The 72089-nt window shown below is 36.5% G+C and overlaps 5 protein-coding genes and 1 pseudogene across 8 annotated transcripts; 4 read left to right on the top strand and 2 right to left on the bottom strand.

Moving 5' to 3' along the window:
- Window positions 1-5215: 5215 nt before the first annotated feature.
- Window positions 5216-6888, top strand: LOC121773861 (scarecrow-like protein 32). The gene has a single exon (XM_042170778.1). The coding sequence runs from the start codon at window positions 5402-5404 to the stop codon at window positions 6719-6721; it is 1320 nt and encodes a 439-aa protein (XP_042026712.1). The 5' UTR covers window positions 5216-5401; the 3' UTR covers window positions 6722-6888.
- Window positions 6889-12333: 5445 nt separating this feature from the next.
- LOC121773319 (peroxidase 51-like) lies at window positions 12334-13858 on the bottom strand. The gene is made up of 4 exons (XM_042170149.1): window positions 13620-13858; window positions 13329-13529; window positions 13070-13235; window positions 12334-12995 (listed from the first exon to the last, which is right to left on the bottom strand). Exons 1-4 carry the CDS (start codon window positions 13830-13832, stop codon window positions 12589-12591), a joined length of 987 nt encoding a protein of 328 aa, XP_042026083.1. The 5' UTR covers window positions 13833-13858; the 3' UTR covers window positions 12334-12588.
- A 23073-nt stretch (window positions 13859-36931) lies between these two features.
- On the top strand, window positions 36932-38779 carry LOC121775513. Its single transcript, XM_042172593.1, has 3 exons — window positions 36932-37290; window positions 38106-38221; window positions 38330-38779. Exons 2-3 carry the CDS (start codon window positions 38141-38143, stop codon window positions 38648-38650), a joined length of 402 nt encoding a protein of 133 aa, XP_042028527.1. The 5' UTR covers window positions 36932-37290; window positions 38106-38140; the 3' UTR covers window positions 38651-38779.
- A 3757-nt stretch (window positions 38780-42536) lies between these two features.
- On the top strand, window positions 42537-47756 carry LOC121775008 (annotated as a pseudogene).
- A 1281-nt stretch (window positions 47757-49037) lies between these two features.
- Window positions 49038-61519, top strand: LOC121775004 (protein RST1). Of its 3 annotated transcripts, none has more exons than XM_042171935.1 (25): window positions 49038-49494; window positions 49824-50105; window positions 50283-50366; window positions 50511-50787; window positions 51182-51432; window positions 51735-51918; window positions 52163-52224; window positions 52339-52439; window positions 53106-53181; window positions 53443-53574; window positions 53651-53732; window positions 53873-53945; window positions 54845-55013; window positions 55256-55386; window positions 55479-55576; window positions 55958-56046; window positions 56121-56336; window positions 56424-56501; window positions 57118-57300; window positions 57873-58754; window positions 59141-59431; window positions 59651-60310; window positions 60398-60548; window positions 60646-60764; window positions 60907-61519. In XM_042171935.1, exons 1-25 carry the CDS (start codon window positions 49114-49116, stop codon window positions 61267-61269), a joined length of 5415 nt encoding a protein of 1804 aa, XP_042027869.1. In that variant the 5' UTR covers window positions 49038-49113; the 3' UTR covers window positions 61270-61519. The 3 variants fall into 3 exon arrangements, with proteins under 3 accessions (XP_042027869.1, XP_042027868.1, XP_042027870.1); XM_042171934.1 differs by having other exon boundaries at window positions 52034-52224; XM_042171936.1 differs by lacking the exon at window positions 49038-49494 and having other exon boundaries at window positions 50034-50091; window positions 52034-52224.
- Window positions 61520-61674: 155 nt separating this feature from the next.
- On the bottom strand, window positions 61675-68180 carry LOC121775005 (zinc finger CCCH domain-containing protein 41-like). 2 transcript variants are annotated; one of them, XM_042171937.1, is made up of 5 exons: window positions 67881-68180; window positions 65521-66465; window positions 63770-64936; window positions 62905-63216; window positions 61675-62634 (listed from the first exon to the last, which is right to left on the bottom strand). In XM_042171937.1, the coding sequence occupies exons 2-5, from the start codon at window positions 66304-66306 to the stop codon at window positions 62062-62064; spliced, it is 2838 nt and encodes a 945-aa protein (XP_042027871.1). In that variant the 5' UTR covers window positions 66307-66465; window positions 67881-68180; the 3' UTR covers window positions 61675-62061. The 2 variants fall into 2 exon arrangements, with proteins under 2 accessions (XP_042027871.1, XP_042027872.1); XM_042171938.1 differs by having other exon boundaries at window positions 65521-66425.
- Between the last annotated feature and the right edge of the window lie 3909 nt (window positions 68181-72089).

The raw sequence follows: 72089 nt of genomic DNA, 5'->3' as shown, positions 1-72089 counted from the left end.
ATCTCACTTGCATATGTTCCGATGTCAAAATTTGAATTTTTTATTTATTTTCATATTTTGTACGTATTAGTTTAATGTAAATGTAGGTATTACAGTATGTCAATATAATATATACACAATGCCAACGCAAAATTGTGTTGACATATTCAAAGAATCACATTGATATTTTTTATAAACTATATTGACATTTTATCCAAAACCCTAAATTTGGTCATTCTTCTAATCTATTTAAATTTAAATGATAATAAAAGGAAATTACACACGGCAATTTATAAACCACTAGATCTCTGAAAATCTTATGGACTTAAACCCTATATACAATGTCAATGCAAAATTGCATTGACATATTCAAAGAATCACATTCATATTTTTTATATACTATATTGATATTTTATCCAAAACCCTAAATTTGGTCATTCTTCTAATCTATTTAAATTTGAATAATAATAAAAGGAAATTACACATGGCAATTTATAAACCACTAGATCTTTGAAAATCTTATAAACTTAAATTAATTGTAGTTAGCAATAAGGGATGAGTTAGCAATTGATCAAGCCCAAAAATGGTTAGTATCTAACTCCAAAGTTAAAAATTGAGATTTGTGTTTATCATGATATGATTTTAAAATTTAGTGTTGCAATTGTGGAAATCAAAATGTGTCTATGTTGGCCTAGTCGGCAAGAGATAAATGCGTAAGCAGTCGTCTTAGATCGAATTTATGGTCTTTAAATTTATAGTATTACAATTACAGCAACAATTAATAAAGAAAAGGGTTCAAAATTTTAAAAGCTCGTGGAAGTCACAGGTCAAAAAATCTCTCAAGGCAATTCTAAATCAAAACAAGATTTTGAGTAGGAAAAAAATATCTCTTCAAAGCATACTAGTAGTACAAGTAATAATCGTTAGAATAACTAATTATAAAGAACTAAAACAAGAAATTAAAAAAGTTAGGTGACTTCGAGTATCATAATACTCCATAAATTAGTAATGATTGGATAATACAAGTCTTACTCACGGAATATAATCCACCAAAATCCAAGCAGACAAATTAAATAACATCTTTCAAGAAATTACACGAAATCAAGAAAGTCATATTTTTCCGTGTTTGCCATACGAAAAGCTAAATGTCTTTACACCTTTGGCTTCAACACATAATCATTAATTAATTAATTATTGAGAAGTTGAAGAACCTTAATTTTCGTGCTGTGTTTTGTGGATCAAATGTAGAGAAATCTTGTGGGTTAACAGCATCTTAAACCACGTGGTTACAGTCCTTACTTTGATGGTGAATTGATGCCCTTTGTTTTGCGTGTTGTCTCAAGGAATTATGTTTGTAATTACATGAGTTTTGGTGATAGAGAAATTCCCATGAAGAGAAATTCCAAAATTTGAGCTAAAAAATATGTATAGATGGTGTCATCTAGTATTTGTTTTTGTCAAAGTTATCGCAATAATATTTAAATGGCAAGAGTATATTAAAACTAAAGAATTTTGACATTACTTGATTCTCCCTATGTGCTTCCCTCAAGATTCTTCTAATACTCTCATTCCATTTCCAAAATGTTTAATTCTTTAATTAGTTGGACACTTACAAAAGACAAGATGTGACAAAAAGATAGTCAGCTTTTCTCCTCGTGCTTTTGCCTTCCCTAGACTAAATTTTCGGTTTTTATGATATAAATTTGTTAGTTCATGCATATACACAAACACACACGAATAAATTACTAACCACACATTATATGAGAAATGTATATGAACCATTCTACATGTTTGGTCTTGCTAAGATTAATCATAGAGATTAAAAATTACTAACGCGGATAACCCAAAAAGTAGGATTGCATTTCTAGGGTTTTCTACTAACGTTGAAAAGAAAGGCTCAAGCCAGTCAAAGCAGCTAACGAAGAGGTGTCTAGAATAGCCAAAAAGCCACCAAAGATCAGGACTCAACAAAACAACACCAGCTAAATAATAATGCATTTTTGTTAATTTATCATATAACCTAAATTGAAGGGTTTGACATGATCTTTATGCATTGATGTATAACTTGATGATGCATTTATTTTGTAAATGGAGAGCATTATATGAAATTTATTGCGATATATTGATGGACGTACTAATATGGATGAATGATGATGCCCTTGTAATTATGAATCGGTGATGTATTCCTATTGGGGAATTAGTACAGAAGCAAATGAGATTTGATCCATAAACATCTTTGCTTACAATAGAAAGAGACTTAGACCTAACGAATCTCATAATCTTATGGATTGATATTGAGTTATGTTTATAACATTAATTACGTATCGAAACAAAATGATAGTTTTTATATTTGAGGGGATTTTTTTTTGGGGGGGGGGACCAAATTTCAAATGTATTAGGTGCAATTTGAAAAAAAATTAATTGAGAAATGCATGGAGTAGTCTTTTTCAGGGTGAACATATATACATACCCTTTTTTATTTCGAATCTAAGGTTTAAACTTTGAATCCAGTGGACTTTTATGGTAACGTTGTTTTCCAATGTGTTGTTATATGCCTGTAAGCTTTTCTTGCCTACCTTCTTGGGACAAGTTTTTGCCATCACTTCAACAAGTATGTTTTTTTCTATTTGTTTGTTAACACTCATGTTACCTTGCCTTATTTTCTTAAAAATAGAGTACATTTATGTTTCAAATTAAATAATAAAATTTGAGTTTTTTTTAACTGAGAGAAGATATAATATCATTAATAGATATACTTATTCTAATTCATATTGAAATGCCTGTTTTTGAAAAAAATTTAAACAATTTAGGTTCTACAAATACACATGACCAACTAAAGATTCTTAACATGTTATGATTGAGAATCATCTGAACTAATGCATCCAATGTATGAGATATAGTACATGTCTAATTGATCTCCATCAATATAATTTCTTGAAACCTACTCCTTTCAATTGGATATATATGAATCAATACATATAATGTATGGATATTAATTGTGAATTTAAGCTATATTGTGCAATGGTCACATGTTATTGTTGATTTACATTCTCATCTGTCTATTACATGACAGGTTTCTTCCCTCCTTCTGGTGGATGTCAACAATTGCTATTGGATAAGCTTTTTCTATATTCATTCCCTCTCTGTCTCTCTCTACGACTGCTGGACCATTTAATAGATTTATATATCATTACATGCTTTACATGTTAGATAATGAGTAAAAGGGGTGCCCCAATAATTTATGAAATTGAAGTGTTGTGATGTGTAGGGTCGTCAAAAAAACAGATAAATTTGCCCAAGTTTGGCAGCATCACCATAAGCTTAGTTGGATGTGCACACATGACATTTTTGTCTCACCATCACATTCCATCACAAATAATTCCACCTTATATATACATTATCGGAAAATTGGACCACACATATATACCCTATTTGCGACACCAAAGTAAAAATTACTCATTCTTACAAAAAAAACCTTAAAATATTAACAATTTAATTTAAACTATTACATGCTTTGAGATTCAATAGTGCAATGTAAATTAAGAGAAAATGAGTAATACTTAATAGTAGTATTTGATGAAATAGGCTAATTTGTTATCGGTTATTGGATTGGAAAATGACATTTTCGTTTGTTAGTAAATATATTATGCATGCCCAAATCGTATGGCTGCTGCTGCTTTCTTTGAGGGGCCCTTGATTACGATAACCTAACATGCTACTCTCTTTATACATCATTATCGTTCTCATTCTCATTTTCTAGGAACTTACTATAAATTTATTATCCACCATAAATTTTATTTCGAGGATGTTTGTCATAAATCCTTTAAATGTAGCAACTCATAATTTATTGCCAATTATAAGGCTTAAGTTCAAAGTAACAAAAATGAGACACTGCAACACTCTCTTCAGCTACAGATTTTTGGTTCAATCTCATAGCAGATTTTTCTACATTATGATGGTTGATGGTGTAGTAAATTAGGGTCATTAATTAGTGTTTTCAATTTTGGTGTCTCAACTAAAATCGACAAAAATCGACAGACGCAAATGAAAGCACTATAAAAAAATAATTTTCAACACAAGTAATTGTGTCTCGAATATTGTGTCCTACTTAAGCACACTTCTGTCAGTGCCCTCAATATTGGCCAATTTTCAAAATTTTCCCAACACAAGAATTGCATCTATAATTGTGTCCTTATAAGATAAATTCGTTGTAGTGGTGACATGTAATTCAAAGAAACAATTAATTCCCCGTTCCAACTAAGTTGAGTCTCCAACAAAGTTGAATCATTTCTTTTTTTTGAAAAAAAAATATCTAATCATTCTTAATTATTCTACTACATCACCTATTTCTCTCCTACTTTTTTTTCCTCTCCTATTTTATTTTATTACTATCATTTAAATCATTCAACACAATTTCTTCATCTCCGTATAAAAAAAGTTGACCAAACTTAGTTGGGACGAAGACAGTATTACTAATTGCTAAAAATAGTATTCTCAAAAGACTTATTATGGAAATAAACTAATTAAACGAGAAATTTGTCAAAACTAAGGCCCAACACTATATGCTAGTGGCATCACTAAAAAGAAAATAAAATTCCAAAAACATGAAGAGGACCATAAGAATTTCAGTTTTGCCTTTTCTCGACTATATATACATCATGGTCGTTATTAACAACTTGATGTTACCTATTATATTCCCATCCATATATATAATATCCCATCTGTATCAAACATGAATCAATACCTGATCATATAATATAGATTATAGCCACTGAGCAAACAAATTAAGTAAACATTAAAAGAAAACCCTAACTAATAAAGGTGTAATTATTGTCAAATAAGTGCTCTATATGATCTCGTTTGTCCCCACACTTGATAGAAACAGTAAAATAATCAATTATTGGAGCACATATTTATGTAAGCAAGTAATTTCAAAGTGAATTTAGTGTCGCATGCAGACAAAAATACATAATACTCATAATGATTAATTAACATAAAATGATTTGAATATGATGATACATAGATATATCCCATGAGTAAGCCAAAGCAGAACTGCCTTTCATTCCTTCACTATTAAAGGACAAAATTCAACTCCCACATCCTTACAAATTCGCCGGCCACCTCACTCACATGCTTAGATAGAAATTGCCTATTCCTTCTTAATTTTGACTGCACCCCAAGATTGCTGCATTCACCAGTCCCTTTTCTCACTGTATGGAAAAAAGGAATAATAATTTTGCAATCTTGATGAATAAAAGATGAAGAGTCCATTTCTATTTTGTGTGGTCGTTTCCCAATGGCCAGGTACCACTACTAGTCTAGTCCTTTTCTCTCCCTTCTGTCCCTCTAAAATTTCACAATCTTTTATACCACAACACAAACTACGTGTATTCTAGTATTGTATTGTATTGTATCAAAATTCATGATGCAATTCAGTGAGAGCTTCCCTCCTCTGCCTCCGCCTCTGCCTCACCAAATTATCCCAAACAAGGCCGCCCGGCGCTGGCCGGGCCTCCCATCTCCGAAGCTGCAGGGCAGCAGCTTCGGAGACGCCAACTGCATGGAGCAGCTTCTTGTCCACTGCGCCAACGCCATCGAGACCAACGATGCCACGCTGGCGCAGCAGATCCTCTGGGTCCTCAACAACATCGCCCCTCCCGACGGCGACTCCGGCCAGCGCCTCACCTGCGGCTTCCTCCGCGCCCTCATCTCCCGCGCGGCGAGAAGCGGCAGCTGCAAGCTCCTCTCCGACGTCGCCGTCTCCATCCCCAACCACAAATTCTCCATCATCGAGCTCGCCGGCTTCGTCGACCTCACCCCCTGGCACCGCTTCGGCTTCACCGCCGCCAACGCCGCCGTGATGGAAGCCGTGGAAGGCCGCTCCGTCGTCCACATCGTCGACCTCAGCCTCACCCACTGCATGCAGATCCCGACTCTCATCGACTCCTTCTCCACCCGCCCCGAGGGCCCGCCGTTCCTCAAGCTCACCGTCGCCGGCGCCACCGAGGATTTCCCCCCGATGCTCGACCTCTCCTACGAGGACCTCGGCGCGAAACTCATCAATTTCGCCAGATCTCGAAACGTAGCGATGGAGTTCAGAGTCGTCCCCTCCTCCTCCTCCGACGGCTTCTCCTCCCTAATCGACCACCTCAAAATCACCGGCGCAGGCGACAACAATGGCGAAGCACTCATCGTAAACTGCCAGATGCTGCTCCACTACATCCCCGATTCAGAAACCCTAGGAGCATCCTGCGTGGCGAATCATGTGAATTCACATCATTCGCCACGCTCGATGTTTCTGAAGGCTGTGCGGGGACTGAATCCCTGCACAGTCCTGCTCGTGGACGAGGACGCAGATTTCACGTCAGAGAATCTGGTGACGAGGCTGAGATCCGCGTACAACTATCTCTGGATACCGTACGACACGGTGGAGACGTTCCTGCCGCGGGAGAGCAGGCAGAGGCAGTGGTACGAGGCAGACATGTGCTGGAAGATCGAGAACGTGGTGGCGCAGGAGGGGCCGCTGAGGGTGGAGCGGCTCGAGCCGAAGGGGAAGTGGGTGCAGAGGATGAGGGGCGCCGGGTTTCGAGGGGTCGGGTTTAGCGAGGAGGCGGTGGCGGAGGTGAAGAGCATGCTGGATGAGCATGCGGCCGGGTGGGGGATGAAGAGGGAGGAGCAAGATCTTGTGCTTACTTGGAAAGGGCATAATGTAGTGTTTGCAACTGCTTGGTTGCCTGCTTGAACTAAGTTGATCCTCATTAGTTTCTTCTAATTTAATGTGCCAACACTATCTATCTTCTTCTTCTTTCTTGATTTGATTAGTGTTAGCTAGTTAGCATGGATTATGTATGAGCTTGGCTCACATGACTGTTAATTATATTTTGGAAGATTGATTAATGATTACTATATTTGCGAAAATGATAGGAGTAATAAATAGTTAACGCGGTGAGAAAATAAAATAAGAGAGAGAATAATATTGAGAAGATTGTTCTCGACAATATTCTCTCTCGTACATTACACTCTCTCCACTTTAACTATTTATTACTATTATTTTTTACAAAACGAGTGCAAAAAATAAATGACTCAACTACCTTGAGACAGATGGAGTATTAGTTATCTGATATATTAATATCAGTTGGCATCACAAAATAAATTACTAGTTCCTTATATCCAGTCAGAACCTGATATTAGTGAATCAGTAAATTGATATTGAGTCAGGAACTAATATGTTTTGTGATGTCAATTAATATTAATGTATTAACAAACTAATATAGTTCTGTGTTCTGATTTTAAGAAAAGTTCTGAAACTGCCTTTGATCTATGCATATCTCCTTATCGGAATATATAATAAATTGCATACAAAACCTCATGGTGTTCCTTGCATGCGTGATCGCGACCAGTGAAATTTGAAGAGGTGAGATTTTTACATGTGTGTCATGAGCATGTGACCCTTTTCATTAGCTGTGGAACCGGGAATTTGTAGAGAGGGAGAGCAAATTTATATATGAAGGAATGTTAAGAATTTGAGAATGGACATTTAATGAGATTAAAATAAATAAATTTTAAAATAAGTAAAGCTTAACTTGAAATAGAGTTTAAACTACGAAGCTAAATAAACGAGTCAAACAAGAACACTAAACTTAAAGATGCTTAACAACAAGGATTTTTTAAAAGTTTACAAGAACAACTAAAGTAAATGCTTGAACACTTAGAACAATAAATGCATGAAATTTATAGGCTAAAACAGGCTCTACACCATTAACTATGAAGTTAAGATGTAGAGAAAAAGGTACCAAGCAAGAGTTAAGAACAAACTAAAGCAACAAAGATTTAAAATCCTAAATCTATTTCATCCCATTGTGTATAAATGTTCTTTGCTTTGCCTCCTGAGCACGAAATTACATTCAAGGGAAGATAAAACTAAACTACGCTAAGTGTTGGAATTGGTGAATGGAAAGGGTTAGGTGAAAAAAAGTAAGGATTTATTTTTCTCCTGAGTCTTTGCCTTTTGAGATGTGGGCTGCTTCTTTTCTTCAATGAAGGTTGATCCAACTTTCTAAAGCCTAAGACACGATTTTGGAGTGTGGTAACAAAATAGAGTTAGCCATTTAATCCTTGATGAGGTGGCATTAAATTGTAAACGGGTCAATCTACCAAACTGAGCGAAGCGGATCTCATACTTCACCTCTCACACTTAATAAAATAATTCCACCATCACTTAACCATCACGTACATGTTATAAGATTATTTTATTAAGTTGTGAGAGGTAGAGTAGCAATGGAGTAGCAATGGAGGAGTAGGAGATCTGCTCCCCAAACTGGGTGCCTTGAGCTCCAAAAGTTACTTTCTCACCATTCTTCCAGCTTATACAATTTTTGCTCATTTTCCTCATGCTTCACGTCTTTACCTACTCTTCGGATCCAATTCCAAACCTCCATTTTTAGTCATCTTAAATGTTGATTTTAATCAGCTAAATATACAAAAAAAAGACTTTGAGCGAGTGACAAAAATAGCCTATCAAAAATCTCATGGTGTTCCTTGCATCTAGATTCTATGTTCTAGGCACTCTTTCTATATTCCAGAATTTTCTAGTCTATTTCTTAATAAAAGTCTAGATATTTAATTGATCCACATAACAATTTTGTATGCTATAAACTCAGAGATTGATATTACAAAAACTGAAACTAATTATCAAATTCAGTTCGATTTCATAACAAATATATGATAATATAATAATAGACTAATTCTATACCACAGTCTCCACATTTTAAAGAATATACACGGCCAGTTTTATTCTTTAAATGATAAAGTTAGTATTAACAATATAAACGGAATTCTAAAGGAAATTATAGGTAGGCAATAGATAAATTAATAGTACCCAAATATATTTCACATGCCAAAAACAAAGTCTTGCAAACAAATATTATATACAAACTTAAATTATATTGTGCCAACAATAAATCCGTTAGAGTTGGAGGATTAGAAAAGATAAAATTACATACTAAAATTTAGTAGTAGTATAAAATTGGCGTTTAATCGCAAGGCATATGCGACTTTTAATTAACAAAATTGACCCGACTCTAACTTATGCACATTTATTACCCGATTTAAAGAAACATTTTACAAATGTCCGATTGTCATTTTTTCGGCTTAGAAATTAGGGATATTGACATCTAATATCATGAAACTTTCAAAAAGTTGAGTTTTTTCTACGAACTTTAAAATTGACAAATAATATCACGAACTTTACCCCGAGTTTATTTTTTCCCACGAATGAAAAAATTTCCACAAATAATATTATGATACGGATTTGTTTTCGTAAATTTCTCGACAACAATTTTGAGAGCTTCAAGTTTTTCAATCTTTGAAGATAGTTTTTCTTAAAGCACACCCTCCAAAATTGTTCTTCAATCTATTAAAATAACATGAACTTTTTCATTCGTGGGAAAAAATAAACCCGGGGTAAAGTTCGTGATATTATTTATCAATTTTAAAGTTCGTGGGAAAACACAACTTTTTGAAAGTTTCATGATATTAGACGCCAAATTGCCAATATCCCCAGAAATTATAAGGTAAAAACTGAAAATAAAATATTCATAATATTTTGGAAAAATAAGACATTGAAAAAGTAAATATATTTTTTCACATATAAAAAATAATGTAAACTGTAACATGATTTTGGAAATACAAGTTATTCTTTTCATTAACTTTTACTTGTAATAAAATACCGTATTCAATTCGCTTAAATCAATTGGGCTCATTTCACAGTATATTATACTTATAAATAAAATGCACTGATAATTGGGCCTATTGACCGTTTAGATCAAATAGAATTGACTGGGCTACTTGTACCTAAACTTTTCCAATTTAATTCACAATTTTTTCTTGTATTTTATTTCTTATTTAATGATCATCTAATTTTATTAATTTTATTTAAAATTGACGATTGCCTATTGTGAAAGCGATAAAGTTTTTATTATTATCAATTTTATATTAAAATCGGCAATTGTTCTATTGTGAAAACGATAATTTTTTGTTACTCAAAGATTATATGCTACCCATATCTTATGGCTAACCTAGGTGTCTTGATCAAGTTTCGATAATATCATTCTCCTCTAAATAGTTGACTTCAACATCACTCAATTATTTTTTTTGAATGGGAATATAGAAAAACCACACGCACACAATTAGTAATTTTTAAAATATTTCATGACTCATCGACTCTCTTTTTTCTAATTACTTTTTAATCAGACTGTCATTGTCCAAAATAGTCGTCTCATATGATTAATTATATAGGTCATCAAATAGCACCTTGATTTTATATGGCCATTCAATAATTGGCTGTCGCGTTGTGGCCACAATTCCTCAATTTTTCTATTTTTCTTTACCCACCTAAATTACTAATTATATCAAAAGAAATCCTATTTGACATTGTAGTTTGAACGGCTAATCAAATTTTATCCATCACTTGATTAATAGCTATAATTAGATTCCCTCTTCACAGAGCAATAATTTTATCCGAGTTATTTATGTCATGATTTTTATTCAGTATAGTATTTATTAGTCGGAAAATACATATACTACTATTCATCTTCTCATATATACTAATTAACCTTGATTTTGTAAACATTAAGTAACAATATTTCAATAATAGATGGAGTACAAGTTATTCAACGAGAGACTTTTCAACTCTTTGTTCCTTACCACTAGCTTTAATGTGTTTATCCCATTCTATAGTTTGATTTGACTTGTCAATTATGCATGTAAACTAAAATTTTCCAGCTAATTAATGTAGATAAATGACAGGGATATGGATTTCAAGATTTCAATCCTCCAATGAGATAATAATGTAGGAGTATGATATTGATATCAAAAGCGATTGAATGAAAAAACGACCTACGGTAATACTGTCTTATATAAAACAATTTAATAATCGAAAGACAACCCTAAACTAGATAGCAACATGCTATAAATAAAGATTAATTAACCTTAATTAATACCCAAATTTCTACTAACTTGTTCAGGAACAATTCTACATAATTTATAAATAAATAACATAGTCAATCATAATTTATATGAATTTAAATACTAACATAGTCAATCCTAGGCAATCCTAAATTACTAATATTCCACTAGCAATATACAGAATGTGTTAAGAACATTCATTTCGTATTAACGTAATGAGTTAAAATTCATGTACAAGTGAATAGTTTATCAAGATTCATGACTCAATCCAAAACAAATAAAATTAAATACCATCACTAATTAGAACGTGTAATTAGTCATTCTGACATAGTTATCGACAAAACACATAAAACTAATTGGATATTATAAAAACATGGGCTATAATCTATTTACATTGACAATCTGAGTTTTATGTTGATCAATGCACGGTTGTTTTCTTTTTTTTTTTCTTTATAAGTATGTAGCATGCCCAAGCCAAGAAACAATGGCGAGCTAAAAGTCCAAGAGTACAAACAACCAAAGACACTACTACACCAAAAGAAAACTATGAAAAGCAGGGCGGCTGCCACAAACACCCCACACTCCTAGCAAAATAGACAAGGACCAAAGCAGAAAGCATGAAGAGCAGCAAAAACACGTGCCGAAAAAAGAAGTCCAACCAACAAGAACAAAAACAAGACCTCCAAAACCGAGATAAACAAAGCTACTCAACCAAAAAGGGTGAAAAGTGAAGACATACCACGACCACCTCTAAAATATCATAGATTTATGCTTTTTCTCAGAGTCTTGGTTCTTTCCATCTTCTAACGTTGACAATATTTAACTCTTTACTATAAAAAAATAGTTTCAATAGTGGATGACACGTAATTTAATACTCCTTCATCCCACATAAATGATTTGTATTCTTTCTAAGGACGTCCCACTTATATTGAGTAATTTAAATTTAGTGTTCATGATAGTGTTTGAAATGTTGACGTGACTTAACACGTGAATATAAGGTTTGACAAAAATTTCTTTTAACGTTATGGATGACCTTAGTCGAGGAAAACACTTATACACCCGATTCAAGGAAAGCATCCATACACAACTTGTACAACATTGACAATATTTAACTTTTTTCTCGGAGTCATGGTTCTTTCCACCTTCTAACGTTGGCAATATTTAACTTTTTACTATAAAAAATAGTTTCAATAGTGAATGACACATAATTTAATACTCCTTCATCCTATCATAAACGATTTGTATTCTTTCTTGAGATGTCCCACCTATATTGAGTCATTAATCATTTAGTGTTCGTGATAATGTTTGAGATGTTGACGTGACTTGAGGCGTGAATATTAAAGGTTTAATAAAATTTTCTTTTAACGTTATGGATGAGGAAAACACTTATACACCCGATTCAAGTAAGGCATCCATATACAACTTGTACAACGTACATAACATGTCACAAAAAAAAATCAAAGTTTTAAAGATGGAATATCACAATTATTGTTGCAAACATCAAACTCTGCACATGCAGATCATCAACAAGCATGTCTTGTTTGGAAACGAATCTAATAGATCTTTCTCAACAACGTGGCCATCCCACAAAATGAAACCAACCAAGCCAACCAATTTAGGCAAGCTTGTGTTATTAAACTCAAATTAATTAAATCTCCCACAGTCAAACCGGATGTTACCGTTCCTCCCGGTCTTGACCCCGACCCGGCCCAACTTAGTGATGGCCGTGATAAAAGATTCGTTAAACGCTTTCACGTTCGAAGCCCATAGATTGACCGTGTTCTTGGATCTCGAGTCGGTGAAGAGCACCTGATCCGACGTGAAGAGTCCCTTCCCATCGATTAAATTTTTGAAGTAGGCATTGTCGAATTTCCGAGGAGTTGTAGGGTCCATATCAATGGCGATCCTCGGGTCCACATTTCTCGGGCACATGCCTTGTAGTTGGGTCGCGTAGGCCTTGTTCAGGCTCGGGTCGACCGGGTTTCGCGGGCTGAAGTTGTAGATTCGGTTCGAGAATTTGTCGCAGTGCGAGAATCCCACAGTGTGGCATGCTGCACCCACATATATAAAGTTATTATTAGAAACGAGTCACTCACCCTCTTAAAAGGCCTTAATTAAAAATGACCTGACAGAGCAATCATGTCAGCTTGAGAGAGGCCTCTTGAAGCAAACATGGAATTCAGTTGATTCAAATTGAAAGTTGGCTTTGGAAGATTTCCTTCAACACTCGCGGAAGTTGAACGTAATCCATCTAGCCTTCCCAATTCTACTGGATACGATGGCCCACCCGACTGCGACAATTATTTTTTTTTTACTATTTTTTCATCAAATTAAAATTTGAAATTTAAATATTTAGAAGAGGCAGGATCATCGATATGAATTACCAGTTTAATGACATCGCGAGTTGCCAAGGCGAGAATATCCGCGCAGGAGACCTTGTTCCGGCACCCGGGGACGGCGTCAACGGCGGCTTTGGCCTTGATCACGGTGTCGAAGCCATCTCCGGCGAGGGAGAGGTTGTCGGGGTGATCCTTCTCCGCCGTGTTGCCTGGAGTCGACGCCACGATCACCGACGCATCACAGCCCTGTGCAAAATGGAATAGTTAGTTAGAAATGAACATCAAATGAAATTGAAATTACTAATAATGTGAGTGAAATGGTGAGTAATTGCGTACGGAGACGAAGCAGTCGTGGAAGAAGAGGCGGATGGTGGCGGGGACGGTGACGAAGGTCTGTTGGAACTTGGCGGTGACGGCCTTGCGCACGATGTTTTCGACGTCGGGGCAGGTGTTGCTGTAGTAGTTCTGGCGGAGCTGGGCGGAGGTGGAGCCGCATAGGAGGATTAGAATGAGGGAAAGGGACAGAGTGGTGATTGGAGGTGGAGCCATTTTGATTTTTGGATGATGTTATGATTTTTTTTTGTGATGATTACATGGCATACATATATATATATATATAGGTAGATAATTAGTGGAATTATTTGATTATTTGATTTAGGGGGGGGGGGTGAATTGGTCTGCCAGTTGGCGGAAAATATTTCAACAACGAGAAAAGCATTTAATATGATGACGGTGACATTTGAATTATGAAGATTAGTCTAAGGCGGCTTATGCCATTTTATTAAGTTGCCATGTTGATGTTTTTGAAACTGCTCTCCCTGTCCACTGAATTACTAGCCTCTTGTCAGCTGTACAGAATCCACAATAAAAATTATGCTCAATGGTTTTCAACTCATATTTGCAAAAAACTAATCTGTCGTCCTATACTCCTAGGATGCTCATTCTGATCATTTGGGAGTAGTATTTGGTGTTAAATTATTAGTATATTAGTTTGCACAGAAGAGAGAGAACACATGGAATCAGTCTCTCTTCATCATAGTATTAAAAATGCTACTTGTATCAGAATTAGTAATTAGGAAATCTCCTAAATCTTTATGTGGTAATGACTTAGTATTTAATAAATCCCACGATCATGTGATTTACATATTTCATGCAACCCACTCAACTTTTAGATTTGGTTAAATAATATGGTTTGAGGAAAGATATTCCGGCCAATAATTGTTCTTTATCATAGAATATGGTCACTAGGCTGGTGATAGTTTCTGCAGTGTGCACATAATTTTAGAATTATAATAGCAACACTAATAATAATAGAGTTGAATAATGGTATTAGTAAATATGTGAACACAATATTTAGAGATCGGATTATGTGGAAAATTAATAAGACCAAGAGATTCTTTCTTTCTGTGCAAACATGGTTTTGATTAAATGCAATAATTCCATTAACAAATTGAATTAGCTTCCCCTTCTTATTTGAACGTTAATTGTAATTTAAAGGTCTATTAATTAAAAGCTTCACTAAAAAAATAAAACTATTTATTTGGTAAACCTATTAATTGATTAAATTAAGTTTAAGAGATAATTGTTGTAGCATACTTATGCTTTTATTGACAAAAATAAAATAGTGGCTTAAATAGCATGTCTTTCCAATTCTTCTCCATTTTCGCCTATTTAGAGGGTATCCATTTTCGCTTATTTAGATATTTTATACAATCAATGTAAATGAAAATTGTATTAAGAAGAATACAAGGAGGTAAATTATGTGAGTTTGGTGGCACGTTCTTGTCTCTAATAAAATGTGCACCCTTATTGGAAAAGTCCAAATAACATAATACTCCTATTTGGAATACCCATTCACGTCTCTCTCAACATTCCTACCGTTTTGCACGACAACCATTTGTAATTTCAAGGTAGCAAACACAAAAGAAGTTAAATGAGTGTGTGGCAAGTGAAAAAAAAAACAAATGAAATAATATTACATAATTTCAAGAAAATGGCATGGGGTTAAATCTTGTTATTACATTAACAATGAAAATTAGTTGCACACAAAAATAAAATTATCACTCATTCCATGGTTTGAACTCAAGTCTACATTCATGATTCATCCAACAAGAAGTATAGTATTTATTAGAACACCTTCTTGTATATAAGGCAAAAGGGTTAGGCCGTATCACTTTATCGGGTATGTTCATTAAATATTTATTTATTGAATAAAATTTAAATGTACACACTTTTAAGAAGTTCTAAGTGCACACGATTGATGGAAATAAAAATACTCCAAAAAAATTTCACTTTCACGAAAATTGCAAGTTTGTATCAATTTCATCTTGGCCAACTCACCTTATATTCTTAACGTTTTCTTATTACGTTATGATTCTTGATATTTTTCAACATTTCCTTAAGAAGATAAAAAAAGAGAGGAAACAAGAGAAGAAATTAAGAAGTAAAAGTAGATAAGAAGGACCAAAAGATAAAGGAATATGGTGCTTTTTAATAAGTACATGTGATAAAACATTAGGAAGGAATTGAGCAAATACCTTTCTTAGGAAGGTGCCAAAAAATATTAGAAATAGTAATATTTCCCCAAAAGTACAATATTTCTCTAAGAAGCTATTAATATCTTACACTAAACTAAAGATAGCACAATTTTATTATTAAAACGCAGTGTTTTTAGATCGATCTCTTATGATAAAGGATGTTAAATCAAGGCCTCGGAGGTTGAGTGTTGGACATGATCAAAATTAGAAAAGAAATTGAAGAAGAAAGTGTTAAGAAAATGAAGTGAATGGTGTGTGATGAGGTGTGTCGTTAGCCAAACAACCACTGTTTTTTTATAAAACATTAGATCAAAATCAGACGAAAATTGAAGAAACTTTGTGAAGGGGTTGTGTGTCACACAGTTTCGCACTTGCCACGAGTGTGTGCGCATGCGTGAAGGTGAATTAAGGCCGAAAACTCTTAGTTGTGACTCAAGCCGCCTGTTCGTTTGTTTGCAGTGACAATAAGCGATCAACAGATCAACCAATTTATAGTAGAAAAAACTCGTATATTTTATTGAGTCGTATCCTCAACATATCCTTAGATATTGTCAAAATTCGCGGCAGCTCATGGGTTCTAGTATGGCGAGCGTATCCTCACACGTGTGTTCTCTTCACATAAGGCACATGCAAGTCCAAATTGTAAATTGTCTTGGGTTTTTTTCCTGTTGTTTTGTTAGGCTCTTGTGTGTGTTTGTGTTTTTGTTGTTGAACCTTTACTTAGTTACTACCCTCTCATTAATTTGAGCATTTTTCTTCAATAAAAAAATAAAAAACTAACTATGTTAGTCTAATAATAAATTTACCGAAGTTATAATTGTTGTTAGGGAAGCGAAGTTGTAATTGTTTTTAGGGAATCGAAATCGTAACTAACTACATAAATTTTCTCCATAAATTTTAATAGTAATAAGAACTCAATAGTTCGGAAATCTAAAACATAAATTTCTTTAGTTGTTTGTTTAATATTGATATATTTTTGTAAAACAATTCAGCAAAACGATCCATTAAGCTAACTCGATCGGATAAACCAGTGATCCATTAATTAAATAAATTGTGGAGGAATGCTCTAACATTGTAGAAGTTGATCTTTACATTATTTTGCTTGTGTCGGCCCAACAAATTTCTGCCCAAACTTATATGGACAATAAAAACGAGTACATACAGTGGTTGTGTTTTTCCTAATAATTACAAACAATTCAAACTAAAAAATCGTATCTAAAATTGTCAAATAACTTTTGTGACTATGAATGTGAAAATCTCTCTAAATAGTCCGATTAAGCTAAAAAAATTATCAACTCGATTTATTTATTGTTTATTAAAAATACCCAAATTCAGAGTCGGGACATCAGATATTTTTATGAATTGCTAATTTTTACTTTTTTTGGAAAAGAATACAAGTGTCACCGATGGAAAGAACATTCCCATCATCAACTATAGAAATAGACTATAGATATTAGTATTATTTAAATATGAGATTCCGATAACATCAAAAGAAATTATTATTATAATATTTAAAAGATTATAGGCCTCTAGAATAAGTGGCCACACAGACTTGTAACTTTTATGCTATGATAGATTCGACTGCCAATGTTAAAATAGAGTGACATAGTGGGGCCATTATATAGTGGATGTCAATATATATATGTCATCAATCTTTTCTTTGGACTTTATTGTTCGAGGCCCCAATTTTATTAATCTTTTCGCAATGCAAACAGTACTCGTGGTGTAATTATTCTATATTTTATTTTCAAAGTAATGTGTTTGATCATATGATTGTTTGAAGTAGGAATTGTGCGATTTGATGAATAATGCATCATTACAAACATCTGGTTTTGCATCTTTGTTAAAAGTAATAGACTGATTAGTGATGAATCCGCGAATTTCTGATGTTAGTGAATGCAGGAAAATACAGATCACGACACAAAGAATTTACGTGGTTCGATTTACTGAAGTAAATCTACGTCCACGGGAAGAAAAGAGGGCAGAGTTGTATTGCTTGATCTGTTTTCTACAGCTTACAAATACAAACTTGCTATTTGATATTTTATCTCTAGAGAGCGAGAGAGAGAGTCCCCTTAATCTATCTGATCTAAGTTCTATTTATACATTGAACTAAGATCGTGGCTTGCATCACCACTAATGATGGTTGTGGATGTCGTGGAGGTCATGCGATCCTGCATGGGCCCACTATCCTGCATGAGTTAATGACTGCTTGACACCACTAAATATATCGTGGGTGTAGTGGAGATCGTGGAGGTTCTGACATGAGTTGACTATCTCCCAGTTCGGTCAAATACTGAGACCGAACTGCTGAACTATTGCCGAGCAGCTTTTGCCGGTTTGAGAGTAGAGCTTGATTGGTCGGCTTTTACCGAGCTGTAGGCTGGGGCCGAACTCTTTGGTAATGCCGAACTGATTAGTTGGCTTTTTCCGAGCTGTAGGCTGGGGCCGAACTCTTTGGTAATGCCGATCTGATACTCTTCCTTGGGCTTTGGGCTGATGGGCCGTCAGTGCTGTTGGGCTTGTTTAGTCCGTACTCCATCACTACCCCCCCCCGAAAAGCGAAGTGAATTACTTCGGCGAAGCGAGTCACTTCGGCATTCTGGATAAAGGTACGGGGTAAGTTGATGTTTGTCTTTGGTCTGATGAAATAAACATCTTTGACCGGACTCGTCTTTGGTCTGATGAAATAAACATCTTTGACCGGACTCGTCTTTGGTCTGATGAAATAAACATCTTTGACCGGACTCGTCTTTGGTCTGATGAAATAAACATCTTTGACCGGACTCGTCTTTGGTCGGATGAAATAAACATCTTTGACCGGACTCGTCTTTGGTCGGATGAAATAAACATCTTTGACCGGACTCGTCTTTGGTCGGATGAAATAAACATCTTTGACCGGACTCGTCTTTGGTCGGATGAAATAAACATCTTTGACCGGACTCGTCTTTGGTCTGATGAAATAAACATCTTTGACCGGACTCGTCTTTGGTCTGATGAAATAAACATCTTTGACCGGACTCGTCTTTGGTCTGATGAAATAAACATCTTTGACCGGACTCGTCTTTGGTCTGATGAAATAAACATCTTTGACCGGACTCGTCTTTGGTCTGATGAAATAAACATCTTTGACCGGACTCGTCTTTGGTCTGATGAAATAAACATCTTTGACCGGACTCGTCTTTGGTCGGATGAAATAAACATCTTTGACCGGACTCGTCTTGTGTCCTAATTTGGCGAGTTTTATCGCTCGGATCGGACTTTCCGTTGTCCTAATTTGGGGATTGGACTTTCCCTTGTCCTAATTCAGGCAAGTTTTATCGCGAGAATCGGACTTTCGTTGCAGTTCGTTTCAGACGAAGTGCTTGATTCTTAAGCCGAATTGCGGTCTTGTATCCTCTTTAGAAGCTTTGACTCACAATCGTTGGCTTATTGCAGCTCGTTTCAGACGAACTGCTTGTTTAAGCTGAATTGTGGCCTTGTATCCTCTTTAGAAGCTTGGACTTCACAATCGTTGGCTTATTGCAGTTCGTTTTAGACGAACTGCTTGTTTAAGCTGAATTGTGGCCTTGTATCTTCTTTAGAAGCTTTGACTCACAATCGTTAGCTTGCAGCTCGTTTCGGACGAACTGCTTGTTTAAGCTGAATTGTGGTCTTGTATCTTCTTTAGAAGCTTTGACTCACAATCGTTAGCTTGCAGCTCGTTTCGGACGAACTGCTTGTTTAAGCTGAATTGTGGCCTTGTATCTTCTTTAGAAGCTTGGACTTCACAATCGTTGGCTTATTGCAGTTCGTTTTAGACGAACTGCTTGTTTAAGCTGAATTGTGGCCTTGTATCTTCTTTAGAAGCTTTGACTCACAATCGTTAGCTTGCAGCTCGTTTCGGACGAACTGCTTGTTTAAGCTGAATTGTGGTCTTGTATCTTCTTTAGAAGCTTTGACTCACAATCGTTAGCTTGTTGCAGTTCGTTTCAGACGAACTGACATCTCTTCGGTACGGAGGAGATGGAGTTCTCCTGTGGTTCCGGTACCGAGGAGGAACAGGAACATGTCGGGGTTGAGGATTCTTCTTTCCGGAAGACACGGCACTACTGCGGTAGTGACTTTCATGTCTGGAGGAGGAAGGAGAATCCACCCTTTTCGTCTTCGGCTCTTGGCTCTTTTGCAGGAAGGCTAAGAACTCATCCTGCTTCTCAGCCAAGAACAGCTTGACAGCCTCATTCAAATCAGGCTGCTGGGAAGACTCGGTGTGTGGACCTTTTGAGCGGCTTGTTCCTTCTCCGTGAGAACTGGAAGTAGATTTTTCACGAGGCTGCTTTCCAGGCCTATGGGCTGCTGGATTAGCTTCCTCATGGTTATCACGGACGGAGGCACGGGTGTTATGTGATCTGGTATGCATTTTTTTGGTAGAAGAGGATCAAAAACTCGCTTTATCACAAATTTGGTTCTCTGTTTCCCACAGACGGCGCCAGTGATGAATCCGCGAATTTCTGATGTTAGTGAATGCAGGAAAATACAGATCACGACACAAAGAATTTACGTGGTTCGATTTACTGAAGTAAATCTACGTCCACGGGAAGAAAAGAGGGCAGAGTTGTATTGCTTGATCTGTTTTCTACAGCTTACAAATACAAACTTGCTATTTGATATTTTATCTCTAGAGAGCGAGAGAGAGAGTCCCCTTAATCTATCTGATCTAAGTTCTATTTATACATTGAACTAAGATCGTGGCTTGCATCACCACTAATGATGGTTGTGGATGTCGTGGAGGTCATGCGATCCTGCATGGGCCCACTATCCTGCATGAGTTAATGACTGCTTGACACCACTAAATAGATCGTGGGTGTAGTGGAGATCGTGGAGGTTCTGACATGAGTTGACTATCTCCCAGTTCGGTCAAATACTGAGACCGAACTGCTGAACTATTGCCGAGCAGCTTTTGCCGGTTTGAGAGTAGAGCTTGATTGGTCGGCTTTTACCGAGCTGTAGGCTGGGGCCGAACTCTTTGGTAATGCCGAACTGATTAGTTGGCTTTTTCCGAGCTGTAGGCTGGGGCCGAACTCTTTGGTAATGCCGATCTGATACTCTTCCTTGGGCTTTGGGCTGATGGGCCGTCACTGCTGTTGGGCTTGTTTAGTCCGTACTCCATCACTACCCCCCCCCGAAAAGCGAAGTGAATTACTTCGGCGAAGCGAGTCACTTCGGCATTCTGGATAAAGGTACGGGGTAAGTTGATGTTTGTCTTTGGTCTGATGAAATAAACATCTTTGACCGGACTCGTCTTTGGTCTGATGAAATAAACATCTTTGACCGGACTCGTCTTTGGTCTGATGAAATAAACATCTTTGACCGGACTCGTCTTTGGTCTGATGAAATAAACATCTTTGACCGGACTCGTCTTTGGTCGGATGAAATAAACATCTTTGACCGGACTCGTCTTTGGTCGGATGAAATAAACATCTTTGACCGGACTCGTCTTTGGTCGGATGAAATAAACATCTTTGACCGGACTCGTCTTTGGTCGGATGAAATAAACATCTTTGACCGGACTCGTCTTTGGTCTGATGAAATAAACATCTTTGACCGGACTCGTCTTTGGTCTGATGAAATAAACATCTTTGACCGGACTCGTCTTTGGTCTGATGAAATAAACATCTTTGACCGGACTCGTCTTTGGTCTGATGAAATAAACATCTTTGACCGGACTCGTCTTTGGTCTGATGAAATAAACATCTTTGACCGGACTCGTCTTTGGTCTGATGAAATAAACATCTTTGACCGGACTCGTCTTTGGTCGGATGAAATAAACATCTTTGACCGGACTCGTCTTGTGTCCTAATTTGGCGAGTTTTATCGCTCGGATCGGACTTTCCGTTGTCCTAATTTGGGGATCGGACTTTCCCTTGTCCTAATTCAGGCAAGTTTTATCGCGAGAATCGGACTTTCGTTGCAGTTCGTTTCAGACGAAGTGCTTGATTCTTAAGCCGAATTGCGGTCTTGTATCCTCTTTAGAAGCTTTGACTCACAATCGTTGGCTTATTGCAGCTCGTTTCAGACGAACTGCTTGTTTAAGCTGAATTGTGGCCTTGTATCCTCTTTAGAAGCTTGGACTTCACAATCGTTGGCTTATTGCAGTTCGTTTTAGACGAACTGCTTGTTTAAGCTGAATTGTGGCCTTGTATCTTCTTTAGAAGCTTTGACTCACAATCGTTAGCTTGCAGCTCGTTTCGGACGAACTGCTTGTTTAAGCTGAATTGTGGTCTTGTATCTTCTTTAGAAGCTTTGACTCACAATCGTTAGCTTGCAGCTCGTTTCGGACGAACTGCTTGTTTAAGCTGAATTGTGGCCTTGTATCTTCTTTAGAAGCTTGGACTTCACAATCGTTGGCTTATTGCAGTTCGTTTTAGACGAACTGCTTGTTTAAGCTGAATTGTGGCCTTGTATCTTCTTTAGAAGCTTTGACTCACAATCGTTAGCTTGCAGCTCGTTTCGGACGAACTGCTTGTTTAAGCTGAATTGTGGTCTTGTATCTTCTTTAGAAGCTTTGACTCACAATCGTTAGCTTGTTGCAGTTCGTTTCAGACGAACTGACATCTCTTCGGTACGGAGGAGATGGAGTTCTCCTGTGGTTCCGGTACCGAGGAGGAACAGGAACATGTCGGGGTTGAGGATTCTTCTTTCCGGAAGACACGGCACTACTGCGGTAGTGACTTTCATGTCTGGAGGAGGAAGGAGAATCCACCCTTTTCGTCTTCGGCTCTTGGCTCTTTTGCAGGAAGGCTAAGAACTCATCCTGCTTCTCAGCCAAGAACAGCTTGACAGCCTCATTCAAATCAGGCTGCTGGGAAGACTCGGTGTGTGGACCTTTTGAGCGGCTTGTTCCTTCTCCGTGAGAACTGGAAGTAGATTTTTCACGAGGCTGCTTTCTAGGCCTATGGGCTGCTGGATTAGCTTCCTCATGGTTATCACGGACGGAGGCACGGGTGTTATGTGATCTGGTATGCATTTTTTTGGTAGAAGAGGATCAAAAACTCGCTTTATCACAAATTTGGTTCTCTGTTTCCCACAGACGGCGCCAGTGATGAATCCGCGAATTTCTGATGTTAGTGAATGCAGGAAAATACAGATCACGACACAAAGAATTTACGTGGTTCGATTTACTGAAGTAAATCTACGTCCACGGGAAGAAAAGAGGGCAGAGTTGTATTGCTTGATCTGTTTTCTACAGCTTACAAATACAAACTTGCTATTTGATATTTTATCTCTAGAGAGCGAGAGAGAGAGTCCCCTTAATCTATCTGATCTAAGTTCTATTTATACATTGAACTAAGATCGTGGCTTGCATCACCACTAATGATGGTTGTGGATGTCGTGGAGGTCATGCGATCCTGCATGGGCCCACTATCCTGCATGAGTTAATGACTGCTTGACACCACTAAATAGATCGTGGGTGTAGTGGAGATCGTGGAGGTTCTGACATGAGTTGACTATCTCCCAGTTCGGTCAAATACTGAGACCGAACTGCTGAACTATTGCCGAGCAGCTTTTGCCGGTTTGAGAGTAGAGCTTGATTGGTCGGCTTTTACCGAGCTGTAGGCTGGGGCCGAACTCTTTGGTAATGCCGAACTGATTAGTTGGCTTTTTCCGAGCTGTAGGCTGGGGCCGAACTCTTTGGTAATGCCGATCTGATACTCTTCCTTGGGCTTTGGGCTGATGGGCCGTCACTGCTATTGGGCTTGTTTAGTCCGTACTCCATCAATTAGCTTGGTAATAACACAAGAAAGCATGGTAATTGTGTCAGCGTATGTCCTCCATTATCAAAATCTCACAAAAACAATCATTTAATTTCAAATCTCAAGACTAACAAGACAAGTGAATAACATACTCCAGGCACTACATGCAATCAACACTTTTTTTTTCTATTTTTCTTTTTTCTTTTTATTTCAGTAGTCTTGGATTCTTCAATTATTTTGCATGAATACTTCCATTTTTTATATATTTATTTTCATGGAAATCAAGGAAAGAATACAAGGCATTGTTCTCGAAATTTCGATCAGGCTGTGTGTGCTGTGAATGGAGTCTGATGCCTCTGACTAAATTGAATTTTATATACTGCGAAAGCAATAAAAATGTCTCCACTTTTTTAAAAAAAACTTAGGCATATTCATCGAAAACCTAACTTAACTATATGAATAGCCAATTATATAAGTTTGCGCTCATCCAAATTCGTGTTAGATCTCGATTAGTTTTACATTTTATTAATTAACAGTTATGTTTCAATTTATTTTCCAAATTTTGCGAATCCTTTCCTCTTATAGCTGATTTAAAATTTCCAAAAGTAACATATATAGTACTACATTTTAATTTTCAATATTTATTATTCACCATACATGATAACATGTAAATATATTTCAGGAGCAGCAATAAAGTAAAGTAAAACGTACAAATAATTGTTTTGTATGAGTTGTCCTTTTGTTCAATTTGATATTTTGATAGAATGGCAGAAAGTGAAAATGGTAGATTATTTGGATGGATTAGAAAGTGAAATAGTAGTGGTTTATTTGGATGGATTAGAGATTCCACTAATAATAAGTACTCGTATTATTAATGTCATTATCCTAGGCTAGATCCTAAATTAACTGATCAACTGACTACTTAATCCGTGAATCGAGATCACGCCTAATTAACTACAGTGTACTTACCATAATAGCTTACTCATCATATATATTCTCTTGTCTTTCTTAATTGATGTTACATGCTCGATTTATTTCATGCTTAAAATATAGTAGTATTAAAATCATTTTCACAAATAAACCGAACTATAGGTTATAGCTCACACGATACTCAGTTTTCGTATTCGATGGTAAATAAAAGAGAACATGTATCTATTAAATTAATCCAATGAACTTATAAGATAAGAATAGAATTCACAAAAACAAAATATACGGTACATTAAGGCTAACTTATCTGCAATAACTTAAACTATCGACTTACATCAAAATATATCTACCATAAATAATTCTCCATCAGGTTCACAATTTGTATTCCACTTTTTCGGCAGGAAATTTTATATATTTAATTAAAAAATATGAATTGCAAAATTAGTGTAATATATATCTCTTTTTTAATTTTATAATACAATGCAAAATTAGTAGAATATATATCTTATTTTTATATATTTAATTTTATATACACTATAAGTGGAATGACATAGTAAAATGTAGGGAGTATGACTTATTTATTATTCATAGTCAAATTTAAATCAAGCTTTTTTAATGAATAGTTTGAAATGATAAAAAGTGACTTGTTGCAATGGACTGGCAGAGTATTATTTTAATACTCCATTCGTCCCTGAAATTTTGTCACATTTTTTTATTTTCATCCGTTCCACAAAATTGTCACATTTCACTTTTTACGATTTTTAGTAGTGGACCATACATTCAACTAACTTATTCACACTCATATTTTATTATAAAACTAATACTTTAAAAGTATGATTCATGTCCTACCAACTTTTTCAAATCACTTTCCATTATATTTATTAAATCTGTGTCCAGTCAAACTGCAACAATATTTTAGGGATACGGGGATTACTTCTTAAGAGCATCCACAATGGCGGCGAGCGGACCGGCTAGCCGATTTCTGGCGCTGGCCGGTCCGCTCGTCTAACCATTGCAGCCGGCCAGCGCCAAATCGGTGAGAAAATCGGCAAGCGCACGTCGATTCCCGAGCGCTAGCCGATGTGCTCGCCGATCGGCTGGCCGCCATTGCAGGCTCCCGATCGGCGAGCGATCGGCCAACCGATTTTGTATTTTTTTATTTAATTTTCGAAACACTATATATACGCGATTTGCATGTCATTTTCATTCACACCACTTGTTTTAACGAGTTTTCTCTCTATCTTAATTTCTGTACAAGAGCAACAACGCGAAATGAGTAGCGCGGGTGGTAGTAGTGGTGGTAGTGGTGAGGATGCTGAGGAGTACGAACGGCGAATGAACGAAGAGTTGAAGGCCTATATGTCCCGTGAGATAAACCGGCTGATACAAAGGACCTTACAGCCGGCTATATGAAGACTACTTCGCACCGGAGCCGCGGTTCAACGCCAACCTTTTCAGGCGGCGTTTTAGGATGAGCAGGGCCCTGTTTATGCGTATTGTTGACGCTTTGGAGCGTCGATATATGTGTTTCCGCTTCAGGCACGATATGGCTGGCAGACCCAGCCACACACCTATTCAAAAGTGCATTGCGGCAATCAGGCAGTTAGCCTACGGAGGCGCGGCAGACATGTGGGACGAGTACCTCCACATCGGTGAGACGACTGCCCTTGAATGTATGAAGTATTTCTGTCAGGGCGTGGTTGAAATATTCTATGATCAGTACCTTCGAAGCCCTACCCCGAAGACTGCCAGGAGCTGATGTAGATGCACGAGGAGAAGCATGGGTTCCCGGGTATGTTAGGCAGCATAGATTGTATGCATTGGGAGTGGAAGAACTGCCCCGCTGCCTGGAAAGGGTTCTACACGACTGGCTACAAGGGAAAGAATCCCACGATGATCCTCGAGGGCGTAGCTGATTACCGGCTGTGAATTTGGCATGCATATTTTGGGGTAGCCGGGTCGAACAACGACCTCAACGTCCTCAACTCGTCGCCCCTTTTCAACGAGCAGTGCCACGGGGTCGGTCCGGTCATCAGTTTTATCGCCAACGGGAACCAACATGATATGAGCTACTACTTGGCGGATGGGATATACCCTAGGTGGCCCGTCTTTGTGAAGACGATCAGGTGCGCATCAGATGAGAGGAAGGTCTACTTTGTGGAAGCTCATATTCGACTCCAAAAGGATTTAATTGAAGAGTTGTGGGCGCGGAGGACTGCACGACGTTAGTTTTTTTTTAATTATGTAATTTTTTTAATGTACCTTTTTTTATTTAAATAAAATTATTGCATTTTCTCGTATTTGTGTCGTAAGTTGAATTCCGTATTTTGTGTGATTGTTATTTTTATAATTTTGTTTATTGTGGCTAGCCTATGGCTAGGCTATTGCTTGTCCAGTTGCTTGTCCTGATGATGTGACAGGAGGAGTTTTTAGTGCTGATGACGTGACAGTAGGAATTTGTGGCTAGGCTATGGCTGGGCTATTGTCGTTATGGATGCCTTAATACATAGATTTAAAGCTTTATTTTATCATCTCTAACTTACCTTTTTTGTCCACTAATAAAACGTTAATTAATGCTGATTGTACATATATCAATATCATTGATGTGGCCATTTATCCTCGGGGTTATTCATCATTTGATTATAGTCTCACACGATACGATTTAAATTAAGTAAATTCACAGGATAATTGGAACTTGAATCTTTGAAATTAGAATTGTGTATGGTGGGGCACTTATTTTGAGGATACGGAAATTAGAAACATGCAAATAAAACGTAGGGTGTCAAAAATAAAGATAAAAAGTTGGAGAATGGTTCTACATCAAGTGGCCCCCACACCACCTTCCTGCACCGGCAACGCGTGCTTCCATGTCCCAATTCCTACATCCATCATTCATCAAATTATCACTCATTTCTCGAATTTATATTTTATTTTGTTAGAATTTGAAATGTAGTAGTATTATATATATAATCATAAATCAATGTTAGTAATTAGTAAATGATCGTTATTTTCAATCTCCTTACTAAAAATTCTACTCCATACAGTAGCTAATATTGTTATTTATCAGAAAATCATTTCTTCCTTCTCATACTATCTCTTAGTTTTTAAAAAATAAAGCAGAAACTTTGAAACGTCAAGAGTTTTAAAACATAATTAATAAAATTAAAAAAATAAATAGAATAAAATAAAATAAAGTAAAAGATATAAAAAAAATAGTGAAAACAGTATTAGTGGTCCGTAGAGTCCATGACATAAAATAAAATTATTTTTTTTTATTTTTATAGAACTAGTAAGATAGTATAAAATAATTGCTCACGTAATGGTTCAAAATTCTAAGAGGGGAATGAAAGCTGAACTGTATTTGGAGTACCATATTCTGCATATGAATAACTATTCTCTCCATTTCCAAAGGCCAAGAAAAAAATAGAGAAACAAAATAAAAGAAAAAACAGTGTGTGACACAAGTTAATCATAACGCAGAGAAAGACAAGAGAATAAAAGAAAATGAGATCATCCGACAACTATATGTGACTATCATCCTTATACTTTCTTTAGATTGGCACGAGCACACATAATATTCATTTTCTTATTTTAGCATTTCCCTTTTTCTTTTTGCACCCCCTATATATATATATATTAATACTCCCTCCATCCCGCACTACTCGCACCTTTCCTTTTGGGCACGGAGATTAAGGAATGAGTGATAGACAAAGTCAACAATTACGGCTATAGGTATAAATTGTTACTAAAAATGGAAAGAGTGCAAATAACTTGGGACGCCCAAAAAGGAAATAAGTGCAAGTAGTGCGGGACGGAGGGAGTATTAATTAATTAATTGAGATGAACATCGTCTCCATGTTGGTGGTGTTTCGATCTTTCCAAATATAGTATAGTTATTTATTGCAATCAATATATAATAATTCCACAAAATCCAAACAACTGATTCATCATAGGACAAATATACTGCACCCAACATGTAACAAGAATTTTATTTTAATGTACATAAACACTATATATAATTACTCCCTTTAGATTATTGGTTGTCAAGTATGTACTATATCAAACTTTCTCTTTTGTTTGTACTTCAATTATTATCTTTGATCTAATATTCTAATAATAAAGGAAACTCGTGAAACGAGCCATAGAGTCGCCATTTGCCTGTCATTTTTTTATTTCTATATTATATTTGTGCATTTTATTTAATATAATGTGTTACTCCATATTAACTTTAAGAATAGTCATATAATACACTAATGAATTATATCAATTGACACTAAGTTAAATATCTCATAATTGGTTTAAAGGGAGTAGCAAAGTTGAGACACATTGGTAGTGGCGAAGCCAAAAGTTTTACGATGGGGCTCAAATTAATGTTAATAGTTATAGGATTTTTTTGATATTCATGACGTCAAACGCTTGATTATTTGATATTTTCAATTTTTACGTAAGTATAACGGATGGAAACGAATGTTTTATAATGTTTAAATATCTCCATAAAAAATATTAACGAAACTTAAATCATAATAAATAGAATAAAATAATTATATCTTTAAATTTTCTGATTATGAGTATAATGATGGAAGAAAGCAATTACAAAATGACAAAGAATTAAAATGAATATAAGTACTGGTGTAAAAGAGAACAAATAGAAATTATGTTCCAAAAAATAGAAAGCAAAGAAATATAAAATATCCACATTATACTGCATAAAATATCTCCATAAAAAATATTAACGAAACTTAAATCATAACAAATAGAATAAAATAATTATATCTTTAAATTTTTCTGATTATGAGTATAATGATGGAAGAAAGCGATTACGAAATGACAAAGAATTAAAATGAATATAAGTAATGGTGTAAAAGAGAACAAATAGAAATTATGTTCCAAAAAATAGAAAGCAAAGAAATATAAAATATCCACATTATACTGCATAAAATATCTCCATAAAAAATATTAACGAAACTTAAATCATAACAAATAGAATAAAATAATTATATCTTTAAATTTTTCTGATTATGAGTATAATGATGGAAGAAAGCAATTATGAAATGACATAGAATTAAAATGAATATAAGTACTAGTGTAAAAGAGAACAAATAGAAATTATGTTCCACAAAATAAAAGGCAAAGAAATATAAAATATGAAATAAAAGAGTTAAAAATCGTCACCAGAGGGAACCGAACTGTCGACGTTTACAAAGAAGACAAAGTTAGCTACCAACTGTACCATTGACTTACCATGTGATTATTGGTTTACGTATACAATATACAAATAATCGTAAAATTGATGGGGGACCAGGTGCCCCCTGGTCCCAACCCCAACGTGGCTTCGCCACTGCACATTGGTACTTTTCTTTTGTTTTTTTTTTATTTTAGTTGTGTTGGAATAATAGAAAATAGTTTAAGATTTTTTATTAATAATATCCAGATATTATATGAGAAAAATATCTAGATATTATTTATACAAATATCTATAATTAGATATAAGATATCTATACTTTTAGTAGAATCATCTAAATATATAGAATCAATAGGTTTTGCCTATATCACAACTCTCACTAGATATAGATACATCTAATAAAATATCTATATTTTTATAGGAAAAAATTTATATCTATAAAATATAAAAGAATAGAGTAGATAATTTTAGAATAAGTAAGAAATGCCTATGAAAATATGAGGATGTTGTATCTGTACAAGTTTCAGACGTTGAAAAACTAACCACTTGCCTCTCTTAAATAATTTGTCATGTATTCGTCAATTATCCTCTCAAATATTTCCTTCAAACTAAATCATTTATCCAATATATTTCTCATATTCTAACAGATTGATTTTCTTTTTATGATAACTGAATTTGAAATTGTCATTATTAAACCAAGAAGTTGAGATTCGAACTTATGAACTAATTAAACTTCTTACAGTAAATACTCTATTAAGTATGAAGTAATCACCTTAAAATCGATCAAAGTGAAAGCATAATAAAAATACAAACAAATAATTTTAATCAAAACATACTTGAAGGAACTAATTATACATTCCATCAGATGTATTTTTGGGATTTGTATTATATTAAGTAGTTTATGATGGAAAATATTAGTTTAAAAAATCCATAAACAATCAAGCATTTTCATTAATTTTTTATGTTTCATATCTTTGTAATTACGGAAATCATTCTAAATCATTTTGGTCAATTACCATAAAATTAAAATGACCTCACCTGCAATACTTCAGGGGATAGTGCTCATCTCATGTTGGATATTTTAATTTTGGACGTAAGAATAAGTTTGCTCCGGTTAGATTCAACTCCTTAATCATTTTATATTTAATATACATCATTATATCATAATCGGATTCATTGAAGGTTCATTTACCTAACAACATTGATGGGGTACGTACTAAACAAGCCCAATAGCAGTGACGGCCCATCAGCCCAAAGCCCAAGGAAGAGTATCAGTTCGGCATTACCAAAGAGTTCGGCCCCAGCCTACAGCTCGGTAAAAGCCGACCAATCAAGCTCTACTCTCAGATCGGCAAAAGCTGCTCGGCAATAGTTCAGCAGTTCGGTCTCAGTATTCGACCGAACTGGGAGATAGTGGACTCATGCAGAACCTCCACGACCTCCACTACACGATCTATTTAGTGGTGTCAACTCATGCAGGATCTCATGCAGGATAGCGGACCAAACAAACAGATAGTGGACCCATGCAGGATCTCATGACCTCCACGACATCCACAACCTAGTTAGTGGTGATGTAAGCCACGACCTAGTTAGTGGTGATGCAAGCCACGATCTTAGTTCAATGTATAAATAGAACTTAGATCAGATAGACTAAAAGGAAGGAAAACTCTCTAGACGAAAAAGATCATATAGCAAGTCTGTATTTGTAAGCTGTAAACCAGATCAAGCAATACAATCTTGCCCTCCGTTCTTCCCGTGGACGTAGATTTACCTCAGTAAATCGAACCACGTAATTCCTTGTGTCGTGATCTATATTTTCTTTTACCCGCATTTGTTACCATCAAAAATTCGCCCAATCATCAAACATTATCATAATCCAGCTCATCCGACTATTTTAATACAAACCTGCATTATAATTTTATATGGTGGAGTGATCATGGATTTGATCCCGCCTTCATCTTTTTATTTTATATTTATTTTAGACTAAAAGTTCAAAAAAATTATCTTATATTTTTGCCCAAAATATATTTTTGGACCTATACATTACATGTAATAGCATTTATTTTAAAAAATATATTTTGGTCCATATATAAAGATTTCATCAAAAAATAACAATTAACAACATTTTGACTTGATTACTAACCTAATTACATTTGAATTAAAAATTAAAAGAAGAAGAATCTATTCTCATGTTATAATGGCCGAGCGGCTCGCTCGCAACAGATGCGAGCAGCACTTGCACCACTTCGAGCGCCTCTTGTCATGTCCCGCCTCCCCGTCGCGGGCATCATAACGGGGGCGCCTGGCTGGGTGGTGCGTCCAGGGCATTTTGAGTCCGTTTTGGATGCTCTAGGCTCCCCCCCCAAAAGAAAAAAAAAATTTACTCATTTCTTCATTTTGATTTACACTTTTAATCAAGACTTAAAGAGACATGATACAAGAAGAAGGAATATTTCACTAACACCACATAATTACTCAATATTATAGCAACTGTATTTTTCATGATCTATTAGAAGTATTATATTACTCCGTATAAAGTAAATTTGTAAGATTGGTATATTATAATCTCCTAATAATCGGACAATATCCATGACTTTTGATTTCGTGGAGGTACCCTAAGGTATGTACGGCTGAAATCCAAGTGTCGGCGTGCTACATGGTACCTTAATTAGTCATGTGTACTACTATTACTTGTATTTATTTATGAAATATATAGAACAAAAATTCTCATAATTGGTTGTCTAACAAATAGAAATAGGGGAGTGTTATATTGCTAACTCAATATTTAATTACTAACTATAATTAAATAATAATCATTAGATATTCAAATCAAGGGCCTAGATTGTCCGCCCTGAAATGTCAATACGATCAACAAAAAAAGTCAATAAGAGTATTAAGGTCAATTTACAACAAATTAGTTATAAACAACTTTTAAAAAATATCTTATAACTTTAAAACGCATATAACTTTCTCGATTTAAATTATTTTTTCGCACAACATATATCAAATTAAAGATAATTTCATAAGGATTATAACGAGATCTCACTTGCATATATTCCCGATGTCAAAATTTGAAATTTTTTTTGAAAATTTTCATAAATTTCGTTAACAGCTTTATATCAATACACAACACATAATAATATGTCAATACAATGCTTATACAATGTCAATATGAAATTGTATTGACATTGTCATGTCTTTGTGTTGATGCGTTTCATACACTGTATTGACATTGTATTTCTAAACCCTAAATTTGATAGTTGCTATCATCTTTTTAATATTAAAAAATGAAAAATGAAATTACACATGGCATATTGTAGACCACAAGATTTTTAAAATCCTATGGTCTTAAATTAGTTGTAGTTAGCAATTAAATGATGAGTTAGCAATTGATCACTCCCGAGTAGGTATATATACATTAATCTCATTACACCAATTATACTCCATTCGTCCCATAATAGATGTCACACTTTCCTTTTTAGTTTGTCCCACAAAAGATGTCACATTTCCTTTATTGGAAAAAGTTCTCTCTCACATTAATATAAATATATTATTTTCTCTTTCCACTTAATATGCTAAACAACACCTCCTAAAATCTCGTGATAATCCCCAAGTGTGACATCTATTATTGGGACGGGGGGAGTACATTATTAGTACTAAGTTATGGAGTATTTAGTTCTTGGGTGCATGCGCATCACTTTGTCAGGCTGCGCTGTTACTTTGATGATTTGTTGCAACGGGCCCTTGTGATGCTCTAAGAGCATCCTTAACCCTGGCCCGGATTCATGCCTCAAGTCCACTCCACGTCATCATTCCCCTAAATTTGAGTCCCAAGCCACAACTGCTCTAACCCTGCAGGCCCCAACCCGGGCCACAACTAATAAATTGCACTATTTACAACTTCAACCTATTTTACTCGTAAATGCAATACGTTGAACAATTCAAACCGGGAAAATACATTGTTCGGTAGAAATTAAAATTACAAATCCTAGACAAAGCAAATTAAAAATCCTAGAAAATAAAAATACAAGTCATACATTTTTTTTTAAAAAAAGGATTAAACTACTACTTCTTCATTTGTGCGCGAAGGTAGGCGATCATCTCATGGTGCAATTCGAGATCGAACTCCGACATTGTCGAGGTATCCCTCGATGTCAACTCCGTCAGCTGGCTCATCCGCCAGGTAATACTCATCCCCGACATAGATCGGAGATCTTATCCAGAGACTGATTGGGCGGCGGTGGCGGCATAGCAGAGTAGCTCGCAGTTGCCTCCCCCTTCGCTTTTCTCTTTGCCGTCTTTGTTCCCATCGGACGGCTTTGAGTGCTAAGGGATGAGAAGAAGACGTCGTCGTCTGTCACGTTGAGGTCGATCGTCGGACCTCCTTTACTCGAAGAGTAGTTTCCGGCGGCGGAAACTTTGGTTCTCTTCGGCGCCCCACTTGTCGTCGGTTCGGCCCCACCGGTGTACTTCGAGCTCTTCTCGACAATCTTCCAGACGTCGAAGTACTTGAAATGCTTCTTCCCGTCAGCGAAGAACTCCACCTTGGCCTTCTCCACGAGGTCTATCTCGCTGTACCCGCTCGGCCACATCCGGATTACGTTGGTCCACTTGTCATTCCACTTGTTCATCTCCTTCTGGACCCGACTCCAATGCTTGCGCAGCTTCACGTAGCTACGCTCGAACGACCCTCTAGGACGACCAGCGTTGTACTTCTCCGCAATTCGCTACCAGAACACCTTGCCGCTCTGCTGGTTGCTGATGATAGGATCCTCGGAGACGTCGACGAAGTTCTTGGCTAGGCACAATGTCTCGTGCGGACTATACTTCTTTGGCCCCTCATCATCCGCAACCTTGCCCTTGCCCCTCCCTTCAGCGGGCTCCATATCACTGATCTCGTACTCATCAGTGCTAACTGACGATGTTATGTCGATGTTGCTAGCCACCCCCGGACTAGGCGTCGTATGCGATGGGGGTGATGGCGGCACGTACCAATTGTTGGCATTGACGAACTCGTTCATCTGACGTTCATCGTTGTTAAACCACTCCATAGAAGCCAAAAATATGGGAATACAAGAGGATTGAAATGGGTAAAGTGCGGATGAATGGTAGCCAAATGTTCAGTATTTATAGACAAAAATTCGAAAATAAATAAATAAATTTTTGGGGACTTGCAGCCCGGCCCGGAGAGCATCTAACGCTGGGCCAGGACGCGTTCGTTACGGCCCGGGCACACTTAACGCCGGCCAGGCCGGACCCCGGGAGCGTCCCCAGGCCTCAACTGCGGCCATGGGACCGGCCTGAACCGGAATTTTCTCCCCTCCAACGCCACGCACGGGTCGGGACTCGCTCATTGGGGCCCGACCCCGCGCGTTAAGGATGCTCTAATTCAAAATCCATTCAGAGCATCCACAGTGGTGAACTAGCAAGCGAACTAGCGCGCGGACTAGCCGCTAGTCCGTGTGCTAGTCCACCATTGTGACCGGCGAGCGGCAGACGGACATCCCAGACGGACAAGAGCTCGTCCGTCGGAAAAGGCGGACGTCTGTCTCCTTGTCCGTGCGCTCGTCCACCATTATGGGCAGACGACGGACAAGAGATAGGACGTCCTTTTTTTTATTTTTTTAAACTTTTTAAACTTTTTTTTATTTATACTAAATATTTATAACTTATTGCACTTCATTTTTTTAATATTTGATAAACACCAACAATTAAAATGAATAAATCGTATTTTTCAATTTATTTTATTGGCTAGGGCGTCGGCTAGTCTTATTGCTTGTCCACTATTGTGCAGTAGGATGTAATTATGATGTGACAATGCAGTGGGATGTCCTTATGACGTGACATAATGTGTTTTTGGGATGTCCGTGTGCTTGTCCGTGGGGATATCCACACCACTGTGGATGTTCTCATATAGTTGTATAAATAATATTGTACCAAGGATTCGCGATTAAATGCCATCGCATAATACTTTAATACAGTTGAATTACTCGATTTTCTCATTACATTTTGTTCCTTTTATACTTTGTAATTGTTACCATATATAAGTCGATTTATTGATATATTTACTTCTAACTAATTGTGATTTTATTTATTTTAATACGAAAGTGATACGATTGTCCACTAACACAATTATAGAAAAAATTATCCTCGTGTACCCTGATACAGTATGTGAAAGAAATGCATAGAGTGATATTATTCATGCATACTACTATATATTGTGTGTGCATAAAGGGTAGTATTATACATGCATACCACTGAAATACTGACGTATAAAAAATTGTTATGGCGTATGATATTGTGTAAAAGAAACTTATATATACTAATATGAGTAGTGTATTGACATATAAAAAATACTCCCTTCGTCCCACAATAAGAATCATGTTTTGCCATTTCGGTTAGTCCCACAATAAGAATCATATTTTACTTTTATCATAAATGATAAGTAGGCATCACATTCCACCAACTTCTTCCACCCACATTTTGTTACAAAACTAATATATTTAAGTGAGATGCATATTCCACTAACTTATTCCGCCAACTTCTTCAACTCATTTTTCTTTACATCTTAAAACCCATGTCATAACTGGGAAGTAGGCCTCACATTTCACCAACTTTTTCCACTCACTTTTCCTTACATTTCTTAAAACTCGTGTCTTAATTAAATAGGACTCTTATTCCAGAACGGAGGGAATATTCTACTAACTGATATTTGATTATTTCTAAAAATGTATGAACATGATACAAAATACTTGAATTTCTTGATTTGGACATATACCATTCGAATTTTGTTAATTAGATTTCTCATTAAGTGTTTAAATTGAGAGAGTAAGTGAACTTCAAAGTTTTCATATATTTTTAGAAGAGGAAAATTTGTTATCTTAACTATCAACGATATCTTTCAATTTTACGAATTTTTTATGGGGCACATAAATGTATTTTCTACAATTATTTTTTGAAAGAAAATTATTACTCCCTGTCCCATTAAATATGACCCATTTTCCTTTTTGGTTTATCCCAACCAAGATAACCATTTACTTAAAATAAAACACTTTTATCTTACTTTATTCTCTCTCTTACTTTACTCTCTCCACTCAACACACAAAATAAAACTACATAAAATCTCGTGCCGCCCAAGGAAGGGGTCATCTTCCTTGGGACTAAGGGAGTAATTGTTCCATATTTATTCCGTGATAACTCAAACCCGAACAAGTATTTGGTAGTAGTAGTACAATATATATACTGATTTAAATAAAATAACGTTGGATAGTGAATAAACAAATAATTGGTGTGGTGGAGATGGTCGGACATCTCTCCACAAAGCTTGAAATATACATAGCAGTGGGATTTATTTGGCATGCCTCTCATCATTCACATCAAAACCCCCATCCTATTACCCATTACCAACAAACAATTACTTTGATTATTGTGACAACAAATTAACACAGATTCCTCAAATTCTTATGCACCATCTCCTCTCTCTATATCTGTCCAAACACTTCTATATATGCCAAAAGGGTAACAACATTTGTGAGGGGAAAAGAAGCACAAGTTGTTGAAGCCAAATCAGATCAGATCAGATCAGATCAGAGAGAGAAAGATCTGATTTTTTCAAGTTCATGACGCTGGTAAGAAAATTCCTTCATGTGTCTAAATTAAAAACCAGATTTGGTTCCTTTTTTGGTCAATATTCTTTGTTCTAGATTTTTTTCTTAAACTGATGGGTTTTGTTAGTTTCTTTTTTAGATCATTACGGAATTTACAGAAAGATTTATCACCTTTTTCTGAGGTTTGCAGCCTAAATTAACTACCCTTTTTCACACATCTTCAAAGTTAAACAGTTCCTTTTTTCATAATCCAACAGTTTCCTTTTTCTCCACTTTTCTTTAAAAATTCTGCAATTTAACAGATTTTGGAGGCTTCATCTTACAGTTTTACTGTCCTTGGCTAGCATTAAATTAATCCCTGGATTTCTTCTTTTATCAATCTTTACATAGCATGAAATTCACCTTTTTTCGGATTTTATAAAATTAATAAATTGCTTAGTATTATTGGTGGGGTAATGGTACTTATAATCTAGGTGTTACTACTATACAAAGACACAAAATGTAATATTCACGATTTTATATAAAAACAAAGAAATGTAGTCCAATTATTCCCAAGAAAATATCTAAAATAGTGAAAATATGTGGACTAGGGGAGATGGATTCACTATGACTCATCAAGTACTTTTCTTGATGAATCTATGAAAACGATGCCCAGCCATGCTTATAGATATTTTTCGTTTGCCAATAATTACTATGGCCCAATTTAACATTATCATAACTCATAATCAACTAAAATAAAAAAAAACATCTCACATGTATTTATGGCCTCACTAGCACGATACACAGCTTTCATCATGTGCCGATTTTTAACAATTAAGTAATATTGAATATTTTAGGAAGAAATTACAGATTGTATGAATATTTGAAAGTAATGGAGAGGCTTCTGAATCAGTACGACAAGGAATACATGAAAATGGCCATGCTCAAGCACGAGGAAACATTTCGAGAGCAGGTGAAAATCAAGTTTAATTTAATTCCCACTCTATATTTTCTTTTCTTTTTTTTAATTAAATTAATTTAAAATTTAAATTTTATTTTCTTTTTTTTTGGGGGGGTGTAGGTTTACGAGCTCCATCGCTTGTATCGGATACAGAAAATGTTGATGAAAGATATCGCCAAAAACGGGCGGGATAGGAATAGCCAGACTACTTATAACGGGCCGGGGTCTAAGGCGGAACGGGCCATGGAGTCAGTTGGAAAATGTGAATTTGATGATCTGGAGCTGACTTTAGGGCCGAGAAGCTTCTACGAGAACAAGTCCGGGCCGAGCTTATCTTCGTCGAGCAAGATGGTGAGAAGCCCGGGATTAAAATGGGGGCCCGAGACTACAGTTTCCCACCAGCCTTGGCTATTTCATGCCCTCAGCCTAAATATGACGTGATAAAAAAAATTCATCTTATCATACCTTGCTAATTATGTACTATGTTATTACCACCACTGCTGATTATGTGATGCCAATGCTGATTGTAATTGGATTTCAATTTTAAGAAATCTTGTTTAGCTCTCTCTATCTCTCTCATAATTGATTTAGATTATCTGGAATTTAGTTAAGATAATTATCTAATGGGAATCCCTAGATTGAAGCATTGTCCCACATGACTCACATGCAGATACGACTTAGCCCATCATCGTCTATCGATTTGTCCTCACCACATTCCTAAGATGTTCAATGCAGTACGAAAAACACGCTGAAAACATTTTATGTGCCGGAATGATTTGAGATTCGCACTGTACTTGTGAATCGAAGTATCGAACCGAAGAATCAAATCATTGTTAGCGATGACTGATTTCGGCGATCTGGCAATGTTTAGGGGGCGAAAAAGACAAATTACTATTTTTTCCGGGCTTTTTTGAATACAGTTTTTTATTTATAAGAATACTTTTTCGTTTTTAAGAAACTAGCATTTCTCTAATTACTTAACCTAACCGTTGAAATATTCTTTATATGATTCGGCATCATACTATTACATCAGAATCTACTTAAAATAAATGTAGTTTGTAGTGCTTCATGAATTGTTGGAATACACAATTTGATTTGCATATGAATATTATTTATGAAAAATAGAGAGTGGAGGGGATCTGATCTAGATAAGCCTGCGGCACTTTGTTTTGTTCCTTAGGCTAAGCTTGTGTTGTGTATATACTACATATTGTTAATGGTGATGATCTCACACCAACCACATGGGAACTAATTTTGCAATAAAATATTGACTTTAATTGTGAAGATGTGTCTGCCACCAAGTGAACATTAGATTCCTTTCCAAATAAACAAAAGGAACTCCAATTATGTTCCTGCCGGATAAAACATATACTCCATATATTAGGTGTTACTATTAGATTGATAATAAATTCATGATCTCCACCGTCCTTTACATTTCTTTTAAGTTGCATATATAAGTACTCCCAATAATACACAATGTCACTTAAACTGATGAATCAATATAAAACGATATAATTGGATGGTTGGTCTTCAAGGTGCAACTTGGACTAGCAATATTGCAGCAACAAATTATGATGTCAATGTAGAAATTTATTTTCGAGATGATATTCTAAAATTCGAGTTTAAAATTTGAACCAAGTTTGTACGAAATGAATTAATTTGATAGGCCAATGCGTTCCTTTAAGGTACGTGGTTGGTTAGTCAGGTTGACTCGTACTTAATTAAGAGGTCTTGATAGAATCTTTGGTCTTCATCAATTATCAACAATAAAGTTGATCGTCATAATTTACTTAATTATATTGATTGTATATTTTTTACGAAGTCTAGCAAGTTTTAAAATCTGACAATACCTTTTAACTTTGGTGGAATTTGGCCAACGTGTCATTTTACTGATAACCTTAGACGTCTAATTTCCGACCATTAATCCCAACTTATGTAAAAATTCTTTAGCATGCAAAGTGCTAAAAAATCACACAAGTACAGATCAAAATTTAATCTTAAGAAAATACTTTGCATAAGCTGAATACCTGAAGCCCGCCCAATATAAGCCCAAGTCAATCTGAAGCCCAAATATTCAGTCTTAACTTAGGCCCACTATACATGAATAAACACTTGATTCATGTGTTGGTTTGGGCCTACCCATGTCATCTATGATGTTGATGGATGGATGTATTTTTAGTAGATAAAAATATATTATTAAGGGCATCAGCAGGGGGCGTCACATCATCAGTTTTATCCTCCTTCCCCCACACCTGCAGTGGGGCGTCCTAAGGCGCGCCCTATGGCGCGCCACATCATCATTTTATTGTTTTGTTTAATTAATTTAAATGTTTTCAAATAACAAGTAACGAGTAAATAAAAAACGTCTAAATAACAAATGGCGACGCATTAATAAAAAAAAAAGTTACACCATTCAACTTACAAAAAAAAAACAACTAAGTCGGTGCAATTCCCAACTTCCGACGCAGCTCATCGATTAACGCCCGGAGATATTCGGCTTCGTCGGGGTCGGTACACTTCTTGAGGGCCTTGTGCGTCTGCAATAACGTCCTCGCCATCGACGCTGTTGCCAACGACTCAAATGCGGTGGCCGTCTGGGTCGGGAGTGTTTCCGGGAACGGAAATTGGTTTGCAGCGGTCGAGGATGAGGTCGCGGCCGCCTTCCCCTAGGCCTTCGCAGCCTTGACGTCGGGAGGACATCGGTGTGCCGGAACTCCCTTCATCCACGTACGTCCGGTTGAGGTCAACCGGGTGATTGCCGCTGCCGTTGCTCGTGTAATCACCAGCTTCGGTGGTCTTCGTCCTCTTCGGCGCACCAGTGTGCAGAATTTCACCTTGGAACTTCTGCTTGTCCCTCAAGAGCGCCCAGATGGCCTCGTTCTTGAAGTCGCCGTACATCGACCGGTACGACAACAGCGCTTTAGCGCGCACGTCGCTCAAGCTCTTGCCGCTCCCCTGTGCCCGCGTGAACTTCTCGAACTCCGCCGCTAAACATAGGACTATTGGGACTGGAATCCATTTCGTAGTAATTATGTAAATGTAATAAGTTTCGAAAGTGAAATCGTGAAATGAAATTACAAATGAACTCTATTTATAAAAAAACGAAACCGCGTGCCATCGTCCGCGTCGATCGTCCGCGTAGCCCACAGTGGGCCGGACGATGGGCATCGTCCGCGCTATACTCCGCGCCCTTAGTATAGGGCGCGACGATCGTCCGCGGCCTATGTCACGCACCCGCAATGGGGCGGACGATGGCGGGCGCGGACAATGCGCGCCATCGGGCGTGCCATCGTCCGCCCCATTGCGGATGGCCTAAGAGTCACAATTATGTAGAAAATTTGTGAGTTTTGTTTGTAAATTTGTGTTCCCAAATAAAACAATTGTAGTGTATTTCTGCAAACGAATAGAGTATTTATTTAACAACTCTAGTGGCATCATGTAAAATATGCTGGAAATGATTTATCTTTTTATACTATGTTATAACTTGATCCATTTGTCAACATCACCACAATCTGCAATAGCAGTTATCTTTTTTAGTATTTGAAATATGTGATCATTCAATAAGTGTGAACGATATGTGTATGATTAATCAATTCTTTTTTGCAGTACGAGCATGAACAACAAGTCTTTCATGCCAACGTTAACAAACACTCGAACATGATAATGTAGTAATATTTTTCACCTCGAATCAAGCAACTAGGCTTAAGGCATGAAAACATTAACTTCATTTTTTCAAATGTTGTTAGCAAATTAATGAATTCTTCAGCTACCAAATTAGCATTCACAATAGTAAAATATTATTCACTAACGTTAGAATTATGTCACAATATCATTATCTCAAATTCTATCTTATGATAGTATTGTTTAATTTAAGTATAAAGCTATGCGGCCACACTATGATCAACCATAAATTAATTAAATAACAAAAAATTAAAAATTTTTGGTTTAATACTACTTGATTTTACTTTTATATCATGTTCATTATATGTTCCTCAACATGTTAGTGTTGCTCTTTCGTGGTTTTTGCTCAACTTATTACTACTGTCATTTCTTGATTGTTGCTCAACGTATACAGTAATTCGTGATATTAATGTGTTTTACGTAATGGAATTCAATGTTAAGTATCAACTCACAAGTCCATTCACACACATATAAGTTTATATCGGTAATTCTAATTTTTTATACATGTAAATGGACTAAATTAACTCTTTATGGCCGGCCCCATTATGACCATTTAGCATCACTCTTAATTTAAATCTTAATTTAAATCCCAAGACCACTTTCATCAAGGGAATTTAAAACGCTAAAACATTGTCAACGTTACTATTGAAATTAGTACTCCATCTACACAAAATTCTAATTTCGTTCCTTATCTCTGCAGCAGAAAGAAACCCTGCAAAAACCTCCATCAATGGCTTCCCCAATCTACTTCAATTTCTCATAGAAATCCAGTTCCATCATCCATCCATCCATCTAAACCAATGGATTTATCTTCATCTTTCACACCGCACACCAAATTAGAACTCTCTTTCTACTCCTCACTCACTCTCTTCCCCTTCCAAACCCACTTCAAAATCCCCAAAACCCCAAATCTCCACATTTCAGCCGTCGCCTCCGCCGACCCCAAAGAGCTCCCTCAGAACAGCCCCCAACGCCTCCTCAAAGTAGTCTCCCCCAAGAAAAGGGCGCCCCCAAAAAGATTCATCCTCAAACCGCCATTAGATGACAAGAGATTAGCCGAGAGATTCCTCAACAGCCCCCAATTATCGCTAAAGTCGTTCCCTTTGCTGAGCTCTTGCTTCCCTTCGCAGCGATTGAACAATGCCAATACAACGTGGATGGATGAGTATTTGCTGGAGGCTAAGCAGGCGCTGGGTTATCCCTTGGAGCCCTCGGATAGCTACGGAGATGATAATCCGGCTAAGCAATTCGATTCCTTGCTGTATTTGGCGTTTCAGCATCCGCACTGTGAGAGGACTAATGTGAGGCATGTGAGGTCGGGCCACTCGCGGCTGTTGTTTTTGGGGCAGTATATACTGGAGCTGGCGCTGTGTGAGTTCTTCTTGCAGCGGTATCCAAGGGAGTCTTCGGGGCCAATGAGGGAGAGGGTGTATGCTTTGATTGGGAAGAGGTTTTTGCCCAAGTAGATTAAAGCTGCTAGCTTGCAGAATTTGGTTTTCCAGTATGATGATATGGACAGGCTGCTACGCAAAGACCGGGAGCCCCCAGTGAAGTATGTCACTTTTCCTGGTTAATTTTTATGTTTTTGGGAAGAATGAATGTGATTTGTGGCGCAAGTTCTTCAAATAATAAGTTGTTACTGATATATATCTGTGATGTTTTTAACTGAACAATGTGAGAGAGGAATCAACTTAGTATTGCTTTAAGTTGCTGCTGAATGAATCGGTAGAGTTGATGTGGGTAGCACTTTGTGCAATGATATGCCTTATTGACAATGTAATTGCTTGTAGTGTAAAATTAGAAGTGGATAATCTAGTAGCTTGTGGTCTTGCTGAACTCTTTATTCACATTGTATCCTGCGTACGATTTTCTTACTCTACCTGAGTGGTCTGATTTTTTGTATTGGAACTATGATATTTACTATTTAGCTTGCATTCTGGTGTTCTTGAGCTTGACAATTCAATAGTATCATCTCTCGTTAATCAATGTCTTGTAGTATTAAAGGCACTTAGGCACTGATTCTTGTGAGTACTTTAGTTTGGTAGTTATTTAAAGTTCTGACAGGCTGGTGATATTGGTTTGGTAGATCTGTGTTCTGGGCGTTGTTTGGAGCAATATACTTGTGTTTTGGCATGCCAGAAGTATATCGTGTTCTCTTTGAAGTGTTTGGGCTCGACCCAGAGGCTGAAGACTGCCAGCCTAAATTGAGGAGACAGCTTGATGATATAGACTATGTATCTGTTGAGTTTGATAACTGAAAACTCAGTTGGCAAGATGTTGCTGCTTATAAGGTAATTGTTTCTCCCCTCCTTATTTGTTAACATCTTACTGATCTTCTAGTGAGGAACTATTAAGATTTTCATGAAGAATTACAACAATTGTTTGTTCCTCTATCTTCAAAGAGAGTTCCACTATATTGTCCTGTGTAATTTTCCTGATCTATTCATACCATTACTCATTTTACATTTGACCAAATACCATAACAAGATGTGTAAAATAAACAAATTACTTGAATAAGTGGATTAAAACTGCTAGCTTGCAGAATTTGGTTTTCCAGTTTGATGATATGGACAGGTTCCTTCGCAAAGACCGTGAGCCTCCAGTGAAGTATGTCACTTTTCCTGGTTAATTTTTATGCTTTTGGGAAAGAATGAATGTGATTTGTGGCTTGAGTTCTTCAAATAATGAGTGATTACTATATTTCTGTGATGGTTTTTAACTGAACAACTTGAGAGGGGAATGGACTTAGTAATGCTTTAAGTTGCTGTTGAATGAATCATCAGTCTGCCGTGTGTGTCTTGTGATCCTTTATAGAATTAGTAGAGTTGATGTGGGTAGCATTTTGTGCAATGATGTGCCTTATTGACAATGTAATTGCTCATATTAAAAGGTTTAAGTTCATTGTTTAGCATATAAGGCTTTCATCGCACTGATATCATTAAGTGATCAAGTTGGTATAGTTCGACGAGTTCATGTTTTGTTTGCGATATCTAGGGAAAGAAACTCATAATATAACCCTTAGACCTATTTTTTTGTAGTATAGAATTAGAAATGGATGATCTTGTTGCTTGTGGTCTTGCTGTACTTGTTTTTCACATTGTATCCTGTGTATGATTTTTCTACTCCACCTGAGTGGTCTGGTATTTGTATTGGAACTATGATATTCTGCTTGCACTTTGATGTTCATGACCTAGACAATTTCAATAGTATCATCTCTCATTAATCAACTTCTTGTATTGTATAAAGTATGGACCTATTATTGTAGTTTGTATTAAAGCACCGCTTCTTGTGAGTAGAGTAGGGTTATCAATTTAGTTTGCTAGTTATTTTAAGTTCTGACAGGGCTGGTGATATTCGTTTGGTAGATCTGTGTCCTGGGCGTTGTTTGGAGCAATATATCTGTGTTTTGGAATGCCAGAAGTATATCGTGTTCTCTTTGAAGTGTTTGGGCTTGACCCGGAGGCTGAAGACTGCCAGCCTAAATTGAGGAGACAGCTTGAAGATATAGACTATGTATCTGTTGAGTTTGATAACCGAAAACTCAGTTGGCAAGATGTTGCTGCTTATAGGGTAATTGCTTCTTCCCTTCTTATTTGTTTAACTTTTACTGATCTCCTAGTGAGGAACTATTAAAATTTTTATAAAGAACAATAACTACAACAGCCCCACTGCAAATGTCTAATGTAGAAAACTACATGCAAAATGAAAAATGTCATTCCTATGAGACATGAACTACTCAATGTTGTCAAAAGCAAAAATAATTTGCATTCATGGCACTTACAAACATGTGGTTAAAAGTGGGAAATGAGTTTGAGTTCTAAAGGTATGTTAGTAAGTACCAGAAATAAATGTCAATCGATTGCAAATTTCATGTCATTTGACATTTGGATCAAATACCATGACAAAATGTGCTTAAAAAACAAGTTATTGAATATGTTGATATTTTTCATGTGGCATTGCATAAAAGTAAACCAAGATTATATATGTGTGTGTGGTTAAAGTATTGAGGTGGCATGACCATATCTACTATGGCAGGGCATGAGTTTAAGCTAGTTATTAACATCTTTGTTAATCATATATACCTTTTAATGCAACAACTGCCTCGATGTTTTCAGCCACCAGAACATGCCCTTTTTGCTCATCCTAAGCTTTTCAGAGCATGTGTGCCACCTGGTATGCACCGTTTCCGTGGAAACATATGGGATTTTGAATGTAGACCTCAAGTGATGAGAACACTTGGATATCCCTTACAAGTTCATTGTTATCTTTGTTTCTTAGATACCTGAGATAACAGAGGCAAGGAACATTGAGCTTGGCTTGGGGTTGCAGGTATTTCTTACAAGTTCGTTGTTATCTTTGTTTCTTAGATAAGACGTGTGACATCCGCATCAAGCTATGCCGTACTTTTAGTTAGACCTAAAGGTTATTTATAACCATCTCCTCAGTCATTCCCTTCCCTCTAGAGCTGTGAAATGGGCTAACCGAAACGAACCATTAGGGTCAATACCTTCTCTTAAGTCTTACCTGCAAGTATTCTTTTGTTTGCTCGCTGCTATTTCCTTTATTTGTTTCTTGAAAATGTAGTGTTGTACTTGAGAACTTGTCATTGGTTTATTATGGCCTCCATCTCCAATGAGTCTAGTCTCGCTTTAAGTAAACTTATATCACATCTAGTGCGATGCATGAGAGAATATTTCTTGACTTAATTTGTTGTATCACAAGTACAACTAAGATAATTAATGAACAAAAAATATCATTTTTTATACAAAGACTAATGTTATATTATAACAATAATAATTATAATGATAATGCAAAGTTTTACAATTTGAAAGACATGCCTGGAAAGGTTAGTTTTTTGTGTATGTGAGAGAGAGTAAGGTTAGTTTTTGTGTATGTGAGAGAGAGTAAGGTAAGTATAAAAAATACATAAATATAAGGTTAATTGTATGGTTAGAACTTAAATTTATCAAAATGAAATGGTCATTTGAATTTCTAAGCCTATTTTTATGCCTATGATTAGTAGTATCTCTTTTCATTAAGTATCATCATTACAGATAGAATTCATATCTCTGTTGTATTCGTCAATTTATTGCTTGAGACTCTGGCTCCATTATGCATTAAATAAGAGACTTTACATCTGCCCACACCTAATATCCTTGTGCTTGAAATGCAACCCAGCTCTGTTTCATGCATCCATCAAAACACAAGTCTGAACACCCACGGTTCTGCTTTGAGCGCTTGGAATATGTTGGTCAGAAGATCCAGGTAACGCGAGTTTCAGAACTAAGACATGTTCTCCCTTCCTCTGCCATTGTTGCTTCATTTTAACAAGATTTTCTGGCAGGATCTTGTGATGGCCGAGAGGTTGCTTATGAAGCATATTGATGCTCCTGGGAAATGGCTGCAGGAGAAGCACCGTTGTCTTCTGATGAACAAGTTCTGTGGCAAGTTCTTGAGGGAGAAGTATCTTCACCGTTTTATCATCTACAGCGATCAGGTCCAGGACTCGTATGAGCACAACCGTAGGCTGAGAAATCCAGCTACAACCTCGGTTCAGCAAGCCATCCATGGCCTCGTGTACGCAGTTTATGGGAAGCCAGACGTTAGGCAACTCATGTCCGAGGTTTTCGACTTTGAGCAGATACAGCCAAAGGCCGTGTGAACAAGATGGACGTGGTTTAAATCTGTAGTGATATGTATTCATACACGCAAAAATAGATCGTGTACAGATAACATTTTGACCATGTTATAGATGATGGATTATAATTTGTCACAACTATCTACACTTGTATTCATTTCATTATTGTAGAGAGCCTAGCAGAGGAACCATATTAATTTGTCATAGTGCTATGTTACAGAATTTCCACATTGAAGCTCAAAAGTTCCCTGCATTTCTGACTTTGTATCTGACCCTTTCCAAAGATGACATTTTGAAGTCTAAACATTCTCATACTACCTTGTATTGATCTTTGAGGTCGATATAGTCTGCTTCAGCAACTTGATGACTAGTTTAAACTTCATGTTTAGATAACAGTTTTAACAGAATATGTTGAGAGGGAGGGGGCTTTATTCCACCTTGTATGAGCCAACAACCTATCTCGAGCAAGGATCTGTGAAATACGAAAAAAACGACCATTTTGGTTAACATGATACAATATCTGGTGGTTTGATACTTTGATCCACATCGCTATTCATACGGTATGACTGCAGATAAAAGCCTATCGCCAACGTAACTCTATCCATGTCAAATTAAATTCTTTGAGGCTTCGTTCTATACGATGGAATTTGAATTCGAGCCTTCAATTCTAAATCTAATGTTTTGGTATCACAAAAATATCTTAATTCACAATTTGAATTTCATATCAAAATATCTTAATTCACAATTTGAATTTCATATCAAGATTAGATAATTGGAAATCTAAATAGTTGTAAAATTATATACCTTCACGCATAGTGTGCACACATTCAAACAATACACACACCGCGCGCACACACAATGAATACACATGCATACATTACACACACACAATAGACGCACTGCACAAGCATGCATATCACACGCACAAACAATACACGTTGCACATGCACAAATACACACTACGTATGCTCAACTCAAATATGCACTATATACACACACGCACAAAAATACACACATAAACAACACACACATAGCACGCGCAAACTCCGGTTAGGAGAGAGAGCTCATTTAGTCTATAAACTCACACCAATTGCACTTATAATCGATGTGGAGTATTGAGTCTGTAACAATCGACCCCCTTAAGGGCCAACATCCTCGTTGGTCACAACGAATTCTTTGTCTGACCACCACTTCGAGTCGACCCCAAACGTACTCGTTCATCATAGCGAGTTCTTTGACCGGCCACCATTACGAGTCGTTTGGGCCCTCAAACCATGTTCACCCATTTCGAAGAACCAAAAACATCAAAATCAATGTCGTTCCATTTACAATTCAACTTAAGCCATTAGATTTCATGGTCAGCTACACGAATTCAAATTCTACTGGAAAAAGATTACTAGGAAAATTTTATAATTTTATGAAAAATAATCAAATAGATGGCCCTTAAAATATGAAAAGGCATGATTAACAAAAAAAAATTTAAGAAGGCGATATGCCATTAGTATTATCGAAAATAAATATCCTTGAACTATTTAAGCCGTTTTACCACTTCCGTTTTACCTCCGGTTGAACGGCTGAACTGAAAATGGATTCCTACACTCCACTGCTAGAGAAGACTCGAATTCCCCAACCCTCACTCCAGAAGCTAGCTGTCGCCTCAATTTTCGACAAATTTCGCTCCGCGCCGCCCTCCGCTGCCGGAGCGGACGCCGTCAGCCGCTGCCTCCGCTCTGCCTCTGTGGCGGTGGTCGATCAGTCCACTCGAGAGCTCTGCCGCCTCGTTAAGGACGATAAATTCGATCTCGCCGATGGATTGCTGGAGCTGCAGTCCGCGCTCGAGGATTCATCCAATCCGCAATTCGCTGCTGTCTTTACTAAAGCGATTGGTTTGCTCACTAGACTTGGTTTTGAGCGGAATCCGTCGTCATTTCGGTTTTTTTCCTCAGAGAATCACCCATTCGTTAAGGTGTGGCTGTTATTTTTAAGTTGGAAGCAATATGAAGTTCTGAATGTTTAGAAAGTTTTTCATTTTTTATTAATTTTTGTTTAGCTTTGTCTTTTCCACAATGAATTTCTAGATTGGATGGTATGTGAAATGAAAAAAATGAATTACTGTTAACTTACATGTAATGTGATGTTTTATGATAGAATAAGCAATTTTAACATTGGCTGCTTGCTATTCAGCAATTTTGGAGAATGTATGTATAGGAAAAATCTCAGTAGGTTGAATTGGCCACCATATACTTGTTTTAGTTTATGATTCATGCAATTTGATGGATATATTCGTTTTTTCAGATACTTGCTTGCGGGGCTGAAGTTCAACTAGGGCTGGTCAAACAAGTGGTTTTGTTCATCATGAAGAGCAGATATCTCGGAATGGAGGCTGTCTGTGAATTCTTGGGCCCTTTTTTGAATTATTCTGTTATACAGGTGCCCATTTCGGGTTCCAGCTCTACATATCTGAGGAACTTGGTGTCCACAATGGCGGCATTTTGCTGCTCATCTCCTGAGGAGACTATTCCCATCATTAAGCTGTTGACTGGTCTTCTCAAGTATATTCCATGTAAGAATGCTGAAGTAAGTTTATATAGTTTGTGAAATGCTGTCATTTGCATTCTCTTAATTTTCATTTGGAACGTATAGCATTGCAATGAAAACATGTCTGAGGTACAAGATTTGGATCATTAGATCATTTTAAATTATATTTATGATATCTCAGCTTCCTATGCTTGCTAAACCCCTTTTTTTATGCAGGACATAGCCAATATTTCTGGTATCTTTGAGTGTTTGGTGGATGCGTATCAGGTGGTCTTAAGGGAGTTGGTTAGAATGGGACTGGTATGTTAAATCACGAATATTATATATCTTTGGATAGCTATATCCACCTTCCCTTATTTTGTTTTTGAACTGCTTGCGCTTGTTTTTCTAATTTAATTCTGCTTCAGGACCTATGACATCTTTATTGTTTGTAATTGATATCAGCTCATTCATGAAGCTCAGCTGTGTGGATTGGAACTTATGGATTCAATTTTATCCCTACATAGGGACTTCTGCAAGTGCTCGGGTGGAGTTGAGAAAATCTTAGATGCAGTTAGGCGCATATTGGCTGTCCAAAAAGATCTTGGACTTAACTACTGCACTGGCCTGTCGTCAGTGATTTTGTCCTTGTTCTCTATTCTCACTCAACTGGAGCTTGAGCATGAACAATACTCTGTACTTAACCTGGCATTGTTTCTCTTAAGATGGAAAGGTGAAAATGGTATAGTTCTTCCATCACCTATTGTCAATTCTGCATTCAGTGGTTATGGTGTAAAAAAGAACATTAGATTCATAAATAGAATTCCTAATTAGATGAGAAACCAATGATTGTACTTCGTAGTCTGACTTATTTAATGCAACAGTTTATCAACTTGTTCTTTACCGGATGCTACAAGTTCCACTATTACAAAGTACTTCTGCATCATATGCTATTTAATCAACCTCAGCAATTTTCTCCTAAATGAATTGCATTCTAGTTGAAATAGATCCTAAATGATTTATCAAAAAAATGATTAATAAATAATTGGTACTACAAAATAATTCTGTTGCATGCTTCTTAATGATTTCCTATGTTATTATGTTTGCTCTATTCATGAACTTTCATGCTTTTGCAGAATACAGGACTGGTCCTTCTCCCAGTGAATTGACTGAAGAGCTTCTCCTCATTTTTCCTGTGCTTGCACTTGTTTCGTCTCCATCCAGATCTATTAAACAAACTGCTACACATTTACTTTCAATTTTGGGAAAGACTGCTACTAATTTACTGATTGCTTCAAGGGAAGAACAAGCTGTTGAAGGGCAAAACCTGATTATCACCACCCCTGGAGACATAGTTTTTAGGTTTATAAGGAATATATGGTTTAAGGTATAAATAAATTATCTTCCATGTGAAAGATCGAATTTTCCATGCATTTCTATTCTAGTCTAGGCTAAAATTTATTAGATTGTTGATTTTATCAGGAGTCTGACAAAGTTAATTAAATGAGCTTTTTCCCCATCTTATCTATTTTACTAACTTCTCTTCTATAGTACGATTGTGGTTTTTTAAGCCATTGTCAACATAATCTGCATAATATCTATGAAGATTATTGCAAAATTTACTTTTTATGGAGCATGTTCTTCATGCTACAAAATAACCTAATCGTTATGGATAACTATTATTTGCAGGATCAACAGTCACTGGATGGTTTTTACTACGTCAATCATTTTTCTGATGGAGTTGTACATTCTAATGAAATGCATTCTGAACTAAAAGCTTGGATATTTTCTTTAAAAGAGTATTCTTCAAGAATAACTGCAAAACGCAAATCCGCTTTAGGGATGCATCGTTCTGAAGAAAGCTTTCTAAGTGGTAAATGCTTCCTATGTTGTAAAAATGTATCTATTAAATTAGCTGCATTTTTATTTTGTTTGTCTTAAATGAAGCTGTCTCAGCTTCTTATGCTCCACCCTATTTGTCTTTGTAGAAATGCCTCACATACTGTGCTCAGTTGCTGGTGTCTTCCTTGTGCATCAAACAACGAACTTTGGCATTGATCTGTTTACTATTGCAAGTACTATTGAACCTAAACTTGGCGTTCCTTTGTTGCTAACAGTTCTTTTCTACAATCATGTATGCTCAAGTGCTGAAAAATATAATGATTTTCATGATAAGCTGGTGAGTATTAGATAGCTACCAGAAATACAACTCTTAGGGTTGTATATTTAAAAACTTATTCAAACAACGGTGTGATCATCGATTACAAAATGTTTCTGTTCTTTCTCAATGCAGCTTAAACTATTGGCTTTGCTTCCATCAGTTGCTTCACATTCTGCAATGATACCTTTGGTACATCAAGTTCTTCTGCCAATGCTTCACAGGGATGTGAATCCGTATGTCATATGCTATTGCTTATGTATATATTTTCCCTGTGTACGGCACATGATATTTGTGGAGTATGAAGTAACAATTTATTCTGTGTGTGGACGTTTAGATGTGGGGGGGGGGGGTTAGATGTGGATTACAACTTGGACAATGATGATGACTGGTCATGGGGAGAGGAAAGAGTCCAATGGCTTGTATCATGCACTCGACTTAGAAAGATTTTGGCCATATAAGCAAACTCCAGTAGGCATAGTTAAAAGAGACTTCTTGAAGAAGAATCATCAACAGATTTATATCCGCACCAACACCTAGTAAAATGTCATTCAATTGTTTTGTCATTATAAAACAGTAATGTTATGTTCATAGCTCTAGGGCCAACTTCAGGTAATGTATTGCAGACTTCCAGTTGAGGTACTTGCTGACCTATCTTAATCATTGGGCGTGACTTCACTTAACAAGATGACCGTCTTTTAAATTGCCTAGATTATTGGTTTTCTGCAATAAAACTCTGTTGTGTAGAATTCAATTTCTTGTGCACTACTTTTGGAGTGCTAAAATTTCTTCTTCTATTTCAATTAGAATGTTGGAAAAATTCTTCTAATTTTCATGTTTTTGGTGTTCCGATGCTAATTTGTAGGTGATAAAATGTCTGACTTTACTCATTAATCTCTCAGATTCATTAAAGCCACTGCAATACGCTTGATGTGTAAGACATGGGAGATCAATGACCGTGTCTTTGGGAGTTTGCAGGCAAGGTTTCTGTTGTCTTGTTTATTTATGTTTGATTTCTTACTCTATGTGCTTATTTCTCCATTACTATATTAGAGTTGCAGCATGGTATTCCATAACTATTTGGTCAAGTAAGATGAAACTTATTGCTTTGCCCATCTGATCTTTCAATTTTTCTGAGTGGCCAATATATGAAAAATGCAAATATCATACTTGAAAGTTCCAACCGAAAAGTTCACATGGAATAAAGAATCCTCTTTTTTTCCTCGGTGGTTCATCCAGGGAATGTTGCACCCTAATGAATTAGCATTGTGCGCAACTGAAAGAGGAATCTGTATGAGCATTGCCGTTTCTGTTCGAGATGTTTGCAAAAGAAACCCTGATAGGGGGGTGGACATTATTTTGTCTGTAGCGGTATGCTGTACTTATTTTCTCTTGAACTTCATACGCTAACTGAGTTAGCTTTCTCACTAATCAATTTCAATGACAGGCTTGTATAGAAAATGACAATCCTTTGGTTCAGTCTGTCGGATTACAAAGCCTTGCTTATCTTTGTGAGGCTGATGTGATAGGTAGACCTTTAATAATTTTACTGATTGAAAGTTTTAGTCACTTATCAAGAAAAGTCTAGTTTCTATTTATGCGACTCAGTATGACCAAATATATATATGTATATATGTGTGATTAATATGCAACCATACTCTGGGTCCAGATTTTTATACTGCTTGGGATGTGGTTGGAAAACAAACGGAGAGCTACTCTGAGAATGCTGTCATTGCTTATGGGTAAATGTTCTGTTGTTGTTTCTCCTGTTACTTCCGTTCTACTTTACATGTCCTTAAATTTGACATGTGAATCTATTAATATACTCCCTCCGTTCCCTAAGAATATGCACTTTGGGTTCGGCACAGGTTTTAATGCAAAATTGGTAAAGTAAGAGAGAGGTAGAAAGAAAAAGTAATTAAAGTATTGTTAGTGGGGAATGGGTCCTGCCTCATTAGAGAGAAGAGAGTTTCCAAAAGTGGAAAGTGCATATTCTTGTGGGACGGACTAAAATGGAAAGAGTGCATATTCTTGTGGGACGGAGGGAGTAACTGGCAACTATTTTAGCCAACCAATGAGTGTAAGTTTTGGACACTGTTAAATGATGACAGGTCTAATTGTTTCTCCAATAGGTGAGGGGATTAATTCATTATCCTTATAATGCACTTAGTTCCTTTTGATGAGTTTCTAGGATGTCATAGATCGAACTCTGGAATTTCTAGACTGCCATTATCTATACTCCTTGGTGAACCTAGAGAAAATGAGCACCCAAAAGCCATTTCTGTAAAAGTTGTATAGGGTCAATAAGTACTAAATATGAAGATTCATATAGACGTGAAGAATTTTTCTTGCCTGAAATTGAGGCTTATGTTGACACCTGATGAGTTCTGAAAACTATATTTGCAATCTTTATTTGTATCTCACCAAAAAATTCCCCCTCTTATTTTTGGTGTCTATTACTTATCTCTGCCGGCTATTAAATTTCAGACAGTCTTATTTCACAGTGTTGTAACTCTTTTTATGAGCATTTAGCATGTTTCTTTTTCCTTGGGACTTATCTATTGCTCATGTAGCTTGACTTTTAAGATGCAAAACTCCTTAGTGCCTTCAGACATTTTATCACTTTGTTTTCATTCAATAGGCTGGCTCTTTTATTGAGATGGGGTGCAATGGATGCTGAAGCATATCCAGATGCTGCTGAAAATGTTTTGAATATATTGTGGAAGATTGGAACCCAGAGTCAAGTTAGTCAGAGTTCTTTGTGGACAAGAGCTCAAGAAGCTGCCTTAAGAGCTTTAATGCAATATGAGGCAGGTGTTTTCAATTTTTTTTTGTTTAGGAACTTTATCCTGCTTAATGCTCCCAATAAAATCTGGTAGTAGTGAAGTGGGACTAGGTGATTGGTTTTAGTTTAGAACTGAAATACTACTTAATTTAAAATTCATGAATTGTCATACTGCACCAAGTAACGTTTCCTGGCATTTCATTTGATTAACTGTACAGTATACAAACTGTTTTAACATTCTATTTTTCCATGGATTTTTTTTCTTAGGTGGTGCATATTCAGAGAAGCATACCCGATTTTGGTGCCAGGAACATGGGCTTGGTCTTTTCTCACACTAGTCCTGATTTGTTTGCTGCACTAGAAGAGTTTGAAGTCAGACTTATAAATTATGAGCACATGTTAAGAATAAACATTTTTATCATCAGCATTTTATACTATGGAAGAAACTATTCAAATATCTCATATTGATCATTCTTATTTGTGTTTACAGTACGAGGCGAAGATCTGTAAAGCAGAAAAGGGTCACTGGATCTCAAAACAAGATTTTCAAGTTGTTAGATGTAGTTCCTGATGTTATCTTTGGTTCAGGTACAAGGCCATCGATTATGTGAACCTTCATAATTTTTTGACATGTTAATTTCGAAATAAGTTTCCAACTATGTGTAACCTAGAAAATAGAAACTGCACTTGTCTATGTGTGTAATTCTATTCATTTTCCCAATCCCATAGGTTGGTCTTTATCTAAAGTTAGACATAGTATCTTTTGATTTCCGTTTATATAGAACAAAGGGGCACCAACCAAGAGAGATCTTTAATTCATAGTAAAATTATGAAGATGGCAACATGAGGACTAGTTCATTTTACTGAAATGAATAGGTTCAAGTTGTCATTAGTGGAATTCTTATTCTGAACCTCTATGTCTGTCCCACGTTGAATTTGAAACCATGCTAAAGCACATTTCCTTTGCAGAAAGTAAATACAGGATTAAAGATTTACCTGGTGCTGCTTTGTTGTGCTTTCCTACTCGTAAAGATGTGAGAAACCAGGGATCTTTAAAAGTGAGATTACTTTGTATCTGTATCTATTCCAAACTGCTTATGGGGATTCTAGATTTGAAAGTATCTGTCCACAGGGATTACTGGATGTGCACAGCAAATATGAGGATGCAGCTGTGGAGATATCTGGCTCTCTTCTGCTCTCAAGAAATATTTTGCTTGCCATTCACTCTTTGCAATCATGGAAACCTTTCATGGAAAGATGGTTAAGGTCTTCCATCTTGGTAATTGAGGCAAAGGCACATTTGACCGTGTTGGACAAAACATCGAAGGCTGCTACTGACATGCTGAAGGTTCATTGCACATGTATTGTTTTGTCTCTTCGGCACACTAGTCCTTTTTCCATAATATGTAACCATATGTTCCACATAATCTCGCAGATCCTAACCAGATTAGCAGAAGCAGCAATTCCTCAATCTGCTGAGAATATTGCTCTTGCACTTGGAGCTTTTTGTCTGGTGAAGATTTAATGCTTTCTGTCATCTGATTCCAGTACTTCATTCCACTTCCTAACATACATGCAATTCTAATATTTGTTCCACCTAAAAAGTTTGGCTTTAAATTTTAGTGACACAAAGCAACAGATGTAGGCATGTAGCCACTCGTTCTGCTGTTTTGTTGTGGCTTCATTCTTTAATTATGAGTTTGGTCGAAAATGTGTTACTTTATATTGTTTCACATATTGTATTCCATAAAGTTGAATTATAACAAGATAAATGGTTTCTGAATAAAGTAGGATTTGAAACTGAATTATTATGTATTGTGCTATTTTTCCATTGTAAACCATTTCTCCTAGCAGAGGACATTTATAATACCAGAAGGAGGGAGAGAGGTAATGCAATACGTTTTCAAGAGAGCTTGACAAACAACTACTGATCAGGCTTGATCACACTTTACACTTTTGTTTCATTTTCCCACCTCTTAGTTCTTAACTGGATTGTCTCGAAAGCTTCATTACTTTGAGACTGCATAAGCATGAATTTAAGATTAGAAGTTAAACGGCACAGCTAGAATTTTCTTGACTCCTTTTATATAATTTTTTTAATTGATTACCATGTATAATCCTCTGTGTAGGTGCTACCTGCGTCAGCACATGCTGTCCAATCAATGGCTTCAAAGTTCTTGTTAAATTGGTTGTCTCGATACGAACATGAACACCGTCAGTGGTCAGCAGCAATTTCTCTTGGATTGATCTCAAGTTGCCTTCATCTGACTGATCATGAGCAGAAGTTTAGGAATATAAGTGCACTTCTTGAGGTATAGGATTTTGATTCTAATACCAGATTATGAATCAGAGGCTTGGGATATATGCTAGTGGTCTGAATTTAAGACAAATATGTATATTGTCTCACCATTTATAGTTATCTGTGAACTGTGCTCCTTTTGTGTTAAAAAGATTTTTGCCTCTTCATCTCGCATGTCCTTGATATTGACTCTCCTTTTCCACTGAAGGAAATTTTCTAGGTCTCCTTTGTGCCATATACTACTCCCTCCGTCCCATAAAAATATGTGCACTTTCTATTTTCGTCCGTCCCACAAAAATATGTGCATTCCATTTTTGGAAAGTTATATCAATTTATTAATGTAGGTTCCACTATCCACTAACACTACTTTAACTATCATTTTCCTCCTCTCTCTCTTACTTTACCATACCATTCTCCTCCTCTCTCTTACTTTACCAATTTTGTCTTAATTCCCGTGCCATACCCATTGCCCATATTTTTATGGGATGGAGGGAGTATGTTTTATGAAGTGAATGTCTCTCTATTTTTGCTGTAGAGGTAATTTTATGTATGTGCTATAGTAACGTCTAGTTCATTCTTAAACAGGTAGCATCTAGTAGTAAGAGCACCCTTGTAAAAGGAGCTTGTGGAATTGGATTGGGTTTTTCATGCCAAGGTCTTCTAACTAGAGTTGATTCTGGAACTAATTCTCAATTTGAAAAAGAAACATACAAGAATCAGGAAATGGAATTACTAAGAAAAGTAGTTAAGACCTTAGTCCAGATGACAGATCAATTCAGTGGATCTTCGGTTGGTATTCTTGAAAAACTTGCAGCTTACTTTCCCCTAGGAACAGACGATTCACCCTTATCTGAAGTTGAGGATAACGATATTCATCATCTGGAGGAGGATGCCTGGGGTGCTGCTGGACCAGTTATTGGTTTAGGGAATTCTCTTGGGGCAATATACAGAGCTGGGTCTCTTGATGCAGTCCTTTATTTAAAGTCCCTCATCATTTCATGGATTCCTAGTGCAAATGATTTGTTCCCAAAGAATCCTCGAGGTGAAACATGTCTGCCAGTTTTGGCACTAGGAGCATGCCTTTCAGTACCTACTGTAGTGTCGTTCTGCCATAAGGTAGAACTGATTGACGATATTGAATTGGACCATCTTGTGAGCAGCTTCATGGATCTCATCTCTGGACTATTGTCTGTTAAACAACCTGATAACTTCCTCCAGAACTTGTTAATGGCATCTTGTGTTGGAGCTGGAAGCTTCCTTTCATTGGTTTCAAATTCAAGGGTACCCTCTTTAAAGGAGGAGCATGTAAAAGGATTTCTTGAATTGTGTAGAAAAACCTACTCGAGTACTCACCTACCATTTGTTCAACTAGGAGGGATGCTTGGGGTCGTAAATACAGTGGGGGCTGCTGCTGGGACACTGATTCAACAAATCCCTTCTTCGTCACCCACCATGTTCCAGCAAAAGGTTGTACCTCAAGCACTTCCTTTATTTATGAAAATGCAAAATACTAGCTTGCAGAAGTAGCTGAAATCTTGGAAGTTTGTTACAGGAGAGGAATAACAAAAAGTAGGAAAATAATGTTTGCTCGAGTAGATGTTTAATGCTCTTACTTAGAGAGTATACATGGTGACTGGAGCGAAATAGTGTTATCAGGTTTCCATATTACCACACAGATATATTCATGTTTAAAGGATCAACCACATAAGGAAATCAATATCTTGAATATGAACGCATTTGAAATGTAAAAAGAAGTTTATAATATAACATGCCAATACAGAAAAATAACTTTTATAATTAATATACTTATGCTTCTATTTTGTATGTGGATTAATATAGATAATTCCTGGCAGGAACTGTCTCATGTATCGGGTTCTCTGATTTCAAATCATGTCCTGGAGGCCGAGTCGACACCACTAATTCAAGAGATATTCCTTTATGCACAAAACTCTAATGATCCTCAGTCACAGCAGAATGCAGCATGGGCTGTTTCAGTTCTCAGGCACTCTGTGTTCTCTAAGGAAGACACAAATGATGCTGAACATGATGACACCAGTGCCCCCAAGTCTGCCTCTCAGGGAGTTGCTGAAGACACTATTGTCATGAAGCTCTCTTTGTGGCTTATGCAGATAAATTATTCAGAGGTAACCTTGCTCAATTTTGATTCCCAGGCATAATATTGATTCTTTAATAAAAAGACTGACATCCTTTGAAGTTCATTTTACGGTCTTGTGGATTCAATTTGGCCTTGCATCATTGTAATTGTTAAATAATTATCATTGCCGTGTTCCTGGAATCCCAACTGTTTTTGCAGTAATTGTAGAAATTATTCTGATCTTCCTTCTGGTTTTCCTAAATTTCAGCTTGATACCACTGTGAATACTAGAACAGTTTTTGTTTTGCGATGCTTGTCACATGCTCCACGATTGCCGGTGATGGAGTGGGGGGAGATCGTTAGACGGTGCATGAAATATGGTGATCGAACTGCTGAAATGCCTTTCCAAGACATAGACCTCAGAAAAGGAACCCTGAGAGAGGAGTGCTTTCTGTTTATTTTGTCTCACGCACACCAGTTTGATTCACTTCTTGGCTTCATTGATGAGCTATTTGATGGAGCAAGGTTTAAGACACTCGAGTCAAATCTGCAATCACTTATGCTCTTGCACCTGGCAGATCTATTGAAGATATTCTCCGATTCCCGAGTTGCAAAGCTTTTTGATGACGTTTCTGATTTCCTGCACTGGTCTGCTTCCTCTACTCAATACAACAATGAAGAGAAAATCTCGATCCGAGTTTCATGCTGGAAGAGTTTGCAGATTTGTTTGGACGAATCTTCAGCTATTGAAACTCAAGATTATGCACATAATTTGGAACAGTGCATTGAAGTTCTCTTTACAATGTTGCCATGGTCCCACTCAAGTGTTAATCCTGAATTACACCAGAAATACTCCAACACTGAATGGATTGAAGCAATTAAATGTCTTGGGAAGGCTCAACAAGGCTGGCTATCGAAATTCCTGCTGGTAATGTGTCAGTTACGCCTCTATATTGTACTAATACTCTTTTTTTACACCGACGTGTTAACTGATTCGGTCTCTCTTGCTGTACAGATTCCTGATACAAACTTCAAAGATGAAGGCACCCAAATCTTTGAGACATTAAAAAAAGTTAAAGCTAAAGCTGCACTTGTTCGAGTTGCTTCCATCCCTCTGGCAGAACTTGCAAAACTGAAAGCATATATACTAGATTCTGATCCGAAAGGTTAGTCCATAAACTCAAAAGTGCATTGCATTGCATTGCATTGCATTGATAATCATAAACTCGATCTAATAGCACAGTTAATTGTGGAAACATGCAGTTATCTGGAACATTCTGGTAGAAGTCGCTGTAACTTTGCAACACTATGATGACAGTGTTAGAAGGCAATGGCTCAGTGACACAGCAGAAATTCTATGCGTGACAAGTTACCCTTCAACGGTGAGAACCAAACTAACTAGATATTACTGCTATTTTTGGTATTTTACTGGTCCTGACCGCAAAATTTCAACTATGTCGTGGGGGCAATTGTCCTTCTGGTTCTAGTTTTCCATGTTTACTGATATGGTTCCCTGTTTCTCAGGCTCTACGATTTCTTGGCCTTTTATCTGGTAGCAGTTCTAAGTATATGCCGATTTTGTTTGCTGATAAAACAAGTGTCTTGACTGATCTTCCCGCTACCCTACCACCTCTCCTAGCCGACATTGGTTCAAGAATAGTTGCAGAATCTGTAGCATCATGTATTTTCAGAGCAACAGAACGTGTTCATGATTGGGCTGGTCGCACAGGGAACGGGCACTACCTGCCCGACTCACAACCTATTGACTTGAGTGAGGAAGACGATGTGATGCTCCTGTTGCGAGTGATGCATCAGACATGTGTTTACCTGAAGGAGTATCTGCCTGCAGATAAACAGCTGAGACTCGCTAACATAGTTGTCGCTTAAAAGGCGTCATCGTCATCATCATCGATTTCAATACAGGATGATACGTTGTTTCTATTTATGTGTGATGTCAATGCACAGTCATAGCACGATTTTATCATTCGAGTCTTAGCTTGAGGTCTTTGGTTGTTCATCTATGTCAAGAGTTCTAGGTCATTGTAAATTAGACTCATTTCTTTCTATATTTTTCTTTTATAGTTGAAAAATGTCAACGTAGGGAAGAACTATTAGTATTACATTGATATGACGGTAACATCGGTGGTGTTAATTGCTAACCAACTTCAACATCTGATAAAAATATAATCGTAAAATAATTTTTTACAGAAGTAGTATTATATGTAAACAAAATATACTACATTTATTGTTTCATTCTACTAAAAACAAAACAAACTTATTAAAGAAATAATCTGATGAGCAAGAGCATAAATATTTGAGAACATGCGTATTAAAGTGTGAAACACGTACTATCTTAGATTATAGCACAACGTAAACAGGCCCAAAGAGGAGAGAAAGTCAACTGTTCTAAACAATTTTTCTGTTTTTTTTTCTTTTAAAATGTAAACCTCTTGTTTCTAAAAATATCTATAACAAAGAACACAACGCATTACAATTCGCACTTAACGAGGACTGCCAGTTGAAAATTAGACATTTCTTCATGAAGAAAACCCCCAAAAATGAGAAAACAAGACCGAAGCTAGAATTTAGCTGCAGATTCAGTTAAACCATATGAATTATAATAATTTGACATCATGTTTACCTCACTGTACAACTAGAAGCGGGCATCGGGTTCAAGAGCTAAAGCTGCTTTTCGCCCGAGGAAGAGGGTGAGGGCGAGGGTGACATTGATTTTGAATCTTTCTCCTGTTCAGCAGAATCTGCATCAGCTTCTACTTTGTGGTTCCCAGGTTCCGAGGCAGGAGTTCTCTGATTATCTGCCGATGCATCATCTCCACTAGTTTGAGTGTCAACATCAGATGGCGCATTTGAAGCAGCTGGGAGATTCCCAATGCTGTTGCCTTCTTTTCTAGTGTTATCAGAGGCACCTGAAGCAGTTGGGAGATTCCCGTGGCTGTCGACTTCTTTGCCAGTGTTAACAGATGCATTTGAAGTGGCAGGAGGATTCCCAGATTTGTCGACTTCTTTGCTAGTATTAATAGATGTAAGCCACGAAAATTGCAACTTGTGACCTTGCCATGATTTACCATGAGAGAAAGCCCTCTCAGCAGATCGTCGGGTTGTAAAGGAAACACGGGCTGAGACATCAGAAGATGATACTGAAGCATCATTAGTCTCTTGGAGTTCCGACTCTTCCAGTACCACCGAAGCAAGATCACCATACGATGAGAAGTGCTCCTCCAGAGCAGCAACCTATATAGTATATCATCATTTAGCGCAGGAAAAATAACAGTAATTTTCATGATGAATTGAATGCTGGCTAGACACTCATCTAGAAGGAAGATATTTATGCAATTAATTTAAAAGAAAATAATGAGTTTCCGCCACTCAAATACGGAAATAAACTTGGAGCATGCATAAATAACCATTTGATGGGTACATCTCACCAGAAAAGAAGAGACATAGAGAAATACCCTTCAAGCAGAAATATGTGTGATAAATACCAACAGAAGTATAACTTACATTTGCAAGGTCAGATGGTAATGGCGGAACAACTTTGAACACTGTGGGCCGATTGTCCAGCTTGAATCTGCTTGCTACAAATGGTGTCCCTATAGGTGCTTGCGGACGGAAAGGTTTCAAAGGCTCATGAATAGGCATAGTTGAGGTTGAAGTATGTGTCACATGATGCTGTTCAGACCGGGTATTCTCAATGGACATGCCTTCTCTTGGTGATGACTTGGAATTTTCCGTTTTTGGCTGATTAGGTGGTGTTTCACCTTTAACTTTTTTTGTGGTCGAATCTGATGCTGGAATATCCTTGCTGCCCACAGCCTGAAAAGGAATAAATAGGTGAGGGTGGAAACCTTAGACTCGATCAGGGGAGAACGAAGATAAGTGATGCTTTGCAATTATGTTAATTACTTGTCAACAGTGATTCCATAATAAAAGAAAACCAGCAGAGGAGAGGAAACACAAGAATGGAGAAATAGAGCAACTAAACTAAAGAAACTGGACAGGCTGGAGAAGAAGATTGTTCAGTCTGTTCTATACACGCTCAACTCCTTTGTAATAAACAATATTTTGGTAACTTAACCAATCCCCCACAAAAAAAAAAGAACAGGAAAACTAAAAAAAACATGATATAACAACTAATTTCTGAAAATGGTCACTTCACTTTTCCCACAAAAATCCCCCTGATCAGAAAATAAACCATACCAAGCTCAAAATTTCACTATCCTATATATACTACCCACCGCACACCTGCTAGTTTAAATATGTCAACTTTAGCTAATGAAACATCACGGTTTTTAAAAATAATGAGAGATGACATGCTAAACACTTAAACGGAACAACTCTGACAGTCACATTTCAAATGAAGAATTACTTGTTTTTGGAGTTTGTCTAACTGGCGCTTGAACTCATTTCGTTTCTGATCCAGCAACTCCTGTTTCTTACGAAGTTCTTCCTTCAAAATCTCCAAACTCTCAAATTTCGTTTGCTGTAAAGGAGGGGCTTTGGAACCATTTGTAATTGCTGACTTGGGATGTTCAGAAACCGGGTGTTGACCAACAGTAGCATTGGAGTTGCTATCTTTTCCAACTACAGGATGAGGATTTTCTTTTCCTTTGTCGAGAATAAATTGATTAGAAATGGGAGGATGTGAAGTTCGACGAGGTGTAATTGGCGCAGCATTATAGCCACTTATTCCATCATCGGGTATATTATTTCGATTTGCCCACCAAAGCTTGATAAACCGATTGCCCATTACAGCATCGGGTGCCTTTAGTGCTTCTGCTGCTTCTTCCCTTTTAGAAAATTGAACAAAAGCCCATTCTGTTTGCATGGGAATATAAATGTCAACAATCTCACCAAATTTCTGAAAATGTGAGAGAAGATTTTCCTTCTTATTGTCTTTTAGGGGAATGTAATTGACAAATAAAGTACGGAGTCCCCTTTGAGCTGGTATTCGAGTGTCACGAACAAAATCACTCTGTTTCTTTCCAAATGACTCCTTCACAATTGATCCATCTCCATTAACATTCATTTGTTTTTCTTGATTCGGAACATTTGAACGATCCGTGTTCAGAGATTTCACAGTCTTGTTTTCCTGTTCTGAATCATGTTTTGAACTGGTTATTCTTCCCCACACAGATGTACTTTGGGATCCACTATTATTGGCATTTCTGAGTGGACGATCATCATTAAGACCTTCAATTGATTCAACATTATGCCGGTTGGGAAGGTCCATGTCCATAAACGAGTCAGTTTCATCAACATTTGCTTGATTTAGTGCTATTAGTGCTGCCGTTGTCTCAGGGTTATCATTTTCCCATAAAGGTTGATCTGGATCATACACATCAGATGTCGATGCCGCTGCCATGGAACCTCCCACAACACCACCATTCAGGCCGTAACCATCTACATTCATTCCAGGCTTGCTACTTTTTGCAGAAAAAACTTTGTTGTTAACAGGTAATGCTTCTTGTGCAGAAGACGCTCCAAGAAGTTGCGAGCCAGGAAGTGAAACAGGGAGATTGAATTGTGAAAGGCTCTGAAATCATGATAAGTAACTAATCAAGACTTTATATGTGCACAACTAATAATCATCAAAGCACAGAAGTAAATAAACCGCTGGCAATATAAACCCATGGCACTCGACAGTAAATACACATACACTTATAAATGAGAAGTTAATATTGATGCATAATTGATTGCAATACAGAAGTAACAAAGTATTTGTTTACCAAAAAGAATACAATTATATTGTAGAAAGAGGCTTGCTAGTTCGTCAGCAAAGCTGACTACAGATCATATCTATGAACCCAAAATGATACTGAGACTACTCTTGACCTATGAAGACATCTCAAATCTGTGCAACTGAAAGTTCATTGGGAATTCTATACCAGGGGGTATTCATGGTGGCTGAAAGAAATGTTCAAGGAAATAAAATACAGTTCATGCTGGAAATATGTAGCACAAGGAAAATTACATGTTCTGCACCTGAATAAGAATTTATTCTTCCTACAAGACAATATCATTTTGCAAATGACACTCACTAACCACCAAGAGAATTCCATAAGACCTAATGAATGTAACTTGAGAACAAATAAGTTAGAACTAGGAAAGTTTGCAAACCTGAACATCTTCAACAACTATACGATTAACACCATGTTCCATCGGGCACATGTCTCCCCTTAAGCAAAACCCACGCTCCTCAAAGTCTCTACACCGTTGCCGTGGAAGCCCAACATTCGCTGGTGGAATGATAGCTGGTCTTAGTGGTCCTTGCAAACCAAGAGGGTGAAGTGAGTCAAGTCCACCATTAGGTAAGCCGGGAACCAGCCCAAATGCATTCCAAGATGTACCATGTGCACTAGGAACATTTGACAAGCCCCTCCCAGCAAACATAGCAGAAGGAACAGGCCCGGGTTGAACTATTTGAGATGCAACATCAACCAATCCAAACCTTGAATCATGAATGCCCCAAGGAACAGGTTCCCTTCCCCTACCCCTGGCGAAGCCAACCTCACCTGGTAGATTTTGGTTGCCTCTGATCCTTTGGTTCAAATCCATAGGAGCTTTGGAAAATGAGCCCTGTTTGAAACGTCTCTTGTCAAACCTAGCAGGAAAGTCCCTGTCTGAAGCCATATTGTAATTTCTCCAGGGTTCACCTGATTGCGGGTCACCATCCCTGTAAGAATAACCATTTTCAAAAGGGCGATTTCTTTTTCTGTATGGTCTTTTCAAATGGTTATCAAGAGAATCCTCTTCCTGAGATTCAGAACGAGCCTCCTGCCTACGATGCTTGTGGTTACGATCATCATCGTCATCTTCACCTTCACTGATTTCTTTCTCCTCGGTATCACTGGCCACATCAGAAGATGAAAACCCAGGTTTTTCTGGAGAAACCTTGAGCTCCATGGAATGTTTGTAATGGACAAGATATATCAGGTTTCTTGTGTTACTCCAACAATCCTTACAGCATATTCGGAAAATAGAGTATATATATAGGCAAAATATGTCTGAAAATGGCTCCAAGACTGGAAAGCCAACAAAAGAAGCAATATATTGTTAGGGCTCCTGGCACAAAATAACAAAGCATAAGGCCATTATAAACCAAAATAACTAAATCAGTCTGTCTGAAAGTATTTTGTCAGAAATTCATTTCATGGTATGAATGGTTCATAATGCCATAATCCAGTAATCTATCATATCAGGCAGATGAAAGTTAATGAACCAGAGAGCTCCAAATGTCAAACGCCTATGGATGTGCAGTCGTGCACACATACATACGATTCTCAGATATAGAATGTTTGACATTTCAACCACACAAACAATAATAAACTAAAGCTTTTGAGCACTAGACAAGTAAAGACTGAAGGAACCAACAATGAAAATACGAAACAGGTTTCATTGACCCGACCCCGTTCTGATTTCTCGAAGCATTTCGAACATGGCACAAAAGAACGAACTTTAAAGATTCAAGTTATATGCTTAAATCAAGATGCAATTAAGACAGTCTGCACTAATGTGGAGAAGTTAGAGGTCATCAACTATTACTACAATAATAATCTTTTAGATGATATCTTCAAAAGGTGACATATAAATCTAAGCCAAAAACACTAAAGTTTTAGATTGATGCAGAATATCTGCAAGTTTGGGCACTCATTTAGTTTCTGGACTAGGATAGACATCTATAAGACACTAAATGTCCGTGTGTAGCACAGTAGCAGGTAAGGGGTTTGGTGTAGATACTAACACGTGTCACTAGAAGTTGGAAACAGCTTTCAAATATCGTTCTTTATCCGTGCAGTCAATATGAGGATGACCAAATTATTTCAGAATCTCGACATCTTCATCATATTACACACATTTAAGTCATTGTCTTATTAGCTAACTACAAGCTGACCTGTGATCCACATCACTCAGAAGTCAGAAACAAACTAAAATTCGTTCAGTGACATTAGGCATTTGAAAATGTTCGACTCCAAGCTTAATGCTTTAGGCATGGACTCCCTAAAATCTCGACATTCATGTTACAGGGCGAGAGTTGGGAATTCAAAATATAAGCGTGTGCACTAGCACAAGCTAATATTTTGTAGGAACGCCGATTTGTATCAGGTCTATACTAGTAATAGATAATCATAAAAATTGAAGAGACAAGAAGATTCAAAAAACTAACAACCACATCAATCAAGTTTTTCAAGTCCAGCCCTAAATTCGAATTCAATGGTAGCCCATTACGAATAAAAGTATTCAAAGTGAAGGCTAACACTGAATATTCGCTACGTACCATAATCACTTCTAGCACAAAATCAGAACAAAATAAACGAACCAGAAATACCTTCATCAAACATTAACCGCAAAACAACGACGCGATTAAAATGCTATAATTCGTAGCATGTGCAGAGAACTCATACAAGAAACCTATAGCTCAAACAAGAAACCTAATTGAAAACTGAAAAAAAAGAATGAAACAGGCAGCTGAAACTAACCTGGCAAAATGGTATTTGCCTTCTCCTAGGGTTTTAATTCCTTGTTCCTGCGATTCGCAAATACGCATCGCCTACGCATATAATTCCATCGGTTTGCGATTCAATTGAAGCTTCCCCAGAAATGATCCTCCTAATTTCTGTCTCCTTTTATCAAACACTTGATGTACGCCTATCTATGTGAGGAGCTGTGGTCTGTTGGATGAATAATGTTTTCCCAGTTTCCTCTCTATAACAAGATTGAGGAGAGATGAATCAAAAGCTGAAATTGGGGTTTTAGTTTACAAACTAGGATTGGATTAGAGCATCCACAATTGTAAATAAGTCAGCCATAGGCTACCCACAACTCCTTCTGTCATATCATCAGCACTTAAAAACTTCTTCTGTCACAACATCAGGACAAGCAACTGGACAAACAATAGGCTAGCCATAGGCTAGCCACAATAAACAAAATTATAAAAACAAATAATTAACAATCACACAAAAAACGGAATTAAATTTACGACACAGATACAGGAAAATTCAATAATATTAAAATTTAAAAAGTACAGAAATGACGTACAAATCGCGTATATATAGTGTTTCGAAAATTAAATTTTATAAAAAAAATCGCTCAGCCGATCGGCGAGCGCATCGGCCAGTGCCTGGGAATCAGAGTGTGCTCGCCGTTTTTGTCGCCGATTTGGCGCTCGCCTGCTGCAATGGTTCGGCGAGCGGACCGCCAGCGCCGGAAATCGGCTAGCAGGTCCGCTCGCCGCCATTGTGGATGCTCTTAGGGAAATGGTTAAATTCAATTGAGGTCCCATATTTTCAATAAATTAGAGATTTAACCTGCTCTTGTATTATTGCAGCAAAATGCGATTCTGTCGCCATGGCGACCCCCACACTCCGACCCGACATCATGTGAGGGGGTTCAATCAGGGTACGCAGTAGCCCGTTAAGGGGGAGGCCTTAACCTACTGGCTGCCAGCCCATCTCCCAAGGCCTCATACTTGGCGACCCCTACACTCCGGCCCGACATCATGTGAGGGGGTTCAATCAGGGTACGCAGTAGCGTGCCCATCTCCCAATGGCTCATACTTGTGCCTGAGAGATGGAAGCAACTACACGACAGCAGTGAGATTCGAACCCAGACTCATTGTAGCAAGATCTGCTTCTCCGTTGCCAACTGCATTACGCGCAACTGCTCTTGTATTATTTGTGCTGTATAAGGTGTGCGGGAAGTTTTTGCAGTTTGGTGCTTTATTTTAAGTGTTATTCTAGATTGACCCACATATATTTGTTTTTATCAATAAGTTATGTGATTCATGCTATTAAATTATTATTTATTTGAAAATTATTTATTGTTGCTGAGTGTTTTAGAAAGAAATACCGTTATTATACAGATTTATACAATTATGATTAGGAGTTTGGCACCGTGATACAACATACTAATATAGGAAAATTATCAGTTAAATCACAAATTTTGGCTGATTTTTAATTAATTTCATAACTTATAAAATTAGCTAATTTAATTATAATTTTTGTACGGTTCTCAATTATCCCATGCAATTAAAGTGTTGATAAATTTATTGTGAATTTTTTATTTTTCTTAATTATATTTTCATCAATTACATATAACTAAAATCGACCATCATAACATACAGCAATGCTAAATTTATCACGAAGTTAACCTAAAATAATTTAAATAACAAATATCATCAAATTTAAATTATATTGGAGAATTGAGAAATACGCAAAAGTTATTATTTAATTAGCGAATTTTACAAGTTATAGAATTGACAAGAAAACCCAAAATTGTGAATTAAATAACAATTTCCCTTTACTTATATTATAAATATTTATTGAATTAAGATTCTTTCTAACGGTTCCTTTTATTGAAGTACTCTTTAGGATTAAATATTCCATACTCCCTTGGTAAATTAATAAACGTCTCATTTTGTCACTTTTGTCCGCCCACTAATAAATGTCACATTTGTTTTTTACTACTTTTGATAATGAATCACATATTCCACTAGCTTTATTTCATCCATATTTTATTATAAAACTAATATAAAAAATAAGACTAACCTTCCATTATCTTTTTTCTAATAACTTTCTACTACATTTCTTAAAACTTGTGTTATGTTAAATGTGGACTTGTAATCGTGGAAAGTGGAATTTGCATTATTTATGTTTCTTAACTCGAAAATATCATTTTATATTACTAGAAAATCATTAATCATATTTCTAACTCTTTCTTAATTTTTTCTTCTCAATTATGTTCCTTAATCACTTAAGGGCACAATTACCTAAATTCATTGATATTTTCTAATAAAAATAAATCTAATATTTAAAGTTTAATATTGTAACATATATATTTGAAATATTTGCCAAAAAAAAAAGCTTCATCGTTTAATTTTTATTTAAAAGACTATGTCCTTTGCATCTTACTCGTCTCTCTATAAACTAACTTTAACGGTTTTGAGGAGCATATGTCTTTAGTCTTATAAGTTTTTGATACTTAGGACTTGTTTGATAAGTGGTGCGGGATATGCCCAAGATAGGCCCGATCAAGATTTAGATCCATGTTATGAAACAAATTGATTTTACATTAATATGTTTGATAAGTTAGTTTAATAATTAATTATTAGTGACTTGTGTTTGATAGGAAATATTTGTATCAAGTAAATATGTTATGTATTTACAAATTTGTCCTTCTAAATTGTATATTTCCATCGGCTGCTTGGAAATAAATTTACCATCTTCATAAAACCTAAAAGGGGACATATTGATCAAAACCAGCCATAGCTAAAACACAGCTGCTGTTAGCTTGACTAATGTGAAACTAATTACCATATAAAATCACAAAAAACTTCGCAGAAAGTCACCTGTTCGAAAACCCTCGTAGGAGGCGAGCTGTAGATCTACCCCCAAAAGAAACCCAACTCATTTGACCAGACCTCTATTTCAAAATTTTCAACATATACTATCATCATATCGACTTTCCTCTTCTTCGCCGGTGGAACGAACTTTACAAATTATGAAATGGAAACATGAGGAAATAAAGGGAGGTGCACATATTTGGATCCAAGAGTGAAAAATTTGGGATACGTGCAGTGCATAAAATAAAAGAGTAATGCTATGCAGCCATAATGTGGCCAGTCACACAATGGCATTTTTGTAAATAATTATATAAGCCAATGCAATAAATTAATAGTAATAGTTAGTGCTAAGATAATTTTATTTAATTACCCTTTTCTCAATTTTTTACTTCAAATTTAAATTTACAACACTCTCTCTCCATAATATTTGAAGTAATTTTATATAAAATAATTTATAGTAACGTTTACATTTATTTTATTTATACTATTATTTATAAGTTATTTAAATATTAATGCTAAATATAATATAGTTTAAATTATTTCATTTGTAAGTGAAGCTAAATACCAATTATATAATTTTAATATCATGAATATATTTATATTCTAATTTAAAAGTAGTTATATAATTCAAATTAAATAATAATATAACATAATTAAAAGAAAAAAAGAAATATGACACAAAAGAAACGTACACATACACAATATAATATTTCCAAGATTATTTATTATTAGTTGTACTCAAGTCCTTATTTATGCATAGGGGTAAATTAGTCTTGAAAATTTGATACTTTTAAGATGAACTAATTTCAAGTAAAATATCATTAAATGCATAAATTTTTATTAATATTTTATGTTTATGGCTGGCCACATTATGGCCATTTAGCATCACTCAATATAAAAATGTAGCACCCCGGAAAATTTTGACTTTTTTTATTATTATTTTTTATTTGATGGCTTATTTTCGTTTTATTAATGTGGATGTTGATTTGGAAATGCATTTTTGGGAATTGATTTCTATGTGGTTGTGTTAACGATGTGAAATTAATGGCTGAGAGTTATGTTGAATAATATGATATGTTTTCCAATGGGGGGGGGATTTAATTAAGTGGGATCATGCATATATTTCTAGCCATATTATTTGGAAATTTTGGCCCTCCTATCCATTGGAAATAATACTTTATTTCTTGGATTTAATTAATTGCTTTGGGATATTTATCCAAATTAAATCCAAACCAAATTATCCCTATACTATTCTACATAATTTTTGCCCATATGTCTTTCAATTACTTGTGGGATTAATTTATATGTTACCTATTTTGTGGGAGTCTTTTCCTACAAGAAATTACCA

This window comes from Salvia splendens, chromosome 17 (assembly GCF_004379255.2).
Source record: "Salvia splendens isolate huo1 chromosome 17, SspV2, whole genome shotgun sequence".
NCBI lineage: Eukaryota > Viridiplantae > Streptophyta > Magnoliopsida > Lamiales > Lamiaceae > Salvia > Salvia splendens.
Note: the sequence above shows the minus strand (reverse complement) of the source record. Positions and strands in the feature narration are given on the sequence as shown.

Bases quoted from the DNA above. Each gene is read 5' to 3' on its own strand.
- LOC121775513 (XM_042172593.1), top strand. From the start codon at position 38,141: ATGGAGAGGCTTCTGAATCAGTACGACAAGGAATACATGAAAATGGCC. The intron at 38,222-38,329 runs GTGAAAATCAAG...GGGGGGGTGTAG, and splicing joins AGGAAACATTTCGAGAGCAG to GTTTACGAGCTCCATCGCTT.
- LOC121773319 (XM_042170149.1), bottom strand. From the start codon at position 13,832: ATGGCTCCACCTCCAATCACCACTCTGTCCCTTTCCCTCATTCTAATC. The intron at 13,530-13,619 runs GTACGCAATTAC...CATTTTGCACAG, and splicing joins TCCACGACTGCTTCGTCTCC to GGCTGTGATGCGTCGGTGAT. The intron at 13,236-13,328 runs GTAATTCATATC...TAATTGTCGCAG, and splicing joins CTCGCGATGTCATTAAACTG to TCGGGTGGGCCATCGTATCC.
- LOC121775005 (XM_042171937.1), bottom strand. From the start codon at position 66,306: ATGGAGCTCAAGGTTTCTCCAGAAAAACCTGGGTTTTCATCTTCTGAT. The intron at 64,937-65,520 runs GTTTGCAAACTT...TCATGATTTCAG, and splicing joins TAGTTGTTGAAGATGTTCAG to AGCCTTTCACAATTCAATCT. The intron at 63,217-63,769 runs GTAATTCTTCAT...ATTCCTTTTCAG, and splicing joins TAGACAAACTCCAAAAACAA to GCTGTGGGCAGCAAGGATAT.
- LOC121775004 (XM_042171934.1), top strand. From the start codon at position 49,114: ATGGATTCCTACACTCCACTGCTAGAGAAGACTCGAATTCCCCAACCC. The intron at 49,495-49,823 runs GTGTGGCTGTTA...TCGTTTTTTCAG, and splicing joins AGAATCACCCATTCGTTAAG to ATACTTGCTTGCGGGGCTGA. The intron at 53,946-54,844 runs GTAAATGTTCTG...TTCATTCAATAG, and splicing joins AATGCTGTCATTGCTTATGG to GCTGGCTCTTTTATTGAGAT.
- LOC121773861 (XM_042170778.1), top strand. From the start codon at position 5,402: ATGATGCAATTCAGTGAGAGCTTCCCTCCTCTGCCTCCGCCTCTGCCT.